Below are 72089 nucleotides of genomic sequence, written 5' to 3' on the forward strand. Positions count from 1 at the left end.
TAAAGGTTTCCTATATGTCTGTGGCTGATTGTTAATGTGAACTATGCTAGCTGTAAAGCGTATGGTATAGGGTCAATGCTGCACATAAAGCATGCTTTACACACCTGAGGGAGTTGTAGTTGTGATGGCAGTAATGATGGCTAATGTTCTCTTGAGCTATTTTGTACTTACTTTCAGGACTCTAATGCCATTGTAATTTATAGAGCAATAAGCAGGAAAATGAACCTTGGATGATGTCATCAGTGATGTTATCAATGATGTTATTTGAGAGGTCATCAGTGATGTTACAGAACATGCCATGAGTGATGTACTATGTGAGGTCATAAGCAGTGCTTGGCGGGGCGCATGTTATAGTAAGTGCTGCTAATTATAACTGGTGGATTTGTGTGTGTTTTAGTTCAAAACGTTAATGTTGTCATTGCCAAATTCACCTAACAATAGCATTACTTTAACATTTTTTTTCAGTGAATGTATATATGTGTAAATACATAAAGAAGATAATGTAATCAGTCTCCCCAAAGAAAATGTACATGAAAGAAGGGCTTTTCAAGGTTAATGATAATGTTGCTTTCTGATTGACAAGACCTCTGTGAATAAAATCAGTACAGAATCTAGTAAACCTCTGGTGGGTTGGGGAAAGAGGTGTTTGCAAGATTGGAAGTGTGATCATCCTAGGATACCCATTGTCTACCTCCTACCCAAAATCCACAAAATTGCTGTAAATTCCCTGGGGCAACTAATGGTATCAACCATTGGGAGCCTTCTTGAAAATATCACTAGGTATATTGATTTTTTCTTGATGCCATATGTTTTCCACTTTGCCTTTATATGTAGTGGAGGCAAGGGGGTTTCTCTCACATTGAAGATATACCTTTGTCTCTCCCACAAGCAACTATCATTTTGAGGTGCTCTTTCCACCTGATGGCATGTTAATTTTCCAGATGGGCCAGTTGTCCCCAGTTACCCCTATGGGAAGCAGTGACAGGCAGGAAAATGTCAAATAAATTAAATAATTGCTGGTGTCATAATGGATATCACCACAAGGAGGCATGGAAAACAAGGAGAACACAGCAGACCTATACTGGCTGAGGCCTCTTCCTCACCCGCCATCAACAAAAACTCGCAGGCTTGCAGGGAAAGAACTAGAAAAATATATACCCAAAATGTGACTTGGCCGACCCGTGATCCAAATTACAGTACCAATAACGCTGCTACAATAAATTCAAGAATGCAGCAAAAGGGAAACATTGAGAAATGTTTTAAATAAACTTTAAAGATTAATCAAACATAAACAGTACATGGCAACAATTACAACTGCTACATACTTTTTAAAAGTTGAAGAAAAAACAAAATTATCAACCATCTCATACAAACACAAACATGCACACACAAATGGTGGGCAAGCACATGGGGAAGAAGAAAGGAACATGTCTGGATACATGGGCCTCAGTTCCTGAAGCTACTCTGACACTACCCACCAACAGGCACATGCAGACAAAAAAAAAATTTGGCATGAAATAAAAGGCAAACCTCATGCCCCTAAAATAATAAAAAAAATATCTCTAGAACAGAAGCAGTCAGAATGTGCAAAAAAATACATCTAATGGCTACAACAGTCAGGCCCCAAAAAGTAAATCATACCACAGTATGAAGACAAATCTGGACAAAATTCACAAATAAACACAAGGACACAGAGAAAAGAACTATATAACACAAGGACTCCACATCCAAAAATATGCGAACATTATCCTTTAAAAATCCTTTATTCCACATGGGCCCCTATTCCAAACCGCCGTGCCATTCAGCACCAAACAAAAAACTAACAACAAAGGCACAAAAATAGTAGTACCTTTCCTCCCTCAAACAACAAACTTACTGCATTGAACTTTCTTGATTTTTTTCCAAAAAATAATAATTCCAATGATGGGAATGCAGCAGAGATTGCAGACAAAAAGAGAGTGATACTTCCAAATTCAAAATCCACAGCGACGAAGGTGAGAACAAAGCAGAGGGAGGAGTCTTTAGGACAGGAAGAGAAAGTTACCACTATATGTACAGTGGTCTCCCAAACTCTGGCACTTTCCTTCTGCAAACAGAAAAGAAAAAGAAAAGTGCATTTTGTGCTACAAAAACTACCCTAACGGTCCATTCACTTAAGAATTCGAAAATATATGTTTGAGTTGATTTTCATGCATCTGTTTCAAAAGAACTGCCACTCGAGTTCGGAACTGCAGTTTTGCGCTCCAAAAATTACCGAAACGGTGAGTTTGGGTAAAAGAAAATGACTTGAAATCCATGTTGACCACCAGCATTAAAGAACTGCTGACATTTGGAAGTACTGCTTGCATTCACGCTGAAAGAGTTGATTTGTGCTACTCGTGTTAGGATATTTTCCGGAACAGAATTCCTGCTAGAGGTCGTGGTGTATGGCACAGGCTCAGGAATTACGAGTAAATTTTGTTACGCGAAATACCCAAAACTACACAAATTACAACAGCGCAATAAAACTTTCACCCAGTCCGATTTCTTCCCTCTTCTGTGCAGATTCTTATGTTTTTTGTAAAGGACCCTAGTGAGCGCTTGGATAGCTCAGGTAAGACAATCTCTGACAGAGTTTTAAACTAAATGGTGTCTAAAGACGTTAAAAAGCTGGAGGCGCACTATTTTACCACCTTAGACAGTGGTAAATGGTTGCTTGTCACAGGAACTTTCAAGGCATGTACATACACGCCAACATTTTAGAAGAAGAAAGTGGGAGAATTAAAAAAAAATAATCAGGAGAATGTATTTGTCCCATTCACTTCTATTGAAACGGAGGCATTTCAGATGGGAAACAGCAAAAATAAAGTAATTTTTGGCTTCAAATATCGCGAGTCTCCCTCCTGAATCAGGTCTTTTGACATGTATGCATATGCTGCCTTGTCTGAAAATGTAGCAGCGTTTGTTGACATATCTAAAGTAAAAAACAGACATAACACATTAGGATACACAAACCCACAAAACGCAATTATGACATAACGTCACATTACAACAAAACGGACCGAAACACAACAAAATGGGTAGAGGATGCAGCCTTAGGGCTAGAGCGGTCGATCTCGAAGCTGGGGAACCGGGTTCGAGTCTAGGCAATGACGCTCAACATCATGTGATTCTGGGCAAATCACGTAATCTACCCATGCCTAACAAAAATAATGAATGTGTCCTTCTGTAACGAAACTGGTGCTCCTGTAAATAGTGTGCATACACTGAGCGAGTCGCCCTCACCCTTCCCAAAACATGTGGCCACATAAAGACATGAAGCAGGTTGTTGTCGTTCACTGCGTAGTCTTTTATTAAATCTTAAAGCAGTGTAATTAATCCTTTACTCATTTTGATTAAGGTACTTGACCATTTTCTGCAAGGCAAAGGTATACACAATATTATTTACCATCCAATCATGGCCATACCTCTTCGTCATGGCCCCCTGTGCTTGTTGTGCCAGCAGGCCCCAACTTGCACTGTTTCAGTTGTAACTTTCCGTGCTAGTCCTCCTCCCAGAGAGAGGCACTACCACCGGGGCACTGCTTCCGCCTTGGCCCCACCGTACCGGGGTATACCCCCTCCAATGTTCTTAGACCTACACACCGGCATCCTGGGTAGGGCAGGAGAGTCCAGGACCACCAGCAGGTCAGTCCCCCCTTCCGCCAGCCCAGAGCCCCACAATGAATGCTTGCCCTGTCCAGGGTCAGCCAGTCCATGCAAAAAAGGAAGTCCACACCCTTTTCTTGCCTGGGACCCCGCCATGCTCGTCCTTATTTGTAGGGATGGGTGGGTGGGTAATTTATCGCTGGTCTGCTACCGACGGAGCTGCTTGGAGAGGACAAAGAGGATTAATTCTGCCGCTCCCAAAGTTTTTATACCCCAGGAGGAGGGCAGGATGACCCTGCCTCCCTGATGACGTTGTGCTCGCGTGGGCACACATCACTTTCTACCTTGCCGTCTCCTCCCTGTCCCCTTTCTATCTCGAAGACATCTATGCTGGCTCCCGCTCGGGATGCCACTAAGGGCGCCACGCCCCTAGGTGCGGGTGGCGCCGCTCAGTACTCTGATACCCATTTCAGGTCTAGTTCGCGCTATATAAAACTCGATAAAAAACTGTAGTTCAATATAACAAAATTACACTGTTATAATGCTGCACAAATACACAGCATCACAAAAAAAAATCAGAGCACATAACCCCAAAACTAAATTATCACTCAACAAATATGCACAGTAGCTCATGTCACACATTACCACCGACAGACTTTTGTTTTTATAATGCGGTAGTAAAAGGTGTTTGAAGAAAGTACATTCTTAACTTACCACCAAGGACATGAAATAGCTCTGGAAGAAAATGTTTTGCAGTCCAGCCCACTATGTCTCAGCTGCCAGACCTTGAGAAGTTCAGCCATTTTGAAAGCCCTATATACTGGTCAGACTTCATTTTGCAGTCCAAACTTTCCACCAGGGCACTTTACCACTAATTAATATTGGTGGAAATATACACAAATAAAAATATCTGAGCCTGTCTTGAAAGTTCCTGCAGTTTTCCAAAACTTCGAGGAAAGGTAAAAAATGTCTCTGTGAAAAGAAGAAAACCTAGCTCTGTAAAAACGTCAGGAATGTGACCGTAGAGTCATACAAGCTGTGCATTACCGTGAATCTGATCCCGACAGGAGCCTTCCCGTCCTTTGTAATGTATCAAGTGCCACTCTTAAGAGTCTAGTCTGCATGACTGCATTTTTATTGGAACAGTACATTAATCAAAACCTGCAGCGATATCCTCCTCAAATTCAATAGCTGGTCAGAGATTGATTGGTTGTTGAAATATCATTCCACAATGTCCATGGTTATCTAGGAAACATTGACTGAGGGCTGCGGACAGGGGATACCTGTAGATGGGGCGGATATATGGCTAAAGGAGACACTGAGCATCCTGTCTGGTTTGCAGAGAATGCCAGACTTCAGATATCCTTTAAAAGCAAACCCAATTTTTACAGCTTTACAAATAAATTGTAGTTAACATTGACAGCCTTAATTAAAAAAACTGCAGCGTTGATATTACATGAGGAACAAAAATAGACAATTTTAAAGGCATGGACTAATATAGGTCACTTACGATTGCCTCAAACTACAGAATTTCTTTGATGTAGTGTCACACAATAATAATAATTTGGTTTTATATAGCGCTTCCTGTCTCATTTTTACACATTGTAAATAGCTAATACGACTATTAGTCCATGTAATGCATTCAAAATATCGCCCTCGGAAGGATGGGAGGTTTAGTCTGCCGTGCTGGGAGACATTGAAACTTGTGACTTTCAAGTCGCCGCAGATACGAGGGACAAACCTTCACCCACTGAGCCATGTTGCCTGCCCACGCATTCATGTAAATATTAACATATAGTTATCGACTCCGTTCCTGTAACAGGTGACAACCGTGGGTCTCTGTAATGTTTATTACTGTCATTTTTAGTTGTAAGGTTTGATACACCTGAGGGGGGCCCTCGAGCTCGCCCCCCCCCCCCCGCAACGCGGGGGCTGCGGGGGCCTTTGTTACGCCCCTGCTGTAGACATCAACTGTCGAACTGTATACTTAGCTTCTGAAGGCAGTGAGATGAACCAATCAGAGAAGGCGCGGTGCCCTGCATGAACTACTTTTCATATTTTCCAGGAGTGTCCTACCCTGGTCAGGGTTCAGCCTGTCCATGTTAATCACCTGTTCAGTATTTTTTATTTTATATATACTGAAGTAGCTTAGTGAGTGTGGATGCCTTTTGGTATATTTCAATAGATTACCATGACACTCAAGAGGCCCATTTATTTCATGGTCCCCAGAAAGCTGTAAGACTAATTAGGGCAGCCAGGAGTAAAACCTTTGACCTTCAGGCCCCACAGAGCTCTACCTAACAGAGGCATTCATCAACAGCGTCACCCTAATGGCACTGGAATGTAAAACCTTCCATTACGGTGACGCGCCAATTTGTCAAATACAATCCTGAGCTTAATTACTGAAGCATCTGCCGTCTGAGAAGAATCGGGGCCACGGTCACCCGCTCTGTACTCTGACGTCACCAATTCCGAACTGTAGGAATTCAGCCTCCTGGCCTCTGGCATATCACAACGAAGCACATCACAGATTCAACAAGCATTTGCAATGCAATAGGTCTCGCATTTACTAGAGTTTGAGCTATTGGCATTATAGATTACAATGCCTTTTATTAATGTGTTGGTTTTTTAAACAAATAAATGAAAGGCATTGTCATTTACAATGCCAATAGCATAAACTCTCGCAAATGCGAGACCTATTGCATTGTAAATGCTTGTTTATTTATTTAGGGTGTTTTATAAGGTGTGAACGCGATTTGCGGACATCGGAGCGCTTTACAAACAACTGAAGAAGAATACATATAAACAAAGAACAGAAAGCGAGTAAAAAATAGACACATTAATAAAACCTTGATTAAAAGCTAATGACTCTAGTAGTTTATGGTATGCTGTAATAGAGATATTTATAAATGTCCATCCTTCGTTTATGAGGCTCTGTGTTTGAGTCTCAAAGAAGGTTTCCCGAGTCATCATCATCAAAAAATCTTTATTCGACCTAAATTAGGTCATAAAAGAAAACACAGAATACATGCATAATAAAGTATAAATGATACATTATAAAAATTCTTTGAAAGTAAAAACACACCTCGTAGAACTGAGCCTGCTCTGACCTCGATCCGTTCCAGTTACCCGGGGGAACAATGTTTATGAGGCGTTCTTCTGGTAGGGATGCGCTTCTGTCCAATATTGGAATTAGTGACATTGTGGTGTCCACTGCGTTCCAGGGGACAAGAAAGGAGCCTGACACCATCCTTCAGGTTACAAGTATCCCCAGCCGCAGTGCATGGATGTTGTACACACAGAGCACACCAGTATGAAAAAATATGCTTAAAATATTGTGCAAAACAAACAGAAATGTGACCAGCCCCGGTCCCACGCGGTGGAGGATGAGTTATCTGAGATGAGTGAGCTTTGAAGGGAAGTGACATGTATGTAGATAAACCCTCCGCTGTAACTGGATTGTTAACAAAAGTGAAAGTTTGCTGAGGGTGGGGGCTTCATCCCCCCGAGTCGCCCTGCAAACGTTTAACCTGCTTAGATATTTTAGAGCTATAGGGGTGTCAAAAACTCAGGGAATGAGGGAGCGGGCGTGAGTCCTATCACATCCTTCTGGGTTTCATATGTGCACACATGCATCACTGTGCAAGCAAGGGCCTAGCAAATGACGCAGTTGCCTATTGTTTTTAATTTGCCAATCCAAGATGGATCGGTAAATAAAAATAAATAAAAAATTCCCAGTACTTCGAAACTGCTGTTTATAAGGTTGAGTGGCTGATGGCATTTGCTGCCAAACTCTCCTAAATACATGAATAGATATGCATTTGGAAGCCAATATATAGTTTTTGTAGAGTTGTACATTGCGCGAACTAGACCCGAGAAATCTGGTATCAGAGCGTTTACACGAGCACCAAATTCAATCCAGATGGACACGTTCATTGTAGGCACGGGGAGATTAAGTGATTTGCCCAGTAACAAAGGGTGTTGAGCGCCGTTGCCGAGACTCGAACCCGGTTCTCCAGCTTTGAGGGCGTCTGTTATAGCCATTAGGCTACATCCAGTAGATCGCGCCTACTCGACCCGAAGGTACCTAAGCACTTTACACGAACACCAGTTGCATTGCAGAGAACACATTCATTTATTTTTTTAGGCACGGGAAGATGAAGTGATTTGCCCAGAATCACAGGATGCTTGAGCCACCCACAAGACTCAAACCTGGTGCTTCAAAGTCGGCCGCTGTAGCTGTTAAGCCACACCCTTTCTTCCACCAGCTGCGTATTTACTGCATGTGAAAACTAGCACAACAAATCCTCTTACGCAATCGAATATCTGCCTTTAGCCTCTTTGCCCGTAGAGTGAAAAGAACAGCAAAATTAATTATTTCTCATAATCAGTAGTTATGATAAGATAAAGGAGCATCGGATAATGATGCGCTGAAATATTGGAGGACCAGCGCACTAAGAAATATAATAATAGCACATTAGTATAACCGTGTATGCAAAGTACATAGAGCCGCTGCCACAGTTAACCAGGCTTTGAAGGATTAGGTAGGAATTCCTAATCAGTGTGTAATTTATTGGCGCCCATGACACCTCTCTCATGGGCGTCGTTCATTAAATGTTGTCTGCTAAACAGGGACCTCTAGCGGCTCAGGCGTTCCTGCCCCACAGAAGTTATCAGAGGAAGCGGGTAATGCAGGTCACCCCGGTGGACTTCATTTCACGTGCTCTAGAAAAATCTAATTTAAACAAGGAATCATGCAAAACACGAGTTGACTGAATTTACAGGATTATGCCTGAAATTATTGCAAACCCGCTCTTTTCAGGTGTGAAACTCGCATGGCTGTAATTGTAACGTGTGTGGTAAATAGTCCATCATTTAATACATTTTTACATCTCTTAGAGAGTGATTCACTGAAATATTCAGGTTAAAAGAGTGAGGCTAAGTGTGTAAGACCAAGTTTATGGTCCAGTTCTTCATCCCCATTTAGGAGCCCTGAGAATCATGCATTCATGGTCCTTGGCGGCCAGTTTAGAATTAATTTGAAATTGACAATTTATTTTGATTGCTATGCTATATAGAAAGTTTGTTGAGTGAGAACGCATGGATAAGTAAGACAAACAGTGATCCTGGGCAAAGCACTTAATCTCCCTGTGCCTGCAAAAAATGAATGTGTCCTTGTGTACTGTAACTGGTGCTCGCGTAAAAGCGCTTTTTATCTTCGACCTTCGTTCGGGTCGAGTTCGCGCTATAAACAAGCCGAGGTGACAAGAAGGGCTGGGCGAGAAGGGAGGGGGGAATGTCAGCAACAGAGGAGCGCGCGAAAGTGAAAGTGATCGTGATTACGATCGCTACGGAGGAAAGACACATGGCGCTGCGCGCGTGCACGTTCACGTGCACTGTAGCTTTAGGCCACGGCAGCACTTTGAGAAGCCCACATATAAAATGTCTCTTCGAGCCTTTGGCTCGCGAGACCTAAAAAGAAGGAGCAAACATTGGGGGTAGTGGGGCGTCTGAGATGTGAAAAGGAGGATGAGGTTGGAAGGCACAAGAAGGAGGTGACAGCCAATCAGCTGAATGTATTTGTGATCAGGAGCATGGCGCGTGAGAGGATTGGTTTTAGGGCCTCTCCGAATGTTCCTGGCAAGAGGAGCTAGGAAGATGTGGAACAGAGAGGGTCGCAGGTGTGGAGTCAGTGTGCTGCAAACAGTCGGGGGAATAAGTATTCCGAGCTGCTGCCTGCTGTGTATGTATGTATGTACCTAAGTACATATATATAGTGCAAACAAAATTAAGATCCCAAAACAAGATGAGCCGTAGGGTATGTGGCTCTCTGCAGTTGTTGCTCGTGTTAAGGCTCTCTAGTTGTTCTACTGAAGACAGGCAAGATATTTATTCAAGAGATTTTTTATCTGATCCCTGGGAAATCCTTTCTTTCAACCATTAATTTTACAAGAGAGAATTATTTACCTGTCTGGCGGGTTTACATGGGTTTTGTATGAATTCGGGCACACAGGAGTATGCTACAGGATGGCCCTGTTTCTTTCCAGAGAAATCCGCATAAGAGCTTTCTTAGATGACTCAGGAAACTGGAAAACTTGACAAGGGCTAATGTGCTAGTTTAAGCACCATGCTTTGCATTATTGGTCACTCCATTAGGGCTGTATGGTTATATGTAAACAATGGACAACGGAATTCAATTTTAACCCTATTAGATTTGGGGTATTTATGCATGATGTTTGTATATAAATGTTATTTTATTTACGTTTTATTTTAACAGTTTCAGCACTTTGTGAATTCTGGTTTTATGAAATGTATGTTTTTAACAACACTGTAATAATTTGTTGAAATATCTTGTGCTTTTATGGCTCAGACAATTTGTGCCTAATAAAGCTTTTCTGACTGACTATTTGAGAGATTGAATTTATTGAAGAGATTGCTCTCAGGGACATTCTGAAAGGGAGAGAAAGGGGATGCGCAGGATATGTGTAGCTTTTCTTTGGACCATTGCCAGACCTACAGTTAGAAATGTTAACCCTGGGAAGCTGATTTTATCCTTTTGTGGTGTTTTTCCTACCTTAATAAAGATCTTTTTCACAGAGTAATCTTTCATGATCTGAATCATGATTTTCTATTTGTCTTTTGACGGTAAGTCTCTGAAAAAGCAGCTAGGATCTGCAGAACTCAGCATAAAGCAAGCAGGGACGTATTTTTATGGACATCCGCTTGGAGGTGTGTCATGCTACCATTACCTTAGCAGCCTTAGATCGGGAGTCATTGCATCCTGCTCATTATATCACATGGTACTCTTTCCTCTCTTTACATTGGGAGTCCTTTACGTCACAGGTAAGTAACTCATGAAATTAATATTTCCATGTCGCTAAATGCTGGATCCGGGGACAAATCAAGATCACCCATGGGGTCTATGTAGTCCGCCATGCAGGGCTGTGGTTTAAGCATGACTTTACCATGCATTTATCCGTGGCAGTGACCAGCGATTACCTTCTGGTGGAGTCATTTTGAAGCATGCAAGCCATCTGTTGGAAAAGAGAACTTGATGCACACAAGTTGGCATTCCGGCCATCAAACCTATGTGGCATAATGGCGCCATCAATCTGACAAGGGACAGATGTCTACAGGTGTTGGTAACTTGGACAACAGGACGTAAAATATAATTGTACCTCCACAGCAGGATTGTGGAGGAACTGGCTAAGAAGAAGAAGACATGGATATAGTACAAGGAGACGAAGACCGGGGCAGCATAGTGGCATTGGTAGTAGGCGTCTCCAGAAAAAGTAGATGTAAATGTATACAATCCATTTTCCTGCACAGGATCTACCTGATGTCCAGCAGAGTAGAGTAGGCAGGTCATGGATCATTCACCCACTATTACATGGTATGGGACCGTCCTACCTTTCGTCCCTGCTAGCCAGAGATAATTACACTGAATGAGGAGGAGGCAGACACCCTAGTGGCAGTCTCACACAAAATATGCTTGTTGGGGGCTTGTCCACAAATCAGATGGAAGACCCCAGTGAGAGAAGAGAATCACCTTCCGAAACAGCTTAACATTTGGAAGAAATAGAGGCGAGATGTGGGATCTGAAAATTGCCTCCTGGGGTCACTGACGACTGTTGGGCCAGGGAGAGAAGGAGGCAGACTTGTGTGGGGCATGGCTTGCAAGTCGCTATAAATGACGGTCAGCACTGCCGAAACCCATTGATAAGTAGCGCAGTAAGGGATGGCGTTTTCAGTGTGCTGGTGTAATCGAAAACCTAATCAAATATGTTTTTAAAAAATTGATATTGCAACATCGTGGCCATAAATATCATAGGTACAAGCATACAGAACCTGATGATGGCATGAATCGATCAAAATTGTTCAACTCTGATAAAGAAATCCTTTTGAAGTGTTGAATGCTCTTTAGGACTTGCAGTGCTTCTTTGAAATAACTTTACATCTTCAAGCAGGGGTGACGTAACCATAGGCGAAATAACTTTAAATCTTCGAGTAAGGGCGATGGGACTGTATGCGAATACCTTTACATCTTCAAGCATGGGAGCATGGGTGATATGGCTATATGTGAAATAACTTTACATCTTCAAGCATGCGTTAAATGACTACATGTGAACTAACTTTACATCTTCAAGCATGCGTTATGTCACCATATGTGAAATAACTTTACATCTTCAAGCATGCGTTATATGACTACATGTGAACTAACTTTACATATCCAAGCATGGGTAATGTGACTATATGGGAAATGACTTCACATCTTCAAGTATGGGCGACTTGACTATGTAGCAAACACATAACGTGCCTTTAATGTTCCTCTTTTAGTAAGACCACTGTATACTTAATATATTTACATTTCTCATCCTTAGCTTCCAATCAGGTCTCTAAGGATGCGCTCTCTCATTTATGTGTCTGAACTGCTGCAGTGCACTCTATTTTTTGTCTGGCACAAAAATCATTATTGAATTCGAATCCATCATTGTGGAGGAATCTATTCAGCACAGCAGAGGTGCCATTCCGATGCAGGTGTACTTAGTCAATATATCTCCAAGTCTTAATTTATTGCTTGTTAAACATGCCACTTCCTCTGTCAGGTCCAATAATGCTGATTTAGAATGTCTGATGCTTCCCAAGCGCCAAGTGCAAGAATTAAGCACAGAACACATGATATCCACCCGGGGATGAAGTTGGCTCCTACTGCAAATCACCTTACTTGTAAATGAATATTTAAATGGAAGCAGGCGCACATTAAAGTTCATGTTAATTGAACTGGTACACTCATCTTGCAGCTGTGTCCACCATAATTTTCTAACACATATGGTACGCTAGATCATATATGATATATTCACACCACAACAAGAGCATATCTGCCATAACCAATCTCACTTTTTTTAGGTTTTCTTTAGAGATGCAGATGCTTACATGTACATTGCAGGTGGGTCAGATTAACAAAGCCATTTTCATTTTTAGGCAAAGATATACGTTTACAGTCAAGAATGGCTGCGTTCATGCCTGACAGGTATCGACTAAAGGATCCCAGGCAGGCGTAAATGCTTTTACTACAATGCAATCGTGCACAACAACTGCATGCACTTACACAATAGTGATGAAGTTATTTTAGTAAAAAATGTGAGCCGCAATGCAAGCATTTATGCATTAGGCGCAGTTGCTGCTGTGATGTACCCCCAGGATCTCCACTTACCTCATTGCTTTTTGAAGAATATATCCTTCCTTTAGTGACAATGAGAATAAAAAGAAAACTGAAATGTGCCTTCAGTATTTCCAGAAAAAGGCAAACACATTGTAAAGTATCTCATAGACGAGAGGAACATACCCATTTAACACACATCCCTCTATTTTGACCAGTGTGACTTTCTTAAAACTGTAAGAAGCAGCCACATTTCCAGCTAGTATTTCAAGAATCTATATGGAAAATGGAACCCACCTACAACCCTAAGGATGCCCTTTCTGCCACACTGATTCAATCACCTTTCCACTCTATGATCCAACTCTTACTAAATATGTTTACTTACTCCCTTGAATACAGCATTCTCACAGATGTCTCTAAAGCCAGACAAGGAACGTCACCATAGTCTAACCTACACCCAGAGGAACTTAACCTCACTTGGCCAATTACATGATTACATAAAATTCCAGGTGCGGGTGGCTTTTTGGTGACCTTCTACTGGTGCTTTTGAGGTCTCCAGTGGCTTCACAGACTCATGGATTGTCACCCTCTCATTTTCAGAAGTTCCTCTGTCAATGATCCTGAAACCAGTAAAGACTCTGAAATGTGTTTCCAACAGACCCATCTTACCTAACAACACAGGCATTAAACCTTTCACCAAAATCTTAGCAAGTAGGTCAGATACCTCAAGACCAAGTTAATTCTCCCAGATGAAAAGGCTTTAATAGAGCAAGGAAGCCAGCCTGTTCATGGTACTAAAAAAGGTATTATACATGATACACATAGATAAAGCAAAGAGAATGTTATGCTCCAGTACCTTGATGCTGGCAAGGAGTTTGACGGAGATTGCTGGCACTTTATGGAAGAATTTTGTAAGGCAAGGTGGATTCGATACACATTGAGATTTAAGCCTCTCTTGGCGCGTGTTCACCATTTATCAATATTTGGAGAGTGACATGACTCGTTTTACCACTCCATTGAGCTATTAACACAATGGATCGCAGCAAATCAGGAAATACACGCAAACTGCAAAGCACTCTTTTGAAGTAATAATATTTGCCCTGGTTTTTGTGTTCAATTCAGAGGCCTCTTAAAAAAGAATTAGAATTATTTGGAAAAGTATTGAATTTCAAAATCACCAATGTTAAATTTAAGGATATAAACCTGACCATTCCACCAGACTATCACGCTGTAAATATGAGACTGAGATCCTGTTAAATCCCCCAGACTAAGGGGGTCATTAGTATGGCGGGCGGACATACCCCCGGGAAACGGGATCACCCGCAATGCATGCGGTGGTCCCGCAACTATAATTAGGATGCGCCCGCCACACTGGCGGGCGCATTCTGCATTCATGACATTGCAGCGGGCGGTGCTTTTAGCACCGCCCGCCGCAATGCCACAAAAGCAAGTTGTGCCTTTCAATGCACAACGTGACAGGCACCGCGCGGTGCCTGCCATGTTGTACATTGAAATGCAGGGGGGTACCCAGTGGCGGCTGGTGACATTTGAAAGTGATGGGGCGTAAAAGTTTGTGATGAGTGACCTGTGGTCAGTGGGAGTAGCGCGCAAGCTCGACTGTTGTCAGGGGGTTCTGTGGGGTTCTCGCCCCAAGAAAATTTTGAAAAAAAGAGTCACAAATGGTGCATTTTCAAGCAATTTTGAGAAAGCAAGAAGTTAATAAGGCAATTCAAGAAGTTCCTTTAATTAATCATAAAAATGGGGAATGTTGGAGCTGGGAATCTCATTTGTAAAAGCGCTACAAAGGAAAAAAGCAAGCACATATTTACTGCAATATTATTGACTCCTTCTTCTGCCACATTACAGTTGTTGGTAAAATGCTAGCATTTATAATGTCGTAAATAACAATGGCTATAGTATACCAACACAAGGAAAGTCGTTTAAAAGAACATGGAAGAAGTGTGCCAGAAAATAAGGTGACATTTTATCAGTTATGAGACCCTTCCAAAGGATTGCAACGAGGACAAAATGCACACTTTGCACCAGTTAACTGGCTATCAAAATATTCATTACAGATGGTCAAATCTGACAGTGTGATTTCGTCACATTACATGCCCTGGAGGGGCCATCACATGACATGAAATGCCATTCGCTGCCTGGAATTGTTTTAAGGTAGACCTAAACGTCTCATTATTATAATTATTATTATTTGAGTTTTATATAGCGCTAGCTAGACCTACAGGTATCAAAGCGCTTTACAGGTTATGCGAAGACGAAAGAAAAACATACAATACAGCATTTAGGTAGTCAACAGTCATAGTTTCACTACTTAAATTGTGTGATCTTGGGCAAATCAACTTTTCACCATGATTCACACTTTTCTTATCTACCCAAACAATTATAAGAATGCTTTGAAATAGGCTAAACCACATTGATATCAATCCCTACACACTAAACGAGTGTCTTGTCACCAGATACCCACAGTAGCTGCGCAATGCACACAAGTCACGTGCAGCAGCACCTGAAATTCGTTCTGCGCATTTTGAGAATTCTGAGATATGATCTTGAGAGGAATGGTTGCCTCAGACTGAACAGTTGATTAAACAAAACTACTAAGTGCAATGATAGTTTTTGGCGTCCACTTGAAGAAAAGCTTAAATGAACTAATTCAAACACGTGTTTTAAACCATAACAAAAGTCCACCCCTGCGAATGCACACTTCCCTACCTTTTTATGATGTAAAGAAGCATTCAAGTGCCCCCTGACCGTGGGCCACCCTTGGGAAGCTGTTATCTGAGGAGAGTGCTTGACCATTGCGTGCGGTCTTCAAAGTTATTGGAAATGTGTTTAAATGAAGGATTCCTTTCCATTGTTTACTTACCTGCGTGTTTCTGCGCGTCTTGAATGGCTCCAATTTGGTCTTTCAATTGCAGCGCCAGAACGTGCTGATTACAGCGTATTAGGAATCAGGTTAGAGCTGAGCTTTAACCCTCTTTTCACCCCTGCTCCATCCTGACACCTGATAGGGCCTGGGGCGATTTTGTCTCACCGCCCGTGCATGCATCCATTCTTAGACAAGCTGCGCTGCAAAGAGCATGCGCAGCAGCAAGTCTATGGGTTGCGAATATGTGAAGAGGGCTGAAATGAAAAGCGCTCTTCACACATGCGCAAAACATGGAGCTGAAGCACCCATGCCCTGTGTTGCTCCTCTGTGCACTTCCGTTGACACCTGCACAGAAGTGAAAACAAAACGAACTGACAAATCTGTCAGTTCGTCCTTTTGCATTTCTGGAGGCTGGAAATGCACAGAGAAGCTTTTCTCTCCTCCTGCGGGCTGGTGATGGGAGGTCGCCGCCCTTGCACCCCCTATGGACCAGCCACCACTGGGGGTACCATAGGTACCTCCCATGTGCACCCCCCAGAATCCCTGGGGGCCCCCTATGGGCCACCAATGTCGAAGTCCGCCATGTGGGCGGTGGCGATCCGCCCGACATTCTAATGGGCCTCTTAGTATCAATATGCTTTGAATTGGCAAATACAATCTCAGTGGTGTATCAGATGGTTAAAAAATACAGTTACCCTAAACCTCTCAGTGACATAGCAACCAATACAGAGCAGGGACATAACAAATCAATTTCCTGGGTCAGAGGGATTACCGTTATTAACATCACAGCTCTACCAATACATATTTATTTGTTTCAATCACTCTCAAGTGGCTAAGAAAATAAATCACTCAAGGAAATTCAGTATAATTGTAACAGGATCCCCATAGGAGGGCACATGAACAAAGTATATTTTACCCAAAGACAAACAACAGAGCCACTACTACTACTACTACTGTGAACTATCCTGAGAAGTATTAGAAACTGAATGGAGGTTGGCAGTAGGCTATCCCTCAGAGTCTCCATCAGGGCTAAGTTTAAATTACTGCAATATAACTTGTTGCATAGGACATGGTTACAGGTGCGGCAGGTGCAGGTAAGACCGGTGGGGTGGGCAGGGCAAGGGCGGAGCCTCACCACTCTCGCCTGTAAATGTTTTATAAATCGGAAAATCATTTCCGGATCACACAGAATCGGACAAATCAGGTAACAAGGGCATAGCTCTCGCAGGACATTTCTGTAATCTTGCCGGTCAGGACATAATTGAAATACATCATCTCTCTTTTGAAGCAAACTTCTAAACTTTATGACTGTAAAGAGCCAAAAATGTTGCTCTGCTGGCCCATTGGGCTCCTCAGGAAAGGAGATCATGTTACTTCATTCCGTTGGGAGTCTCCCCTGGTTACTAACAGAAGGCAACTCATTTTAAGAGCGTTTGTACTCCCCACCAATGTATGGTCCCTACTTGATCCCTAATTGGTAACTTTACCCTCTATGTCACATTAGAGGAGGCCATATTGGAAGGCACTAACTGTTAGCAGTACCAAATGTCACACTAAATAAAAAGGGCAATCAGTGGTTTGTAATTCTGGACAGGAACATGATCAAACCAAATTTTGTTGCAGATGTGCTGTGCTTTGTAATGGCCAAATATGCTCTGATTCAGTGCTTGCAACCTTTAAAGTGCTTTTTTCTATGTAGTAATCCAAATTTAGGTATCGGAAAAAGGTTTTCCCAACTCCTGAAATCCGTATCTAGAAGGGACATGTTGTAGGCCTTCCTTCCAAATACTTAATGCATATCTGTTCCCACTACTCCGAACAAGTCATCTTTAGTACCGTCTCAGTTACATGCCGACATTTGTTTAAAAATGCTTTTGATACTATTTCTGCTTTGTTTTACAAATGTTTTTACACCTACTCTGCTTTTTTTGTAGAGCGCTCTGATACCCTAATCTGGGTCTTGTTCGCGCTATAGAAAACTCTAAAAATAAATAAAATAAAATTAGGCTCAGGTCAATTGAAGTAGATTTTCAGCACATGCCCTAGGATTGCCTGAATATAAGAGCTTATTAGATCGAAACAGCATCAAAATTACAGAACTAACAGGATGCGAAGGTCTAGTTAAACAGTATATCATTTCTGCTGGGCCTTATGGCCCACAGCGAGAAAACTAAATCTAAATGTAAATCTGTTGACCTTGCTCTACTACTAGCAAAGCTATTGATAGCAATGAATTGGAAACCTCCAAGAGCCTCAAACTTCAAGGAAGGTTGAATTATCTACTAAAACGGGCAACTGCCACAAACACTATACTAGGTGATATAAGGAGAGGATGGGTAGGGAAAACATTCCGGCTGGAATAAAAACATATAGAAACTAGCAGAAAAAATTCTGATACCAAATCACTGTTTAGGATTTCTTAACCCGACACCAGTTGTACATTAAAGATAACAAAATGTTTAAACTCAAAAGGGATAACAATGATTACCAGAATGGAAGAGTATATACTTATGCACACAAATTTGATAATATAGGAGGAGGAGCCTAGCGCGCAACCAAGATGGCCGCGTAGGTGCGAGGCTCCCGAGGACCTCCGCGACCTCCTATGACTATCCTGAACATATCCTGTCCCAGATGAGGGGACTGTGTTGGTGAGCCCGAGCTGAGGTGGCGCCCGTTTTCCGCTTCCAAATCGGACCTCGGACACCGACTTTAGCACCGATTGAGGTTTGCGGCCTTCTCCTAGCCGAACCCCGGATTTGCGTTGTGGGGCGATCCAGTGACGAAGTGAATAACAGCGGCGGATAGGGCTTGGTGGCTCGCGTAACCCGCGCTTTCACTTTCGCTTTCGCACCCTCCTTGCTGTCTATGCGAGGTTGGGTCGCGGGGCTTTGTGTGTTGGTGTGGCCTCGCTGGGGGACCCTGCCTGCCCGCCGGCTGTGATCCGCCCCGCAGATCTGGGGTAGCACCCCCCCGGAGCCCGTGGACCGGCTTGCCCGCCCTTCACGATGTGGCTGGTGCGATCGGGAGATTGGGACCATGGCCACGAAACAAGATGGCGATCGGGCAAAGGTAAAATCGACCCGGCGTGGCGCAGCCCATCAGTCCAACAGCATGGATCGCTATACCCTCCAGAAGGGATCTCCTGAGGTGCCACGCAGGTCCCCTGAGGGCCCTACTGATGCCCCCGATCTGCCCACGGACCTGACTCTGCGGGATGTCATGGGCGCCATCGCCGAGATGAAGGCCTCTGTGGGCCAGCGTTTTGACACACTGGCGCAGAAGATCGACTCGGTCCTCGTAGATGTTGGCCTGATAAGGGCCGATCTCTCCAAGACCAACGACCGAGTCGATTCTTTGGCCCACACCGCATCGGGCCTTACGACAGATGTGGCGGCCCTGCAAACGGAGGTGCGCCGGCTTACTCGGGCGAGTGCGCTGATGGATCGTCGCCTGGAGGACTCCGAGAGTCGGGCCCGGAGGAACAACATCCGTATCATCGGGGTGCCTGAGGGACGTGAGGAAGCGGCGGCGGACCTTTTCGTGGAAGACCTGATTGTTACCCATCTCCAGCCACGGGGGCTGAGTAAATTCTTTGCTGTGGAGAGGGCCCACAGGGTTCCCGGGGGAAGGCCTAAGGTCGGAGCCGCTCCGAGACCTCTCATCGCCCGGATTTTTAATTTTCGGGACTGAGACGCTATCCTGCAATCCTCCAGACTACAGGGACCGATTAGACTTGACAATATGGACATTAATTTCTATCCTGATTTCACCCCTGCGGTCCAGAAGCAGAGACTGAGCTTCCTTGGTGTCAAGCGCCGTCTTCGGGACCTAAATCTCAAATACGCCATGCTTTTCCCAGCTAAGCTGCGAGTGGAGGTGGAAGGTCGCACACACTTTTTTGATCGTCCCGAAGCGGCCGGGGACTGGCTGGATACTCTGTCTGGAGATCGGGATCGGGGTGGCGGGGGGGGAGCGGCCGGGGGAGAGGGCTCGCCGGACCAAGACTGAGGGACTAATATTAGGCCTCGCTCGGGACAAAAATGATGCCACTTTTGACTATACGTCGGATTGCTTAAGTTCCCCTCCTATGGAGGTTGTGTGGGGTCTCTTGGGGGTTCTCCCTCCTCCTCTGGGGGTCTAGTTAGTTTAACTATCTATGGGGCGACAGGCACACTGCACGTTGGGGGGGCTGTTTGGGCTCATGCAGGGGTGCAGGGAGGGGGGAGTTTGGTTGGGGTGGGTGGGCAGGGATGGGGTGTTGTTCGTTATTATCACAAGGCAACCCTTTTTTTGTGTTGGTTCTACTGTGCTCTCGGGGGGACGAATGATGGTTTCTGTGTATGATGGGGGGTAGGGAGTTAACTTTGTTGTCTTGGAACGTCAATGGACTGGGGGACAGGATCAAACGAGGTGTGGTCCTACAGTATCTGAAGCGACTCTCGCCTGATGTGGTCTTCCTGCAGGAGACACACCTTATTGGCAATTCCTTCTGCGCCATGAATCGGCGTGGCTACCGCCTCGTGGCCCACTCGGGCTTCACGTCAGGCTCGAGGGGTGTGGGTATCATGGTAAAGAACTCGCTCCCGTTAGAAATTGATGAGGTGCTCCACGATGACAGGGGACGTTACACTGTCTTGGTGGGTAGAATGGAGGGCAAAGTGGTTGTCTTTGTGTCAGTGTACGTCCCACCGGGGTTGCAGTCGACCACCTTTGCAGATCTGGGGCGCCTCCTCCTTGGCCTTCCGGGGGGGCTTCTGGTGGTGGGGGGGGATTTCAACGCGGTGGTTTCTGGGACTGTGGATCGTCACCCCCCTAGGGACCTCCCCCGGGCACAGGCGTGGCTATCCGGCCTCTTGGATACACTGGGATTGGTGGACTGCTGGCGCTTAAAACATCCCACGCAGCTGCAATACACTTTCCACTCGGGGGCCCATGGTAGTCTCTCACGGCTTGATTATGTCCTTGTCCCGGCGGCCCATGTCGGGAGGGTGGGGGAGGTGCGCCATTTGGCACGGGGTATCTCGGACCACTCCCCGCTATTGTTGCATTTTGATGTCTTTCCGAGGGTTGAGAGCAGGGTAGTCCCAATCAATTCCTGGTACCTGCGCGACCCCACCATTCGCGCTGACTTGATTAAATCCCTCCAGCGCTATTTTGAGGAGAATGTGGGGTCAGTGCCTTCAGCTATCCCCTTGTGGGAGGCCTTCAAAACAGTACTTAGAGGGGAGGCCCTATCCCTTATTTCCCACGCCCGGAGGCGCGAGCGGGAGGAGTTGACCCGGGTGGAGGCTGAAATAGCTGAGCTGGAGGGTAATCTAGAAGATGGGGTGACGGATGCTGCATTACATGTCCTCCAGCTCAAACAGGCGGCTTATACGGCCCTCGTTACGGAGGCGGCCAGGGGCCTTAGTAGAGAGCAACAGGGGCGACTGTATGATGTGGGTGATAAGGCTGGTAAACTGATAGCGTGGTTGGATAAAAAGGAGAGAGCGAATCGTGTGGTCCCGCTGATTGAGAAATCGAATGGTGTGTGTGTAACTGAGCCAGAAGAAATTGTCTCCTGTTTCGCGGAGTATTTCCGCGAGGTGTATTCCCCGGTCTCTTCTTGCTCGGAAGAGGATTCCCGTACCCTGCTCTGGGATATCGCGCTGCCTTCCCTGTCCGGGGAGGACAGGGTGTTGCTGGACGCCGCTCCCACCTCCGACGAAATCGCCCTCGCCATACGCTCGGTCGCTTCTGGCAAGGCCATGGGCCCGAACGGTATCCCTATCGAGCTGTATAAGCTGCGACCGGATACATTGGCGCCTCACCTCCGCGCAATGTTCCTCGCGGCCCACTCGCTGGGCTCCCTCCCGCTTGACCAGCGTCTGGCTACAATCGTGGTGATCCACAAGGAGGGGAGACCTCGGGATCGGGTTACTTCTTATCGGCCTATCTCATTACTGAATGCGGAGCCCAAAATTCTCGCTAAGGTACTTGCCAATCGACTGGTCGGTGTGGTGGGAGATCTGGTTCATCAGGACCAGTCTGGCTTTATTCCCCATCGCAATACAGCCCTTAATCTGCGGCGTTTGCATGGGGTGCTTGCGCGCGTCCCATTTATACGAGAACCGGCCATTTTGGCGTCTTTAGACGCCACCATGGCGTTTGACACGCTTGAGTGGCCGTACATCTGGGCGATGCTTGAGAAGTTCGGATTTGGCCCAGGATTCATCAATTGGGTCAAACTGTTGTATGCGGGCCCATTGGCGCAGGTGGTCGTGAACGGAAGAGTATCGGCCCCGTTTGAGCTGGGCCGGGGCACGCGACAGGGCTGTCCCTTGTCGCCGCTTCTTTTTGCGCTTGCCTTGGAGCCCCTGGCGGAGTGGCTGCGGTGGGAGCCTTCCATCCGTGGTCTCCGTTGGACCCCCGAGTATGAGGACCGCGTATCCCTATACGCTGATGACATCCTTCTGTACCTAGCCTCCCCACGTAAATCACTTATAGTGCTAGTTGATGTTTTACACTCGTTTGGTCGTAACTCCGGTCTCGTCATCAACTGGGCTAAGTCGTGTGTGTATGTTCTCTCTGGGGAGGCTCCTATTCTCCCGCGGGGCTGTCCGATCCAGATCGCCCCGCAGGGATTTCGGTACCTGGGTGTCTTCATTACTCTGGACCCGGAGGCCCGGTATGAACGGAATCTGCTTCCCCCCCTCCAGCGTCTGCGGGTAGATGTCGCACGCTGGCGGCGCCTGCCGCTTTCGCCGCTCGGCCGGTCGGCATTGTTCAAGATGATGTCTCTGCCGCGTTTTCTGTACGCTTTGCAGAACACCATGGACTTGGTCCCGGCGCGCTACTTCCATGAGGTGGAGAGTCTGCAACGCCGCCTGTTCTGGGACGGGAGGCCGCGCATTGCTCTGGCTAAGCTGACGCTCCCATGGTTTGACGGGGGGATTGCCCTCCCGGATATTAAACGGTACTATTGGGCCTCCCAGCTCGCTGCCATTAACCATGGCCTCTACGGGCCCGCCTTAAACCCGGCATTTGAAATGGACAAGATGCTCCTGCCAGGTGGCGACTACAATCGAGCGCTCTACTCTAGCGCGCCCGACGCTCGTCTGACGGGCCCCACGCGTGTTATGGTGCAAGTCTGGCACGCGGCCAATGCAGCTATGGGGTGGAAGGACCGTTTGACCCGGGCATCACCTCTATACGCGTCTGAGCGGTTAGGTTCCCTGTGGACCTCTAAGGGCTTCGAGAAGTGGGACACAATAGGTATCAGTAAAGTGGGGGATCTTTGGACGAGGGGAGGATTTAAAACGTTCGATATGCTGCAGACGGAATTTCAGTTGCAGGGCAGTGAATACTTTCGGTATTTACAGGTCCGTCATGCGCTGGGCTCCGTCTTCTCGGACGCTGCCTCCATCCCGGAGTTTTCCCCCCTGGTGGATAGACTGCTGGATGGGCACGTCCCGGACAGCACGATCTCACTTATATACAAAAAGCTCATAAACGACCGCTCGGGCCTGTTGACCGCCCTTCGTGCGGCTTGGGTTGCCGACGGGCTGGAGTTGGACGACGAGGACTGGACCTCCGCGGTGGCCTCCCCGAAGGAGGTGGCCATACCGGCCCGCCTTCGCTTCGTCCAGCTCAAGATACTCCACCGGGTCTACATGACGGGGCCAAAGCTTCTGCGAATGGGCTATGCTGGAGATGGGTTGTGTAAGCGTGGGTGTGGTGCTTTGGGGACCTTTATGCATATTTTGTGGGAGTGCTCGGAGGTAGAGGGGTTCTGGCGTGGTGTACATGAGGTGCTGCGACTGGTTACGCATGTGGCGCTGTTGCCTGAAGCGAGGAGATGCCTGTTGAATGTGTGGGAACCTACTGATTACTCGGCGCCGCAAACGTGGTGGGTGACTCTGGGATATATGATAGCCAAGCGTGATATTGCTCAACTGTGGGGATCCCAGAGGCCCCCGACGGTCTCGGCCTGGAAAGAACACATGGACTGGTGCATGTTTCGCGAAAAGGTGGTGTATGTGGCGAGGGGTAAGCCTGGGACATGGGTGAAAGTATGGGGCCCCTGGAACGCCTACCGAGGGGGTATCTGCGCACCACCGCTGCTGCCTGATGCCTCGCCAGCCCCATCCCCTTAGCCGACTCATTCCCCCGCTGCCGGGCATTGGGTTCCCCCAGTCCTCGCTCTGTTCTCTTCCCCCTCCTCACACTTCTGTGTATAGTTGGGATCCCCCCTCTTGGGGAGCACGTGCTGCTATTTTTGATTGTGGGTTGCCTTGTGGGTGTGATTTTAATTTTTGTTGTTCTTCATTTAAAATGAAACCGCATAATGGGGCCTGGATGATGTGGCTTTTGACATTGTTGCCTACTGTGAAATGCTCCTCCTGTAATGCCACGTGTTCCATAAATGTATGTCGTATGTTCCTACCACTGCTAGCGGCCGGCCGGAAGGTTGTGGGCCCATACTTGTATACTTTTAAGACTTGTAATAAACGGTTTCAAAAAAAAAAAAAAAAAAAAAAAAAAATTTGATAATATAAAAATTAGGCAGTCTTCGGATAAACTAATGGTCAATGTCGCATCAACAGTTAGTTCTGTAAGCGACTCTTACCTATCCAGTATAGTCAGTGATATCAGCAAGGGTCCTTCCACAGGCAGGGATGATGCAGAACTTGGGAGAAATTCAGCCTCGTCTTTTTTAGTAAAAGCAGAGAAGTGCCACATAGTTACCAGAGTCAACTTAAAAAAAACAGGGAAGGTCCCAAATCCACAAGAAGGGACAAGAACAGAACAAGGCGGAAACGAAAAAGGGGGGTGATCATGCAAGCCACATCCAGGAACTAAAAATAAGTACATATGTGTTTTGAGGATAAGAGTGCTGATGAACAAAATGTATCTTCTAATGATATATCTTATTAATTTGTCAGAATACACTTTGGATCAGGACCAAATAAAAGTACTACGCAAGGGTCTTGGTGTTTGTTCTACTTCCACTGCCGACATTACTCAAACACATATTAATTTGTACAAATTTGTATGTAGGATCAAATTGAATAAATACTAGTGCGAAATCTCAGGACAATATGTCACGTCCAACATATGCTCATCCTAAAGGTAATAGGTCTATTAGGGACATTAATGATCTACCACTATTATCATCCCTAGATCACACGGAAGATACAACACTATCAATACCAGAACTGTTAGCGGAGCTGTACATTACACCTAATCTTAACTTTGACAGCTGTCTGAAACCCAAATCCACTTGTGTCTCATTAACACCACCTAGTACCATAGACACATTTCACAAAATAGTGACCCAAGAATTTTACAATTTGGAGCATAGTGTTTTAGCCCGCATGAAATATTCTAAGGACAAATGATGGCAGAAAGGAATGCATTGAAATCTCTTGCACAGCAGTCAGGTATTGTTAAGGAAGCAGACAAGGGGGGTAAAATAGTGGCGATTAACCATAGTGACTATGTATGAGAAATTAACCATCAATTATTGGATAGTCAGGCCTATACATTTTTTTATCACAATTCCATTAAGGAAGTTACTACATTGATGGAACCAAAGTTAACTGATTTGCGTGATTCATGACTTATAATTGATTTAGTGCCTTATTACAAGTTTTGGCAGGTCTGGAGCAGGAGACCCGCCACCGCTCTGCTCCAGGACCAGTGCCGCGCGCTCCAGGACTGCTGAAACTCACCTCCGCTCACCTGCATACAAGTAACTTTGTGGTCTGGCAGGCGGGCGGTGTGGCTGTCCCGCTTCAGTCTTGTTTAAAGGCCAGTACACGCTCCTGCACAGGAGGGAATGCACCATCTCATGCATTCCTCCCTGTGAATGAACTGGGGGTGCAAAACAACAGGGGGTACAACTTGTGCCCCCCTGTATTCACCCCTGTGCACAGAGGCATGACTGCCATGAAAAGGCAGTAAGACAACTCAAAATATGCTCGGCTGTGCCTCTGTGGCCCTACCAGCATATTTTGTCCTCAAGCCGCTGCCAGACTCCCGCAGGATCCTTGATCAGCGGTGGTAGCAGACGTTCAGTGGTAGTCAGACTGCGACACTTATAATAATGCGGGCAGTCCCGCAGTGTGGCGGTGGTTTGACCACCACCATGACTATGGGGGGCCCTCAGATTTTAAGTACAACTCTTTCCCTATAAGCGGTGCATTTACATTCTTCCAAAGGTGCATGAGGCTAGGCTCTTTCCACCAGGCAGAACCATTATATCAAGTCCCATAGTGAATTCATTTTAGAATATATAGGTTTATTTCTACAGTCATTGGTGCGGACCCCCCTGCTTGCCTGCAGGAAACTAAAGGCCTGTTGAATAGATTGAGTTATATATGTTGGACTGATGAATTTACTTTTAATAGCCTTGATATTTACTCTCTGTTCACATGCATCCTCAAACAGAAGGGGCTCTTGGCAATACAACATTTTTTGTCTTCAAGGGATGCTACACTATTAGAACATACCAAGATATTGTTAGAAATGACACCTTTGGTTCTTGACAAGAACATATTTCTGCATATTAGTCTTGGGTGTTGTCAACTACAGGGGATCGCTATGTGCCCCAAAGTCTCTGCTTCCTTTGTGAACCTTTACATTAGATGGTAGGAAATTCTACACATCTGTACACAGCACCCTCCAGAATTGGAGGAATACATTTTGTACTGGGGCAGTTTCCTTGAAGATGTTTATTCAGCATCTCAAAACAAATCTGTACAGCATCTCATTCACTTACATTTTTGGCAAGTAACATATGGACTTTCTTGAAGTTCTATTTTATGTGGGTGAATACACAGGGTGAATACACAGCTTCTAGGTTGTTTTACAAGCCAATGGCATGCAATTATGTCTTTCATGCCACCAGTGAGCATCCAAAATCACATTTAAGAGCCAAAGACATGAGAGAAATGACACGACTAAGACGCAATTGCAGCAATGATTAGACTTTTTTCCAAGAATTCACTAGATTGGAGCAGAATTTCAGAATTATATTCTTCAGGAATGCTATAGAGAGCTATACATAAGATTGTCCTCAGGAAACACAGAATAAGGGAAGGATAGGATATCCTTGATAACACCGTACAGTGGACAGAGTTACTCAGTACACAGGATCCTACAAAAACACTGGCACCTGTTGACAATAATCTCTCTAAGCTTCTATCCAAGATGTGAAAATGTACCTTTTTAGGGGTACAATGGTGAAGGGTCACCCTCTTGTCCACGGGTCCAAAGACCAACAAAATAGAGATCGGCACTGGAGTTGAAATAAAATAACAAGTTTATTAATCACTCATGAGTGGGACCACGTTCACACAACACTACTCAAGTGCTGCAGGAGGTAGTACACTGAATTCACAAACCATCGTCCCTTTTATACCATTTTGTTGCAATGTAAGCATGTGAACAGAAATGGAAAGAACAAGTTTAGAAATAATTATCAGCAAACAAGGGCAGATGAATGACTACGTGGTCATCAAAATGGAAGGGGTAGCAGGAATGCTTATGGCAGCAGTAAATGGTCGACAGTTAACATCTGAGACCAGGTGCACTGGCAGTTACAAACCCCCAGCACGTACATTGCTTAGCCATGTCAGGAGGTCAAATAAAATAGATGGCACAAGCAGAGTGAAAAGGCAAACAGCAGAGTACGAAAGAATTACGAAGGAAACAAAATGGACAGCACAGTCAAAATGACTGTAGCTAATGCTAAGTAAAATATTACACGTTTCCACAGACGACCCTTTTAGCATAAGCTAAGACATTTTCTTATGCTTTAAAAGGGGTACGATAAACATCCTGGATGTCAATTAACATTATATCACAGATTTCTCGTTCCATTGCTGAATGGGCATTTACATTTTGAACATTCGTTTTAGATGGTAGACAAGTAGTACAAGTGGAAATGCAGAGGGAACAAAGCATTGGCCCACATTGAATACATAAACAATAAGAGAGTTAGTCCAATAACGAACAGTATACATTTACTACAGGTTTTTACAGCATTCGATTACTTCTCCTCAGGCATGTTCATCTCGTCAGTAAACAACAAAACAGATGGTGCCCTAAGGTTCTGGGCAGGCGTTGGTTTCTTCACTAACATTTAGACGAGTAGTCACTAAAAGGCTACCCCCCTTTGTAGTCAGTCTTTAACCACCCAGGACAGTGACTCAAACAGTCTCTTTCTGCGATGAAGTGTCTATCTTCCTGGATCGAAGCAGATATCTAGATGCACCAGGGATCGTGTGGTCGGGGAAGACTTCCTCAGGTCCTTCGGGTGATGCAGCTCGTCCTTTCTCGGTGACCAGAATGTTGCGGTGATCTGTCAGCACAGCTGAGCTCACGAGGGCATGCGGAACCTTTCGACAATGGGTGGCATGCACCCAGTTCTTCCGGTTGGTCACTCGCACTGCAGTTCTGGTAGCCAGGAGGACCTGCTCTGGGCCACGCCACCGAGGTGCCAAGGAACTTGTCCGTTGAAACACCTTTATAAGGATGAAGTCACCAGGCCGCAGATCATGGCCTTCACCCTGCGACCTCTCTGGAAGAGCTTCCTGCACATGCTGATAAATAGAAGACAAGCTGTCAGTTAACTGGGACAAATAGTCACTCATCAACACATTGGGTACATCATGTATAGGGCGAGGCTTAGGGACCCCTCAAATATCCATGGGCCTGCCAAAAACTATTTCATGCAGTGTAAGTCCAGACCGTGTATGTGGTATCGATCTGATGGAAAGCCGAGCTAGGGGCAGTACTTCAGGCCATTTCAAAGACGTAGAAGCCTGTATTTTAGCCAATTTCAATTTCAGGGTGGAGTTGTAACGCTCCACCAAACCTGCTGATTGTGGATGAAATGTGGAATGAAATTTCTGCTTAATCCCCAACCCTTTCATGACATATTCGACAACTTGCCCAATTAAATGAGGTCCGTTGTCACTCAATGAGACTCAATAAATGCCGAATCGAGGAAAGAACTCCTTTAGGAGAACTTTCGCTGTCGTGAGATCTGCATTATCCTTCGTAGAATACGCCTCCACCCATTTACTGAAGGCACAAACCACTACTAAGACATATTTTAGGTTATTACAGCGCTCAAACTGAATGTAGTCCATTTGCAAGACCTCAAAAGGTGCAGTTGGTGTTGCAAACCCTCCTGTTGGAGTTCGCGTTCCCTTTCCAGGATTATACTGGAGACAGACCAGACCAGACAAGACTAGACTATCTTTTTAGCAATGCCGGCAATATCAGGATGATCCCAAACTTAGACCAGTGGTCTAGTTTGTCAGCGGAGGCAGATTGTTGCATGTCCAGCACCTCTTGCCTGGCATCATGCCAACGTTCAGCTTGTGATTTCACCACATACATGGATGTGGTACTTTGCTGCATTGCGGTCTCACGGGCTGTGTGATCCGCAAAGGAATTACCTGCTCCTATTTTATCAGTTACTTTCTTGTGTGCACTACACTTAACGATTGCCACTTTCTTAGGATAGGTTAGGGCAGTAAGAAGATTATGCACTAATTCTCCATGCACTATCTGTGTCCCATGTAAGGTGAGGAAGCCCCTTTCTTTCCACAAGCGACCAAAATTGTGTGCCACCCCGAAAGCATATATACTGTCAGTAAAAATGTTAACAAGTAAGTCTGTGCTAAGCTCTCATGCTCTCGTCAGTGCAATCAGTTTGGCCGCTTGGGTCGACTTCTGTGGGATGCGAGCTGCTTCAACTACTGTCTGAAGTGTTGTAATTGCATAGGCAGCAGATGCAGTGCCATCAGGCAACTTCAAACACGAGCCATCAACCCATAACTCCCCACCAACACTAGAGAGAGGTGTATCTTGTAGGTCAACACGACCCTTTGTTTGCTCTTCAGTGAGGAATATACAATCGTGTAACTCTTGCGAGTGAGACTGAGGAGCTGCAAATGGCAATAGTGTAGCAGGGTTTAAGGTCAAACATCTTTTCAATGTGATATGAGGGGCTAAAAGTGTCAATTCATATCCTGTCAAGCAAGCACTAGTCGAATGCTGTGTTTTCGTTCGATTTAGCAAAGCATCGACTGAATGGGGTACTAACACAAGCAGTTTGTGTGACAAAACTATTCCCTCACTCTGATGTATAGATACAGCCGTTGCTGCCAACGCTTGGAAACATCCAGGCAGCGCGCAAGGGACTGGGTCAGCTGAGAAATATGCACAAGGACGTTGTTTATCACCGTACATCTGTGTTAAAACCGAGAGGGCACAACCTTCCCTCTCGTGTACATAGAGTGTGAAAGTCTTAGTGTAGTCTGGAGTTCCTAATACTGGTGCAGAACAAAGAGCTTGACGTAATTCTTGGAAGGCATTCTGATATTCAGTAGTCCATGGGAGGGGCATCGGAGTGTCTTTGGTCAGAAGGGCCAACAAAGGTTTAATAATGTGAGCAAAACTGGGGATCTACTGCCTACAAAAAGAAGTGAGGCAAATCAGTGAACAGACATCCTTCTGAGTACAGGGCACAGGAGTATCTAAAATGGTCTGAATGCAATCTGGTGTGAGTGCACGTCCCTCTTTAGACAGGAGGTGACCTAAATAGGTAACCTGCTGTCTACAAAATTGCAATTTATTTCTAGAGACTTTGTGATTATGTGATGCAAGAAATGATAACAAGAACAGTGTTCCTTCTTTACACTGCTCAGGGGTATCTGCAGCTAACAAGATGTCATCGACGTATTGGACAAGGACCACCCCTTTTGGTACAGGAAAGGAATAAAGCTGGCTTTTTAATGCCTGACTGTATATACTAGGACTCTCTGTATCGCCCTGTGGAGCTCTACAGAACCGGAATGATCTATTTTTCAACGTAAATCCGGAATGATAACGGATGTCTGGGTGAATGGGTATTGAAAAAAGTGTGTTCTTTAAGTCGATCACCGAAAATGTAGTGGCAGTGGGAGGGACCATAGTGAGAAGGGTCGTGATATCAGAAACTAGCGGATATTGGGGCACTACAATTTTATTAACCTCTCGTAAATCAATAATGAATCTATACATTTTTCGTGTCAGTGTCTTTTTTCAAAATAGGAAGGATAGGGATATTGCAAATATTATAGGGGACTTCTTCCAATATCCCAACTTTAATCAAATCCTGAACAATGTATGCTAATGATTCTTCACCTTCTCGGGATATTTTGTATTGGAGCAGTCGAGGCAATGAAACACCCTCCTTTACTTGGATATGTACAGGTGAAATAGCCATTTAACCCACATCAGTATCTGATCCAGCCCTCAAAGTACTAAGTAAGGATGCCAGAGCGACATCCTCATTGATAAGACAAGATCTCTTAACCATTGGATGATTGTCATTCAAAATAACACGCACACCTTGCGGAGAACAATGTATTGTAGCACGAAAATATTTAAGCATATCGATACCCACAATGTTGTCTGGCGTGTTAGGGGAAAGCAAAAATGGAAATGCTGCAGTGAATTTGTCAAGCCCGAATTCAAGTGGCTGTGAAAGTAGGCTAGGTGTAGGTGTCCCATCGAATCCTATCGATGTTATCGTTGTGCCAGACAGGGGAGCCCTAGGAACTTAGACAGAGCACTATGGGTAGCCCATGTATCAACCAGAAACCGAACAATAGATCCCAAGACATTTGCATCAACTTAAGGACCCATTTGATCTACTGGCACCTCAACCGGTTCCTTACCCCATCCTAGGCATCCCTATGCATAATCAGAATCTGCAAGGGCATCAGCAGAATAATCAGACATTTGATATTGATTTTGTCTATCAAAAGTATTAGAGTAATTTGGTCCTTGTTCAACTGCCTCAAACCTGGGACAAGCTCCTGTACCTCCCCTGTTTCATGAATTCCCTGGGCGTCCCCTCATACTTCCCCTTCCCCGCTGGTACTGCTGACCTCACAAAAGGGGGCACTCAGAACGCCAATGCCCAGTCTCTTTACAATAAGCACAATGATCAGGGGACAAATTTGCTCGCGGGAGAGGGGGCACTCCAGGTGTATACTTTGCATTTCCGCCTCTTCCACGTCCCCTAAATGGTGGACCATATACTTGAGCTAACATAACTTTTGTCTTTAATTCTTTAACCTTCTTATACTCCCTGCTTTTCGCTTCCTGTCCCTGTCGCTCATAATATTGGGCCATAGTCAAAAGGGAAACTGGGGAAGACGTGGTACAAGAACTCTCGCTGGCCTTTATGCGACTAGCTATTTCCGGTAACATATTAGCGACAAATTTGTCAACAAACAAATGCTTACCCGTATCATCGCCCAATGACTGACCACTAAAATCATGGAATGTCTCCTCAAATCTTGAAAAGAAATCAGAAACTAACTCATCCTTTTTCTGTTTACAGAACGCTAATGTAGTCCAATCTATTTTCTTAGTGGGTATGAGAGTCTTTAGCTTAGTCACCATAACTTTTAGGAAGATCTAATATCTCCATCTGAGGTTTCTGCGCAGGCTCCCTTTCCGCATCTATTTCTTCTAAATGTGCCCAGGTATCACGATATGCTACATTGTCATCTATTTTATGTATTGTTCTCCACATATCAAGGGGCAAAATAAGCCCAAAGAACATATCAATATCTGGCAAGGTCATAGTGCAGGAGCTAATGGCTCCTTCCACCTCCTCATAGAAGGCGACGGGATTTTTCCGGGGATCGGGCAAGGGAGCCTTAAGAGCCATAACGTCTGCTCTACTCCAAGGAGTGTAAACCCAATTATATATAAAATATCCCTTTGCATCATCCAAAGTTTTATCATCATCTGTTCCCGCACCCTTTGGAGGAACATACAAGGGTGCAGCTTCACGCATTGGTTTCATAGTAATTGTACCACTACCGGGTGCAAGCCCATCCACCGGAGCATCTACTTTCTGTGCTTGGGATTAAACTGCTTCTATAACTTTCTGTTTTCTAGCTAATTCTTGCTCCTTTCGTAAACGCAATGTTTCGTCTCGTATTTTAACCACTCATCTAATCATATCATATAAGTACGAAAAAGGGAAAGTCCCATCTATTAATCGTTTATAATCAGTATTTATATCACCTGGCTCTAGTTCTTTAGAAGTTTGTCTAAAATCAAATATTATCTCCCAAGCGAATTTTTCTACAAAATAAAATTGCTCTATATCTTGCCACTGTTGAACCATAGCTACGATGATCGATGCAGCGTGAGGCCGACGAGCCTCCTTCTCTAGCAGCGGTTTTTAATTAATTTTTTTCTGTTTTAGTCAAAGTAGAGCGAGTCTGCCGCCCACCTTGCTTATCTTTATCTTTTTATTCCGAAGACAAATGCTCCTCGTCAGAAACCTCATCCTCAGGGGCACTTGGAGTAGGAAATTTATACGGGGTGGGGGTCGTTCTAATAGGATGCAATCACCCTGAGGTGTATTAAGTCGCGGATAGATAGGGCGCCTAATAGGGTACTGGCCATTTACCTCTAATCGACGCTCTCTATCTTCTTTTTCTATTTTTTCCTTCATTTCTTTATTTTTTAATTCTAACGATTTTTATACATCGGTTTCCGCTGTTCTTTTTCTGCTATAGGTCTCTTTGCTCTCTCTTGCACTTCTTTATCCCACATACGCACACAATCAAACATATCCTGTATACTTTTTCTTTTAAATAAACACTGCTCTACATATTGAACCTTTTTAGAATCAAATGACCCATTCACTGGCCATTGCAAATCAGACTCTTTCTTTGTGTATTTGTTCCACAATGTACCATACATTATGGGAGAAATACCATATTTGACATGCATGTCTCTATTTTCGTCCCTTCTGGAGGAGCCGGCTGACTTTGTTCCAAGCTAACTTTGGTACCACAACTTACAGAGTGTGCTGAGAACAGGCATGTTTCACAAGTATATGTAAAATATTACTACTCCAAACAAATATTCCAGAAGGAGAAAAATATCCACATTACCTGCCTTCAATCTTTGCAAAGAATGAATACTAAATCTAAACCAAAAAACCAAACCAAGCAAATTAAGAGCGCCGCTTCAGTGACCTTACCAAACAGAAGTCTCCAACTCCCACCTGCCGATCTCTGGTCGACCTAATGGTCACTGCAGAATACGTCAAAGAAAGCCTCAGTCGAGACCGGCCACCACCCGGAGGGTCAAACCAGGAAAAACGGAAAAATTACGTCGGCCTGCAAAGACAAAGGTCTCCTCATGCAGTATGCGTCCTCAGTAATATTTCGATCCTCCGTCGAGACCACTCCTTCGGACGGCCGCGTCTCCAATGGGGCCCCACGTTTCGGGTGGCAAGTGTGGAAATGTACCTTTTTAGGGGAGCACTGGTGCAGGGTCACCCTCTTGTCCACGGGTCCAAAGACCAACAAAATAGAGATCGGCACTGGAGTTGAAATAAAATAACAAGTTTATTAATCACTCATGAGTGGGACCACGTCCACACAACACTACTCAAGTCCTGCAGGAGGTAGTACACTGAATTCACAAACCATTGTCCCTTTTATACCATTTTGTTGTAATGTAAGCATGTGAACAGAAATGGAAAGAACAAGGTTAGAAATAGCTATCAGCAAACAAGGGCAGATGAATGACTATGTGGTCAGCAAAGTGGCAGGGGGAGCAGGAATGCTTATTGCAGCAGTAAATGGTCGACAGTTAACATCTGAGACCAGGTGCACTGTCAGCTACAAACCCCCAGCACGTACATTGCTTAGCCATGTCAGGAGGTCAACTAAAATAGATGACACAAGCAGAGTGAAAAGGCAATCAGCAGAGTACGAAAGAATTACGAAGGAAACAAAATGGACACCACAGTCAAAATGACTGTAGCTTATGCTAAGTAAAATATTACACGTTTCCACAAAGAAACCAGTTCTGACACACAGTAGAGGCAAAAAATTACTTGATTTACTGTGTTACAACATGATACATACACCCACTACCAGTGAGGAGAATACATGGTTACCAACACTACTCAAAGATGTTTACAAATGTAGGCGTTGTAACATAAACATGAGCCAGTATGCGCTCGACAAAACTGTCAGTTTTTCATACAACAGAAACAGAAAATACTTTCTGCATGACTTCCTAAATTGCAATTCCAATTTTGTGGTAAACTATACCATTTGTCAGTGCAATCTCAGATACATTGGGATTATCATTCTACTGTAAAATGATGAGATCCAGGAGCGCATAAGGGCTATCTGAAACAGGAATTTGAACTACCCCTTGGTGGAACATTACAACAAGGAACATCCCAGGAATGAAAAGCTCATGCTGTGTTTTCACACTATTGCATGGATGAAACCTCATCCCAGGGGGCCAATAAGACGCTTGCCTTATGCGAATTGGAATCAACTTGGCATCATCATCAGATTAAGAGCTGTGGATAAGGGCCTCAATAAAGATAGGGAATGAAATGTATTCTTAGTTGACTAGGTCACTATTCCAAGGCAATATGAGGTTAATTTCCAAATAAGCGAGGAACAATTATAAGTTTTGTACTGCATACACGTACAGACCATCTACTGTATCATTATCATGCATTATATATGAACATGACTGTAACAAGATTATGTAACACTATGAAATAATTCTGAGTTTATTCAAATTCCATAAATAGGATGCTAATTATTCAAAAGAAATTCAAAATGTTGGTGCAACCGGGCATTTGATTATCCATTATTGAAATACTGTATGTCAGTTATTAGTGGTGTACAATGCTTCATAGGGGTTTTACATCTCAGGGTCTCTTTCCTTCCTCAAACAATTCATTGTGACTGTTTTGTATTATCCTCACCCATACTTTTGAGGTCACTGGATCCACCTTCCATGTACCTATTAGGGTGGCACCTATCAGTGATGTATCTAAAGTTTCTCAAACAAGTTATGGAAACAGTTTTTATAAATGTATTGATAAACCTTTTAGGAGATGAGTTCTTTTAATTAAATGTAAACAACTGAGACTGAAGTAGATAAATGGTATATAGACCATCTATTAACACCTGAATGATAGTAATTTATACAAGGGAGATATACACCACTCCATTATGGCAGTTTCACTGCACTTTCCTTAAGTGATGTCCATGGCATAGGTCCTTTTTCACTTGCAGTCAATTTAATGAGGCAGACACATTTGTTTTCCTCTCACATACTATATGATTAACATTTTTGGTGAATTAGCTTAATGACTCAACGAGTAGTGCCATACCTATCAGGTCTCATGATTTATTACCGCCATGCCAATATGGCGGATACCTCAACTTACATGGGCACTTTATGGTTAGTCCTTCCTTTATTTTATCAGACCACACACTTTAACGTCCTCCCGTCGTGCCAACTGCATGACACAACACCACCAGGAGCTGTTTCACAAACTTAAGGTCAGTCTCTGTGTGAATAATTGTTAGTAGAGGGGATGCAATATTGTTGTAGAAAAACAGAGAGCAACTATAACAGAACATTGAAATCTATGGAGCTTTAACATTGTGTCATATGCTGATGACTCACAGCTTATTATCACCTTGTCTCAGGATGAGGGAGCCTCCACAGCTTGGCTCAGATCTTGCTTGGCTGACTAAGCGGAATGGATGGACCATAGCTGGCTAAATGCTGGAAAATCGGAGGTTCTCTTAGTGGGGAAGCAGCCTTCAATTTGGTCCTCTGCTTGGTGGCCACATGTACTTGGCTCAGTACCGATTGCCGAGCCAAAAGTGATAGCCTATCATAAGTCAATCAAATTTCTTGCTTGGTGGGTAAGTTCTTCAGAATCCTGAAATGTCTTAGCAAAATTTTGGGCCTTTTCCCAGAGAAAGCTAGGAAATCTGTAGTCCCGTCTTAAGTTGTGTCTAGGCTGGACTATTGCAATGTGCTATACCTGGGAGCTTCTCAAAGTAGTTTGGTCAAATTGCAGAGAGTGCAGAATGCAGCAGCATGTATGTTGCTTAACATTCTGAGGCGATCCTCTATGGGGACAGTTCTTGCCAAACTGCACTGGCTTCCTCTGAGGAAGAGAGTCTCTTTTAAAGCATTATGTCTCTGACATAAAATCATAAACAGGAGAGGGCCCCATTACTTGCATTCACTGGTGAAGATGTACCAACCTTGAAGAAGTCTTAGGTCCACAGGGACATTGCTTGCTGCTATAACCAGAGTAAAAAAGTCATGATGGCAGTGCGCTCTTTCAAGTTTTTGGCTCCCAAATTATGGAATTCCTTGCCTTTAGAACTGAGATAGGAAAGGTCAGAACCAGCTTTTTGCAAGAAACTCAAGACTATGGGCCACATGTATGAAGCCTATTTGATGTCGTAAATGAACTGATTTGCAGAATAGGCCTGTTTGTGAACGCAAAAAAGGCTTTTTACATGTATCTAGCCCTGTTTTACCATTCGTTAACCTGATACCGAATTGCAAGATGGGTTTGCCATTTGGTATATGGAAGGGAGCGTGTTTAGGGAGTCCCTTCCAAATAGCAAATCGCATCGGTATGTAGGAATGCTTTGTGACCGAAATGCAGTTCAAACCATTCTTATTTTACCACCTACTTCAAGTAGGTGCTAACTCATTCGCAAATGGGAAGGGGTCCCCAAGGGACCTCCTTCCCTTTGGGAATGGTGGCAAAAATGTTTCTTAAGAGCAGGCAGTGGTCCCATAGGTTTTAAAAAGCAACCTGTTTTCCTTTACGGAAAACAGGCTGCATTTAAAAAAAAATGCTTGTTTTATGTACAAACAATCACGGACACGGTGGTTTGCTGACCCCAGCAGGCCACCATCCCTGTGATTTTAGCGATTCTTATGGGGTCGCAAACTGAGATCTACCTCATTAATATTTAATGAGTTAGGCCGATTTGTGTGCCCCTATGAATTGCTAAATGAAACTCTTGGCAGCAAAAACGTTTTTTTAAGAGCAGGCAGTGGTCCTATTGTTTTTAAATGCAACCCATTTTCCTTTAAGGAACTTTTTGGGCATTTTGCCGAAGAAGTGCCATACAATACACTGGGCACAAGTGGAAAGTCATGTCAGGTTTGTTGGTTCTTGTCTTGAGTTTAAAATGGTCTGTATCACGTGTAACATGTGTCATTAGATTTCACTGGGAGAAAATATGTGAAGATGGCTTAAAAAGATGAACAATAACAGAAATGTAAAAACAAGATGCAAAAAATTGTGATGTACATACCATATTATGTTTCAAAACAAAATTAACACATTTAGAAAAAATACTATTATGATATATCCTGGTATTTTATTGAGTATACCTTATTGAGTATACCTATTCGGGAGGTAATCAGGATTAAACATCAACATAGGGTAGTGACAAAAAAAACTCTAGGGGCCCGATTCACAGAACTAACTTAAGACAAAATCCTAAACTTACTACCATTTTCGTATTCACAGAAGGCACTTACTCATTTCGGTATTCACAGAAGTTAGGAGTCCTAACTTTAGGACTCCTAAATGCCTTCTGTGAATACCGAAAGTCTTAAAATTAGGATTTTTCCCAGTTTAGGAGTCCTAAAGTTAGGACTCCTAACTTTACTACTACTAAACTGAGAAAAATCCTAATTTTAAGGCTTTCGGTATTCACAGAAGGCATTTAGGAGTTCTAAAGTTAGGAGTCCTAAGTTTACTACTACTAAATTTAGAAAAATACTAATTTTAAGACTTTCGGTATTCAGAGAAGGCATTTAGGAGTCCTAAAGTTAGGAGTCCTAACTATACTACTACTAAACTGAGAAAAATCCTAATATTAAGGCTTTCGGTATTCACAGAAGGCATTTAGGAGTCCTAAAGTTAGGAGTCCTAACTTTACTACTACTAAATTGGGAAAAATCCTATTTTTAAGACTTTCGGTATTCACAGAAGGCATTTAGGAGTCCTAAAGTTAGGAGTCCTAACTATACTACTTCTAAACTGCGAAAAATCCTAATTTTAAGACTTTCGGTATTCACAGAAGGCATTTAGGAGTCCTAAAGTTAGGACTCCTAACTTCTGTGAATACCGAAATGAGTAAGTGCCTTCTGTGAATACCAAAATGAGTAAGTGCCTTCTGTGAATACCAAAATGGTAGTAAGTTTAGGATTTTGTCTTAAGTTAGTTCTGTGAATCGGGCCCTAAAGATTTAAGACAATCATGGAGAAAAACATGCATTACCAGCTTCTTTTCCCATTCATTCACCCCACTTCGAAGTAAATCAGATTTTAATATGGGCATCCATAGAACTGCATTCAAGAGACGGAAAGAGTTTGACTGCACAAAGATAGTTGACCTCTCCTTTAGGGCGTAGATTTAAACCTCTGAGCAGGAGAATGCTAGCTATGACCTGACTAAAAGTGAGAGATTTAGGTATGCCCATGTCAGAAATGGTTCTTCGCCCCTCTGTAAAAAAGGGTACAGTGAGATACTTACCCTTGTTTGAAAAACTCCTACAGGAGAAAAGTGTCTCCTCCTACTTGATCTCAATGATATACAAAAGTAGTGGCCCAAAATGAGCTTCCATTATGGTTGCAAATTAGAGATAGAGACCACCTATAACTCTAAAACGGCAAATACCTTTGCTAAAGATGTGCAAGGAAGGAAGGCAATACATAAGATCTTCAACAAATGGCGTATGCTGGCTAAACCATGGGAAACAATGATGCTGGAGGCAGTGCCAGGAGATACTGCAACATTGTCTGCAACTAAGGGCCTCATTACGATGTCAGTCGGAAAGGCTGCGAACAGCAGTCGGATTCTCCGAAACTGTGTCAGAACCTATGTTTCTGACCGACTGGTAAACATGTCCGACTGACCGAGTCCAAATCGGTTTGGACCGCCATTCGGAGACTCCGAGTCAGTCGGAGCCGAATCGTACAGCTCTATGGACCGCGTTTTCAACCAACGTATTACGATGTCGGATTCGGACAGCCTATATGAATCAGTCTGTCTGACACGGACAGGTTGTCGGACACTGACTTTAGGGGCCCGTGGCAGGTCCCCCCTTCATCCTGAGGCCTCTGGTTGGGACCCGGGGGGGTACCCATAGGACCCCTCTGTCAGACCATGCACAGTGTGGCAAGCAGCATGGGGTGTCCATCACAGGGTGCAAGGTTTTCCGCAACCACCCCTATTTTCAATGGGAGACTGTGTTTTCAGTCCGAACACAGGCTCCCATTGAAGTCAATGGGAGGCTTTCCGAGCGGTGTTCGGAACTATCATTATCAGTCTGTCGGACTCATCGAACCTGAGTTGGTCGGAACTGATTCCGACAAGGAGTCGGTCAGGTTGCTTTCCCATCGACATCATAATGAGTCTCTAAATATTTTCTTGAGGCAATGTAAGAAAATAGGTTCTTGGATGGGGAGGATGTGAGTCCTTCCCAAGTAATAAGTCCAAAATCTTGTCTAGCCCAACACACATGTTCACTGAATTAAAGGGGGCTCAACCCCTGCTGGCTGTGGCACAGCGCATACAGGCGTAAGTTAAGGAAAGTGTGTAAAATATTTAGCAGTACCAAGACAGTTAAAAGGTGAAAACAGAAAATCATATAAATCCCACAACAAATTTCCAAAAATAAAGAAATAATCAGTAAAAAATGATACCGAAATGATTCAAATTCCAACAAGGGCACCCGGAGATATGAATTTTGGAGTTTTAGGGCAAAAAGCATAAAGAAAAATGAAACTGCCCATCACAAGTCACTGTTTTTGGCTGATAGGGAGCTAGGTGTGATTTCAAGCTGGACGGTATGGAGCATGGGTTGGATACCTCAGGCGTCTTATCCCGGTCAAAGATTTTACCTTCTGACTTAGGCCCTCATTACGATGTCAGGCAGACAGCCACCCACAGGCCATCGGTGGCAATCCGCCCGAAAATCCAGGGCATCGGCCCGTCAACCGCATTACGATGCAGGTAGTTGGAGCGATAATGTCGGGGGGGGAGACCACCTCATCCAACAGGATCAGCGATCCCATTGGGACGGCGGTTAGATTCCTAACCCTACTATGGAGGACGTGCCTGTGCAGGCACCGCCGTACGTATTAGGATATCCTTTTCTGACTGCTTGTTCTTGGCAGTGGAACTGCCATGAATAGGCAGACGGAAAGAGACTTTGGGGCCCCAAGCAAGGCCCCCTTCCCCCGTGGGCCACTGCTTAGTGGCCTGGGGGCACATGTTGTGTCCCCAACACATCCATGCACCGTGCACCAAGGTGGAAGCCAGCCAACTCCTCTTGAAATAGCATAGCCGCTCGACAAGGTCCTGTGAAAGCTGTTGGTTTTTGTGGGAAAAGCTCAGAACTGGCAAAGACACATTTCACAGCAGCCAAAGTCCTCTCATCAACTGAATACGTTTTGCAATTATGCCCAAATTGGAGCTCAGAATCCATCAGTGAGGCAAACCTGGAAGCTGTATCCAACATATGCTGTGAGGTTCAGCTGACGCCTCAGAGATTTTTGAAGTCCAAACATTTCAGACCTTCTAGAGGAGCTTCTCATGGTCTCTTCTAAGGATCTCAGAACCTTGGAGACACTACTTAGGGTCACCAGAAGGATCCAGTTGCTATTGGTCAGCTGGTCACTCTAGGAAAAAGGCCTTTTGGATCGTGCTCTATCCCTGTAGCCACACAAGAGGTCCTGGGTACAAGTGGGAGTAGGTCTGAACCTTAAGGTCTCCATACAGGTCACAGACAGCAGGGTCAATCATTTTCTGTACTTCCACAGGACCAGATGTGTTCTGACGATCTTGCCATTCACTGGCCAATGTCAGGGGTGATTCCTAGCCAGTCCCTACCCAATTAGAAAAAAGTTACCAAGGTCAAACCTTCCTATATTTACAGTGCCACTTGTTTGCCTTCCCACTAGCTATTCTGCTGTGTACTATTCTGAGTAATATCCAGTGTGGCAAAAGCCAATCAGGGGTGTGTTTAGGGAAATAAGCAATCCCCTACTCCTTAACCACACAAAACTGGTTATGGGTCCGGCTCCCCAAAGCCTCCCCTAAGCCAAGCTGGTTACAATTAGTTCATGGAACAAAAGCATCTTTTCTCTATGTCTTCCTTTACACTTAACTATGAAGGGACATGTCTAATCCTGGTCCCTTCCAAGTTAATTAAATCCCTGAACCCTCCACGACAACTGAAAGAAGCTGTTCCTCCAATTGATATTAAAAGATTTATTGTATATAAATGCAGCTCAGCAACAGGAACAACAGATGCTTAGACAGCCCCAGTGCAACTGGCTCAGTCACAGCTCAAGTTCTACAGGATGGTTCCAAATGGAACTAGAATGTATAACAAATGATAACACATGTGGCACTCAGTAAATGTGAGAATGTTACATACCTCCCTTATATACAGAAAATAAAATAAGAAAATGAAATAAATGAATAAAGACAGGTAAAGTGGAACTATCTAGCAAAGTCTAACAACTTCATGGGTAAACATCTTGAACGAGTGGAGTCTTTAACTCTAAGAGCAACAGAATCGTTGTGTGAACCTGTGGTATCCAGACAAGTGGAAGGTACCTGCTGGGACCCAGTGGGAATATATACATTAGAAGAGAAAGGATGAGTATTACTATAAAAAAGATTCAGACCTGGACCTAAAATTTGTTGGACACCTAGAAACCCATCTGATATTCCAAAGCTTACCATCCTGAGTTATAAGAGAATTCTTGAATACTTTGGTGATCTTAATGGGTTTAGAAAACTTACTCATGCATTTCCCTAGAAAACCAGGTTTTTTAATTCTAACCCATTCCCCTACCTTAAAATTGTGTTCCTTAGTATTCCATTTCCGGTCATACCATTCTTTGTACTTTTTTTGTTTTTCCTTAACCCTAATGCTGGTATCTCTTATATCATGAACATTCTTTATGTTATTGTTACATTTCTCTTTAAGCCACCATGGACACATATAAGAAGCTGGATCTCTGCCCTTCAAACGGCAAAATGGACTGACTTCAGTAACAGAATGTGGAGTAATTCTATACATCCATAATCTCTCCCTTAATGCATTTTTCCAATCCTGAGTTTGTTTAACAACTTCCGAAATGTAAACCTTTAAAACACGATTGAAGCGTTCAACCTGACCATTTTCATGTGGTGCATACAACAATGTGGTGACATGTATGATATGGTGACAGTTAACATATTCCTCCATATCTCTTGAAGTCAATTTGTGGTAAATAAAATAAATATTACCGGACTGAATTTCATACGGAATCTTAAAATAAAGTAAAATAGCTCAAAATAACAAGAGGCAGAATCCGTGGTATAAGAGGTTTTCTAATGGGCTTTATTCCATTCAAAATGGCCGACTCGAGTCGCGGCCTTCAGGTTCCGTCACCACGAGGGTTCAGGAAGTGAAGTACAATAATTTATTGATAGACATGTATTTTTATAATAAGTACATTACAATGAAACGAATATAGAAGGCGTAACATTTGATAAGAATAGTGACAAAACAGGTACGTAATCGAAACTAGGCGTAATAAGGAATAAAAGAAACATGATTGGTTTGTATTATCAGACATAGGTGGATCTATAAGATAATACTTAGCATAGATGCGCGCGCAGCAGTATGACGTGTAATTGACGTGTAACTAGGGGGTGAAGGGGACTTGACATTAACTCTACATATGGAGACGAAAAGTCTGAGGGGTCAAGTCAACCTAATCCCAAATCATATCTAACATCCTATGTTTAGAGAACTATGTTATCCACAAGGAAGGACTCTCGGACAGAATCTATTCTATACTAACTGTGTGTGCGTGTACAAGCGTCTAAGTGTCTATATGAGATGTGAGGGGCAGAAAACTTTCCATAGCAGCAGGGCTATGAATCACTCGCAGGAGGACGGAAAGGCTGAGTCCTTTGCTTGTGAGCTAAAGGAAATGTTTACCTAAATCACTAGACAGGAATGCATCGGCTGAAGAGCAAAATAGATAATTCGAAGGTGAAATACAACTTCTTGGCAGACAGGCGAAAACTGGCCGAGGCAGGCACCGTTAGCTGCACAGGGAGTAGGACAAAGTTCATGGATACAGATGCGAGCTCAAGCTGAAGCTGTCAGAGACAGAGAGCAGGGAAAGGCTTTGAGGACAGAATCGGGCCTACTTGCCTGAATTGTAAAAATGGAGTAACTTAGCCATATAAAGTCGGTGGCCTGTCATGCTTAGGAATCGAATATCCAGCCCATAGATGGCGGATCTGACAGAGAACATGTTGACGGTAGACACACATATGTTTGCGTCTTAGAAACTGGAACTGGAGGGAACATACATGTACTTGTAACATGCATATAGAACCGTTGGGGTCCAAGATAGGGGACATAACTGATCAGGAAAATCCACATTTCCACATTCCCTCCTTGTCCCCTACTTGCCCTTCAAGAGATATCAATCTTCATCATTCCATCGATTTGCTCATGGAGCATCATTTCTTCTTCCTTCTTCTTCCGGCATTTCGAACGAGAACTGTGATATGGAATGCATGATGTGGCACACAGACCACAAATCGCTGGTCCACATTGCAGGCATAAACAACAACTGAAGAGCATAAGAAGGCCAATACCTAGGAAGGATAGAACTCTCCATCCCCAGGCTGATATCACACTCCAAAACCACCCGGACCACGTCCAAGTGCCTGGATTCTCGTGTATCTGGCTTACAATCTTATGAAGGCGTGTTATGGCTTTATATACAGATGGCGAATTTTCTGGTATGAATATGCAGCAGCTGGATCCGATGACCCTGCAAGCTCCGCCCCTATCGGCCAGGATGACGTCAAGGACAAGACGATTCTGGAGAACAACAATTCTCATCACTGATTGTTCCTCTGTCAGATTGCCTAGGGCGGCTATAGTCTCGTTTACTACAGCTTCAAGAGTCTTGGTGAGTCTACGTATCAGCTTACTATTTGATATTGTACCTATGTAGGGAAAGATACCTTTATTGAAATCTACATACTTGTCCCATGCCGTTTCAGTATAATCGACAACCGGGAGATCTCTACGCTCTCTTTTGTGTACTAAATGAACATTTCGATAATAATCAGGGGGAGCTAGGAAAACAGGTGGCAAAAGGAATGCTATGTAACAGGTACCATCCCAATCTAGAGGCAGAAGCATATATGCCGTCTGACCACATATAAAGTAAGAATGGCGAGAAGCTCTAAATGACGATTTACCTTGATCACTATATTCTACTGTAGTAACACATTGGCTATGGCCCATATGTATGGAACCAACTTTTCTTACACATAATTCACCCTTTACTGGAAATACTGACATAGTGGGCAGAATTAGTTCAACTTCGGTTTTGACATTCAAAATCATAAGATTAGGCGTAAAATTACCTAATTTGTACACTTCATTTTCTAAATCAGTTCCTGTTCTACTGGGGTGACCCTCCTTATTAGGGTGACAGACTTTGAATAAAACTAGATTCAGATTTCCCCATATCCAATGTTGTTGATAAACTGCTGTGTCTGGGTCTATGGAATTTAATAAACTAAACCATGCTCCACAGGAGCCATTGTGTGTGAACGGATGTGGAAAGAAAGGCAGAACTCCTTTGTTATTCTGATAGGGAGGGAGTCGGCCACACACCCAACAATTGGTGGCATTACTAGTCTGATGGGAATGATGTAACATACTAATGAATGTGTTATTACGCAGCGCAAGTCTATAGGACAACTCATGTGGGGGTAGGTCACTAAAAGAATGTTCATCAGTTATATTGAAAACACGTTTAGAAACAGGATAATACATATGCAACAATATACTTGCAGTAACTATTAAAAAACTCAAGGAAAACAAAATTAATAAAGTCACAATACAGTGGTTACGCAGTAATTTACAATAAGCATGTCGTTTCATTATGATTCTGGACTCTACATGATTCAGACCTAAGGGGTACATGTCGGGACAGATTCAACCGCTTCACCTTGGAGAGGACTTAAACAATCAAATCGTCCGACAGTTTAGATCTGGACCTGAGTTTCTGTTTATAGAGTTCGGTGCTACTGGCCTCAGCCAAAGGTAGCTTTGAGTCAATGGGGGAAGACACACGGGGAGTACTGTCTGTGTCAGGAGGAAGTCCATGAAATCTTTTGATATGACTGGAATGGACCCAGCCCTTCTTCCCTTCGATCTTCACAGCTGTTCTGGTCGTCAGCAGGACCAACTTAGGAAGTTTCCACCTGGGCTCCAATTGGGTTTTCCGATCAAAATTTCTGACGAGGACATAATCACCGGGAATCACATCATGAGGTTTCACCTCGGTGTTGTCGGGAAAAGCTGCGATTACCTGTGAACGACAAGATTGTAGTGCAGACATCAAGGAAGCCAGGTAATCTGTCAGCATATTACAGTCAACATCAGTTATTTTACGGGGTATAGGCGTCCCCCACATATTCGGTGGTCTACCAAAGATCACTTCATAAGGGGATAGCCCTGTTCGAGAGTGTGCTACCATCCTCATGTAAAATAGCGCAACTGGTAAGGCTACTATCCAGTCCACACCCTTTTCCTGACATATTTTAGACAGTCTGATTTTTAAAAGTTGATTATGTCGTTCCACGAGACCTGCTGCCTCGGGGTGTCGGACACAGTGGAATTTCCACTGATATCCCAACAAAAGTGAGACATGTTTCATTAATTCGGATGAGAAAGGCTGGCCGTTATCTGAATATACAACACGTGGTAAACCGTACCGTGGGAAGAATTCTCGAACTAGCTGCTTGGCAGTAGTCGGGGCAGTGTAATCTGATACGGGATACGCCTCTGTCCAACGGGAGAGAGCGCAGACAACTACGAGAACATATTTGAATCCTCGACAACGTTCCATCTGAATATAATCCATCTGGAGGACTTCAAAAGGATGGTCAGGAGGCTGAAATCCACCCTGCTCTACGGGAACACTCTTTCCTGGATTAAACTGACAACATATCATACAGGTACGAACCTTTTGTTTAGCTGCTGCTCGTAAATGTTTGTTGAACCAAATGTGCTGAATGCTGTCTAGCATAGCCTTCTCTCCCAAATGTGCTGGGCTGTGAACTGTAGCTATAATGGCTTGAACCATGGAATCAGGGAGAAACCATACAGATTTCTCCTTCGTCATCCATCCTTGATCTGTCTGGATCCCTCCTAGTTCAGTCCACTTCTTTATTTCTTCTGCTGTGGCATGTGTCTGTATGTCAATTACGTCAAGTGCGGGATCCTTAATTGTCATACACTGTGTTGGGGTCTGAACTATTGGCTTTGTCATGTCTAATGTGCGATTCTGAGCAGTCTGTTTAGCTGTTCGGTCAGCTAAATCATTTCCTTGAGAAATGGTATCAGTAACCTTCGTGTGTGCTTTACATTTCATAATCGATATAGCAATGGGTAGATGTATTGCGTCTAACAAGGCATGAATGAGGGGTCCGTGCTGAATGTGGGCACCATGGGAGGTTAAATAACCTCTCTCTCGCCACAGCACGCCGAAGTCGTGTACAACTCCGAATGCATAACGTGAGTCAGTGTATACATTAACTTTCTTATTTGTGGCTTGAATACAGGCTTTTGTTAGAGCAATAAGTTCTGCTGCTTGGGCTGACAAAGTATCTATACAATTTGTCTCAATAACTTCAGTGTCTGTTGTGACTGCATACGCGGCCACTAAATCTCCTGTACTTGTTCTCATGCACGATCCGTCTACATACAACGTCAGGTCTGGATCTAACAATGGAACGTCTGTCAAGTCTTGTCTAGGTTTCGTCTTTATTTCAATGATTTCAACACAATCATGAGCTAGTGGGTCTGTTCCAATTACAGGTAATAGTGTAGCAGGATTCAATGTATTACACCGTCGGATCTCTATGTGTGGTTGAAACAATGTCAGTTCATAACCGGTAAGTCTTGCTATGGTCAAGTGTTGTGTTTGTGTTCGGTTCACAAGAACCTCTACTGCATGTGGTACTTGTACTGTCAATGGGTGTCCTAACACTATGGCATCGCTTTGTCTGATTGCTAAAGCTGTCGCTGCCACTGATTTCAGGCATGCAGGCAAAGCCTGAGCTACGGGATCTAATGTACTGGAAAAATAAGCACATGGCTTGCGTGATCCTGCTTGATCCTGAGTGAGTACTGACAAGGCAGTACCTTCGCGTTCTGTAACAAAGAGTGTAAAATGTTTGCTATAACATGGTGTTGCTAAAACAGGTGCTTGACATAAAGCTTTCTTTAGGCTTTCAAAAGCTTGTGTATGTTCCTGAGTCCAAGGGAGAACAGTCGATGTGGCTGCCTCCTGTGTGGTTAACTGAATGAGTGGTTTTGCTAGAAATGCGTACTGAGGGATCCACTGCCTACAATATGAAGTGAGGCCTATGAAAGCCCGCACCTCCTTCTGTGTCTGGGGTATTGACATATTAGCAATTAACTGGATGCGATCTGGTGTAAGCTGCCTTCCCTCCTTGGACAGCGAGTGACCAAGATAAATAACTCGCTGAACACAGAATTGCAGCTTAGAAGGGGACACCTTGTGCCCCTTGTCGGCTAGGAAATGTAAAACTGTCAGAGAAGCTTTTTCACATTCTGGCTCGCTTCTCGCGGTGATCAGCAGATCATCGACATATTGAAGCAGTGCTGTATTGACTGGCATGTGGATACTGTCAAGTTCTCGTTTCAGTGCTTGGCTGTAGATGCTGGGGCTTTCTGTGAATCCTTGGGGAGCGCGTGAGAATTTAAAGCTGCGCCCATTTAAACTGAATCCGAACAAGTATTGGCTTTCCGGATCTATTGGGACGCTGAAAAAGGCATTCTTGAGATCAATTACAGTAAAAAAATGTTGCTTCGGAATCAATTGCTGTCAACAATGATGATATATCAGGGACCACAGGGAATTGTGGTACAATACACTTGTTTAGTTCACGCAAATCAATAACCAATCGGTACACTGGTGGGGCAGTAGGATCAGTTCGTTTAAGAATCGGAATTATCGGTGAATTACATACATTGGAGTCTGTTTCTACAACTACTCCTTGGGCAATTAGCTCATCAATGATTTTCAGCAAAGCCACTACAGCATCATGCGGTAACTTGTATTGTCGCATTCGTGGTAGTACCACTCCTGCTTTCAATGTAACTCGATAGGGTGTAATGTTCATGCAGCCAACATCCGTAGGGCCTTGTGCCCATAGATGTACTGGTAAAGTCTGTAGTCGGGGATCCATGTCTCTAGACACATAGTGACCTTTAAAATCACGCAAAAACAACCTTACTCCTTCCGGAGAACAACATATTATGGCTCCTAGTGCTTTCAGAGTTTTAATTCCTAACAGATTTTCTGGGCATGATTTAGTAAGCAATAAATCTGTAGTTCGTGTCAAAGGTCCTATCGTAAGTGGTAGAGGCTGTGATACTTCATTAACAATAGGTTTTCCCGAAAAACCAAGGGAAACATTTTGAGAGCCTGAGAGGGGTGCCCCTGGAACTTCACTACTTTTTATGGTTGTTCGACTTGCCCCTGTATCGAGTAAGAATTTTCTATCTTGACCTAATAATTCACTATGTACATAAGGTCCTTCTTGATCTACCGGAATCTCGATAAGCGGTAAGTCAACTTCCCTCTCTAGGCTGGTTCATGCGTAACGCTGATACTCAGGGTATTCATACTGTGCAGTCTGATACATTTGTCGTGTTGTAGTTTGTGTGGCAGTAGCGGGCAACGGTGGTGCAGCTGGCACAAACTGTATGGGTTGCTGTGTGGCTGGCATGGACTGTTGCTGAACTGGCATGGACTGTCCATGCTGCATAGCTCCTTGTTCATTCTGATCTTGTCTAACTAATCGTGGTCTCTCTTTTGCAATACCTGTAGCTATATTACGTTTCAGGACTGGACAATCGTGTACATAATGGCCTAGTTGTTTACAGTAATTGCAGGTTCCTTTTACAGGAACTGCAGAATCACCAGAATGTGTCACACCCTTTTTGTGACCATCTGCTGGTACTGTCTGAGAAACTAGCATTTTCATTTTTGTATCCTTCATGCGTCTATGCTCGTGTTCTTGTTCATCCCTAATTCTATTGTGATGATACTGTAACATTTGTAGCATTTGCGACGGAGTGTTACTTTGCCAGGTACTCTCGAATTTCAATATTCTATTCTTCACTGGGGGCAATGCATTTTCCACTAATTTTGTCACAAATAGATGTGGATATGAGTCACTACTTGCTTTTATACCACTATTTATACCAAAACATTTTTCAAATCGAGCATAATAATCGCTTGTGTCTTCATCTTGCTTTTGTTTACAGGCTGTGATTGCACCCCAATCTTCCTTTTTTGTAGTTAATAAACGTGGCAGTACCTGTACTAGTAAACCTGGTAACAGTTTAACTTTATCCCCGAGCCCTGAACCTGCAGTTCGGCCCCTTTCTTCCTCTGCTAATGCTGTCCAGTCTATCTTTTGGTCTCCCACTTCCCACTCTTTTTCTTTCAGTTTTTCATAAATGCCAGCAGGCAAAAGCACCTTTAATATCGTCATAATATCAGGAAAGGTGTACTCTCCCATCAGTAACATGTCTTTAATTTCTCGGTGGAAACCCGCTGGGTCTTTGTCATGACTAGGTACTACTTTCTTCATTTCTAATAATTCCATTTTTGATATGGGTGTGTAAACAAATACACGGTGAAACTCATTGTCTTCGCCTTTTATTGGGTGCACTTCCCGTAAAGGATTTTGTCTATCCATATAGTACGGCGTTCTTTCTCTGTGGGGCAGCGAGAGAGAATCCGGACTTACAAAAAGGACATACTGTTTACGTGACACTAATATCTCTTTAATTAACTTGTTACTAGAACCTCTCCATCTGTTCGTGAGTAGTTCCGTTAATATATCAGGTAAAGGACCAGGGTCAGCATGTTGGCTCTTATATAATATGAGGAGTTGCTGAATCATATAGATTCCAGCTAAACGTTGTTCATCTGTACTGAGGTTGAGAAACGTGTGTGCTACGGTCTCATCACCGTATTTTTCAGGACTGTCAATCCAGTGAACGGCTGATCTGGCTAATTCTTGCTCATCCATGGAATCGAGGAGGTGGTAACCCCTTCGTTCTCGTAGTATATTATCTGCGGCTTGAAACAAATGTTCAGGAGATTTCAGTTTTATTACAGGCGTCGGATACGTTCTGCTATTATTTGAGCATACTGAGTGTATGGGATCAGAAAAACATCTAGCATTATCACAGGATCTTCCTCTGCCTACATAGGCTATGGTCTCTGACTGTCTTGCAGAGTTCCCTGATTCGGACACTTCATCTTGCTCAAACTCGTCTGTTCCCAATCTTTCTTCATGAATACGCTCTATTTCTTTACGGATTTTTCGGCACATGGCTATTATACAATTTTGCTTATCGTGTCTCCCTTCCGATATATTCTGACTCCATTTTGTAAGAATAAGCATTGCATTCGGGTCTACCCCCGAACGATCTTGATTTCTGATCACACAGTTTATGAGGAAACGTAACAGTTCCCCCTGTATTTCTACTTTCTGGAATTCCATAGCTCTGTTAATACATCCTGGATCTCGTCCTGTTTGAACAAAATGATATATGTTATCCAGATGCGTGATCATTCCTGGTAACCTTGCTAAATACTCTGCGGCTCGCCTGATACGTAATGATGCCAGGACCATTTCGTCCTCTTTACCGACCACGGGGTCATATCTACAATTTACAAGGAGTTCCTTAAGCGTACGTTCATTTACGAATTTTGGTGTACGTGAATGTGTTGACTCTTGAAAGACAAGTTTATTTATTCTAGGTGGTGTAAAAGTACTGCTAGCACCTCCCGTGGCCCCATCTGGGGCGTCGGGTGTGAAAGGGTTCGTCGAACGTGACACAGCAACTATGGGTGTCGATACCCCTGTAGAGTCGACTGCGTAAACAGATGCGGAAACAGATGTGCTTGCCGAAGCTTGCGTCGGAACTTGCTGTTGCACGGGGACAGATACCTGATCCTGACGTTGAACCCCCCTGCCAGATGGTCTATGTGGTGCGGCGTTAGCATACTCGGGAGCTGCGTCATCTAGATACGAGGAAAGAAAAACATCTTCTGCGGTTCTGGGAAGCCCCTTTGGATGTACCTTAATTGGAAATAATGGGGGTGGCAAGTCTTTTGGTATCTCTGGAGCAGCCTTAGGTAATCCTTCGGCTAGTAGGGGATACATACCATTCATAAGAGCATTTCTTTGTCTATTTACTTGTTCTGATTTCACTCGGATACCTTCCTCAATTAATAGATTTTCTTGAACTTTATTTGAACTTTCTTTACTCCTCTCTTCTTGTCTACGTGCTTTTTCTGTTCGTCTATGAGATTCTTTACGCCATAACTCGACAGCGTCTTTCTGTGACTGTCTGACCTTTCTTTTCCATAACTCTTCCTCCACTTTCATGATGCACTCTGCATCCCAGGTTCCCGCTGCGGGCCACCTTTGACTTTCCGGTAATCCCTTGGTATAATCTACCCATAGATCAAGAAACAATATGGCATCTAAGCCATGTTTATGGTACATGAAATGTCCTGGAGTGTCTCTAGGAGGAATAGGAACTGCTTCTTCAAGCACCCCTTTTCTGGTAGTAATCTGTCTTAACTTCGAGAAGAGCGGCATATTGACAACTGACCTGATACTTACTCTTGAACTTACTTAATACGAGAAACACAATAATGAACAGTGAACAATGAACAGTCATTCATACCACAATATGCAAGACATTTTCTAAATACTTTAAACATTAAACATTAAACATTTAATAATAGTCGACAATGATGACAGTCTGCCTAACTAATCACCACGCTGAATTCTTGACAATAACTGAATACTTCGGAATACTTGATATACTGCTAAACAGTACATATACACTGCTAAACAGTGCAGACCGGATTTGTGTACCCAAATCCGTTTTGACCGGCACAACCTATGTGCGCGTCAACACGCCTCCCCGGCGATGGTACTCACCGAGTAGCTCCTTGAAACGGAAGGCCTCAGAGAATGGACAGGACTCGATAACTGCGGACAGCGGACCCTCTGGACATCGGGATTTCGGAAAACCTGGTGGGCCTCTGTATACCTCGGATCTTGCTCTCTCAGCTAGGCTCTGGTCGGGATACTTCGCACTTCTCACCGCCTCGTCTGGGTTGATCGCAGCCTCAGTCGCCCCCGCTTGACCGGAGGGAGCTTACAGGAAATCCTGCTGGTACGCGTTTATGGTCCGTCCAGCTGTGGCAGGAGACCGGGCCTGCAACGCACCGCCGGCGCGTGAGATGAGAAAGTGTCCCTATTCGGGCGCCATTATGTGGTAAATAAAATAAATATTACCGGACTGAATTTCATACGGAATCTTAAAATAAAGTAAAATAGCTCAAAATAACAAGAGGCAGAATCCGTGGTATAAGAGGTTTTCTAATGGGCTTTATTCCATTCAAAATGGCCGACTCGAGTCGCGGCCTTCAGGTTCCGTCACCACGAGGGTTCAGGAAGTGAAGTACAATAATTTATTGATAGACATGTATTTTTATAATAAGTACATTACAATGAAACGAATATAGAAGGCGTAACATTTGATAAGAATAGTGACAAAACAGGTACGTAATCGAAACTAGGCGTAATAAGGAATAAAAGAAACATGATTGGTTTGTATTATCAGACATAGGTGGATCTATAAGATAATACTTAGCATAGATGCGCGCGCAGCAGTATGACGTGTAATTGACGTGTAACTAGGGGGTGAAGGGGACTTGACATTAACTCTACATATGGAGACGAAAAGTCTGAGGGGTCAAGTCAACCTAATCCCAAATCATATCTAACATCCTATGTTTAGAGAACTATGTTATCCACAAGGAAGGACTCTCGGACAGAATCTATTCTATACTAACTGTGTGTGCGTGTACAAGCGTCTAAGTGTCTATATGAGATGTGAGGGGCAGAAAACTTTCCATAGCAGCAGGGCTATGAATCACTCGCAGGAGGACGGAAAGGCTGAGTCCTTTGCTTGTGAGCTAAAGGAAATGTTTACCTAAATCACTAGACAGGAATGCATCGGCTGAAGAGCAAAATAGATAATTCGAAGGTGAAATACAACTTCTTGGCAGACAGGCGAAAACTGGCCGAGGCAGGCACCGTTAGCTGCACAGGGAGTAGGACAAAGTTCATGGATACAGATGCGAGCTCAAGCTGAAGCTGTCAGAGACAGAGAGCAGGGAAAGGCTTTGAGGACAGAATCGGGCCTACTTGCCTGAATTGTAAAAATGGAGTAACTTAGCCATATAAAGTCGGTGGCCTGTCATGCTTAGGAATCGAATATCCAGCCCATAGATGGCGGATCTGACAGAGAACATGTTGACGGTAGACACACATATGTTTGCGTCTTAGAAACTGGAACTGGAGGGAACATACATGTACTTGTAACATGCATATAGAACCGTTGGGGTCCAAGATAGGGGACATAACTGATCAGGAAAATCCACATTTCCACAAATTGAACACCATTATCAGTCACAATGATTGAAGGACAACCTTCCCTTGCAAAAATTTCTTTAAAGAAATCCAATACTCTAGTAGTAGTGGCCATTGAGACAAACTTGACCTCTGGCCATTTCGAGTGGTAATCTACTAAAACCAAAGCATACCGTGAATCCAATGGAAGATTTAAGAAAGGGCCAGAAATATCAAAGGCCAGTTTCTTTCAGGGTTCCTCTGGCAAATCTGTATTTTTAAGAGGGGGTACATTGATCTTAAGCATTTTCTCATTTGAAATGCAAACATCACATTTTCTAACCACCCGATCTGCCATGCGATCCATCCCTGGCCACCAAAAATATGATCTGATTAAGCGCTTCATAGCAGACATTCCTGGATGTGATTTATGAGCTAACTTAAGGATCACCTCTCGTACTCCAAAGGGTGGAACACATTTTCCTGTTTTATAAACAAAATCCCCTTCTGATTCTAAATCTTTATTGTATATAAATGCAGCACAGCAACAGGAACAACAGATGCTTAGACAGCCCCAGTGCAACTGGCTCAGTCTCAGCTCAAGTTCTACAGGATGGTTCCAAATGGAACTAGAATGTATAACAAATGATAACACATGTGGCACTCAGTAAATGTGAGAATTTAACAACAACCCTTCCAGAGCTTACTTGAACCACATACTTTCCACCCAAATCTTCCTTCTGAAAAGCATAAGCCATTGTTTCTGATCTGGGTTCAATTTTCACACCTCATTCAGTGGAACCACTGAGAGAGTGCATCTGCTGGCAAGCTAATGTTAATTAGCCACCCGAGCTTTAGGCAGACAAAGTCTAACTTTTTAAAAGTTACTTTTCCTATGTATTTTTCAAAGAAATATCTTCACCATTAAATCTAATTTATAATAAATATTTCAAACAGTGGTTGGATTATTTCTGGAGCCCAACACAAACCTGGGTTAGCAAACATAGTATTTCAATTACACTTTAGTTTTTCTCACAGGATCAGCTACCTCCTTGTAAAGTGAAAATAGCTTTTAGGGGTTGTCATAGTAGGAACATGCCAACACTAATTTCATAAATGTACCACGTTTAAATACTAGACACCCTACTGGATACCTGACACAACATTAGAATCAACAATATTGTGTAACAACAATATTGACTCAAAAACATTATTTACAAAAATATTGTTTCTCTATCCTTATAATGTAAGCACAAAAATATTGATAAAACAATAGTTTCACACTAATATCGTTAAAAAGATTTAAAAAAGGTATCTTCACATATATATATATATATATATTGATATATAGTTTAAAGTAATACATCTTAAATATTTCAATTATATACATTTAATATAATGATAATTAAATACATCTGATTAATATTTAGTTCTATATAAATATATACATATATAAAAACACATACATGGATATGTGTAACTATATACATATATATATATATATGTAACATAACATAATTATTAAATATATATATTTTACATTATATTAATTCTTTCTTTAATTCTTTTAAATTTACTACTATAAACAGCCCTATAGATATAGGCTGCTGTGACGGCCGAAACGCGTCCTGACATCCGTTATGGGGATTGCAAATAAATAAAACTGTTGGCACGATAAGAGGTCTGCGCTCGTGATTTCCCTCCAGGAAGTGTGCTTACGAGTGGTTAAGAAATATATATATATATATATATATATATATATGCAAAAAATCCACGCCGAGATAGAAAAGGACAAAGTCTTTTGCCATTTGTACAGCAAAGTTTTTAAGCATAGGACTAGCACAGTGCTGTCCTTGCCGAGCTGTAAAATGTCAGGGGTTGCTTTTACTCATTTCAGGTTGGCTTGATTGGTATTTTATCAATTCAAAGCTGTAATACTGTGCCTGGAGTGGTAATTGGCTTTTGACATTTTAAAGATTTTGATAGAAAAACAGACATTTGAGGTGAGCAGATCTAGAGTGTCGCTGGTGTTGAGAGTGCTCCAGACAGGAACTGCTTTCCACCTAAAGGTCCTGTGAAAGCTGTTGGTTTTTGTGGGGAAAGTTCAGAGCTGGCACAGACACGTTTCACAGTAGCCAAAGTCCTCATAATTTATGAATGAATGAATTCATGAAACAGAAAAATTGAATTTTAGGGCTTCAAATCTTGATATGATTTATTAGAGGTAAACAACAATGCCTTTATCCTAATGTAATTAATTATATTGAAGTTTTAATACATGATTTAAAAATATTTTTTTTATAAATCTTTTTAAAAGTGCTTTGATATATATTCTTCTCAGACGCACTATATACTAAATGAATTGGTTTTTTATTGAATAGTGTATTAATGTGTGATTATGCGTACAATCCTATGAATTAGCAAAGGTTGAATAGGCTGTTTACTATATTTACTATGTCTATGATGTGATGTTACAGCCGGGAGGTGGTATTTATGTTAGGCGGAAATGCATTTGAGTCATGTGATCAAGGTAACGGTTGTTACCGCAACGCAGAATGACAGCATGATCGTGTAAAAATAAAGAAACTTTGCGACCTGAAAACTGGAGTTCGTGCCCTTCTGTTCCGACTGGGGTGAGGAGAAGGTGAAGGAGGGCAAACCTTGGTGTTGTGGATATATATATATTCACTGAAAAAACCATTGGTTTAACACAAGTTATAGTTATCTGTACATTTCACTCGTAAAAAAACAATGAAATTCCACGTTATAGTTAGTGCAGGCAACTATAACTCACGCGACCGCAATCCTCTGCTAATGACATATGTGTCTTTATGAAAAAAAAATATTTGTAATATATGTATAGCTAAAATTTAATGGAAGAAGACATGGGCAAATAAGTGTCTAAATACAGTATTAGCATCAGCAGAGGATTGCAGTCGCGTGAGTTATAGTTGCCTGCACTAACTATAACGTGGAATTTCATTGGTTTTTTACGAGTGAAATGTACAGCTAACTATAACTTGTGTGAAACCTATGGTTTTTTCAGTGAATTTGCAAGGTTTTTTAAATGCTAATTCCTAACTATAACGTGTGTGAAACCTATGGTTTTTTCAGTGAATTTGTACGTTTTTTTAAATGCTAAGTTACTTTACGCCGTTCGTGCCGTGCGCGCCCACTTCACGCAGTTCGTTCCGTGCGCGCACGGTGCGCTTCGCGCACCATGCGCGCACAGTGAGCACGCAGTGCGCTTTGCGCACCGCGCGCCCACTTAACGCAGTTAGTGCCGTGCACGCACGGTGGGCACGCGGTGCGCTGTGCGCACCGCGTGCCCACGTTACGCTGGATGGGCCATGTACGCACGATGCCCTTCGCGCACCGTCCGCACACGGAGGACATATTATGCGCTTCGTTGTGAAAGGTTTTCTATTAAATGTTCTGTGTCTGTATATGCCATGCACAAAAGTTGCACTGCGGGCACCTTTTGCACACGGGGGGGGGGAAAATATGGATTTTGTTTTTTTTTAATTTATTTTTTACCGTACGCGTACGGTAAGCGTAATCGGCGTTTTTTCAAAAAATTTTATTTTTATTTTTTGGCCTTGTATGGCCTTCTGGCACACCATAACCAAGGCTAGGTGGTTAGGAGCTGTCTAGCCTGCCCCCTTTTTATGATATCCAACTTTGTTTTTCCTCCCCCCTCAGAGTGCGAGAGGGAAAATGGCGGCCAACACTTCCTGGTTTCGACCGATTCGAATGTTTACTAAGATCTAACAGCCAATCAGAATCGCGCTCGCACACGGCACCGTACGCGTACGGTAAGCTTACGGTGCGCGCTCGGAGCGCGCTTACAGATATATATATTGATTTAAATGCTATTTTCTCAGGAACTACTGAACAGATTTAAACCAGACCTACAAAAGGCACTTCCTTGACCTGAGGACTACCTCTCTGCCAAATTACAAGTAATTCTGTTCAGCCGTTCGGGCTGTAGCTGTGTCTAAAGGTCCTATGGAAAAATGCATGGGGAAAACGCGTTTTGGGACCCCCCTTTTTTCTCAGCCCCCGCTTGACGAATCCCCCCGAGACTTTCAGGGTAGGAGCGGAGCGCAGCGCCCCATTCGTTTTGAAAAGTTCGCGAGGATTCGTCGACCGGCGCCAAAGTTATTCCAAATAGAATGTTGCAGATTTCCTATGGAAACAGGGTCCTAACTATAACTACCTACTGGCGACCGCCAGTAGGTAATATATATATATATATATATATATATATATATATATATATATATTTATATATATATATATTTCATGGGGACGTGGGATTATTTAATCTGCACGCCACGGCCCGCTTTTGGATCTTGCACCTGTGGTAGAGGCGTTGGGGACTCGAGGCTGCTCGTAACACCAGGATTGTGGGATTCACTCGGCTGACATTTGCCCTCTCCCCCCCTTGCTGGGCACACAAGCACTCACAGTAGTATATCATGGCTCCGTCATCCACACTTACCGGGACAATGCCTGCTGGGAATTGAAGTTCAGTGAACAACTGACGGCAGCTGGAGGCAATAAATAACGGAGCCAGTCACACTCCAACTAATGGGAGCGCCGCAGAACACCAAGGGAGGAAGCGAGTGAAACCCGAAGCAACTGGGCGTCTGACGAAGGCATTAGCCGAAATGCATTATGCCTGTGTTGTTTGGTGAATTAAAGGCTGCCAAGAGATTCCCCGCTGTGTCTTCTGGTCCTTCTACACGGAGGGAGTTGGTTGTATATATATATATATATATGAAATTCCCAAATATCTGCCAAGAAAGCGCTGTACGCCAGTCTGTATGTGTTGGTGGCAGCAGTGGCGGCAGGCTGCCAAATACATTTCTAACAAGATTCCACACTGGAGGAATAAATGCGGCACACCAATTCTGTGTCAAGAGATTTATTAGCAAAAAAATAACGCGTTTCAGCCGGAACGGCCTTTGTCAAGTTAACCAAGCACTTCCTGGCCCACCATTTTATGCTGATGTCACCAGAAACATAGAAGAATTACTAGAAAATGCAAAATGTAGCTCGTGTAATTGCAATTTTGTGCAAAGATTTCTATACCATATATGAATGAAATTCAAAGGAAAATTAATAACAACAACAGTACAGTGTTATTCAAATCACAATAAAATAGAATAAGAGTGAATGAAATGAAATGTGACCAATTGCGTTAGATACATATAATCCGATGTATCCCGAAAATTCCAACATGTAATTACTTGTTTCTTGTATTTGGCAGGACACTAATAATATCCTTAACCACCGCTAAACATGTATGGCATATTGCTATGTGCTATATGTTGGAATTTTCGGGATACATCGGATCTTCCCGTCCACCGCGGACCCCCCAGCCATCCTATTGTGGCAAGGGGTCATTCATGGAAGGATGGCGGGCGGATCCGCCCGCCATCCTAATGGGCCCCTAAGTGTTTAATAAGAACGTTGGGAGTCTATATTTTTGGTTTAATGTAATTTTTATATTTTCTTCATTTGTTTTAATTGTTTTTTGTTTTCGAGTGGGGTGTGAAGGTCTTTTATTCGCAGTAGTGAAATAGACTTCTATGAAGGTCCTTGTTTTATTCTTTCTATTCATACATTTGTTTCTGGGAAGTTTTTTTTTTTAAGGAATTGTACTAGATATTTATTATAACTAACATTTTTAAGCCAATCCCTTTAATATTATAACTTACAGTCATTTTTAGACAAATATTTTCCAGGTTTTTAAGTTGGAATCTTGCTTAGGAAATCTAACCTGCAGATGGATTAGGAATATTTTCTTGAATCTTTTTATTTTTGGAATATTTGTGTTACTCTTTCAGGGCATTTGAGACGCACACTACTGCAACAAAATTATAAGAATATATTAATTTCAAAATATATTTTTAGACTTCTATTGGTTTGTTGATACGAACATGTATTCTTTGCTATGTTTTAATATTAGATTATGATTGTTGTATGATTTATATGTAATGCTAGCATCTAGGTTTATGATTTGGATATGTGTGTATGCTCTAAATTAGGACGCTTATATTTTTAATTACGTATTTCAATGAAAAAGTGTATGATAGATAGATAGATAGATAGATAGATAGATAGATAGATAGATAGATAGATAGATAGATAGATAGATAGATAGATAGATAGATAGATAGATAGATAGATAGATAGATAGATAGATAGATATATTAGTTTTTAATTTAGGTATTTTGTTTTGGATTTTGGTGGTTTTGGTTAAGATTATTTTTTCATTACATAATGAAGTTTCAATGTATTATAATGTTTCTGTTTTGTCTTGATAGGTTTCACTTTATTTGAACACAGTAGCGGCTCCTGGATGGAGTGCTGCAGGGCGGTGGGGCAGGGTGGGGGTAGTAAACTCCGGCATACGGCCGATCGGAGTTAGGTAAAGAAATAAAGAAATAAAACAAATTAAATTGCACACGCTGCAACGCATTTGGCATTGCAGCGCGCGCAATTTAATTTGTTTTATTGATTTATTTCTTTACCTAACTCTGATCGGTCGTGTGCCGGAGTTTACTATCCACCCACCCTGACCCTTCCCCGCCCCAGCGCCCCGCAGCACCCTCTCCAGGAGCCGCTACTGTTTGAAGAGTTTTCGTTTTTCGTAAAGGAATACAAAATGAGTTATTATCTGCTGTGCAGATAGGAAGTCAGTATTTCAGTTATCTTTATTTTCTCCTTTGATAATATGTTATTTCAATATTTCAAATGGCAACATTTCAAACTCAATATTTTGGTAGTTCGATATTTTTGAGACAATAGTTTAGAATGAGGATTTTTTTTGGTTATTATTCTGTATTACAACCTTTTTGGGAAGGATTGATTAAGGGCCTTAATACGAGTAAGGCGGTCCTCAGGAACGCTGTACTCACGGTGCCGGTGTGACCACCACTACAGGTCCGCCTGGTGTATTCTGAGTGTGACAGTCAGACTGCCACAAGACCGCCGGCTCTGCCGGGACCAAGAATCCTGCTGCGCCAGCGGTCTGACACTGGCCTCAATATGCTGGCAGTGCCAATGCCTGCATCGCCAAGCATATTACGAGTTGGTTTTCCACTACCCATTTCCTGGCAGTGAGCCCAACATGAAAAGGCTGATAAAGAGGCAACTAAGGGGGGCGTAACAGGGCCTTCTGCTGCTTCTGGGCCTGGGAGTACACTCTAGGGGGGCACAATATGGAATTGCACCCCTGTTCCTGCATGGTGTGGCATCCGTGCCACACCATGCAGGAACGTGCTGCGGGTGCTGTCATGGCGGTAGTCTGCTGTTAAGGCTCTTCTATGAGCCTTACACAGTTGCTGCTATGAGACTGCCACAGCACCGCCCACCCTAAATTACACTTGTAATCCAGCAGGGAGGGCGCACAAAGGGCTTGGCGGTCCTCCTGTCGGCGCAGTGGTGGCAGGCTGACAGGAGGACAGCCAAACTCGTAATAAGGCCCTAAGGGTTTTTAGTTTCTTGAAGGATGGATTTCAAGGAGAAGAGTATTAATTCTCTGAACATGGTTTTGCCCACCTGAGTTGATGAGTTTCTTGGCAAGATAGTCAGAGGTTCAGAAAAACCAAATGTGTGAAGGATGCTTCTCACCTGAATGAGAAGCTTACAGGAATCTGAATTGAAGAGATGGGTATCCACATTTCTCATTATAGTTTCCAGCCTGATAGCTGAATATAGGGCTGTTTTGAGGTGAGCTAGATGAAATGAAATAATTCCTATGAGAAGGTAGTCTCCACAAGCCTATCTTGAACGTATACGGGATTGGACTGCTTGTTTAAAATCAGGATTCAACCTTGAGGGCCTGATTCCGATATCGGACGTCGGAGGTTGAGCATTGTACGCTTATTTTTGGAGAAGCAGTCCATGTTTATCAATATGTCAAGATTTTATTGACTGTGGAATAACACATTTTGATGAAACTGATGTCTTAGCTCAGACTGCAATGAATAAAAATATCTAACACTCTTTTAATCTTTATAGTTTATTATTTTTAAAGTTTCAAATTCTGTTAGGCTTTTTATTAAATGCAATGCATATATTATGATTTTCAAACATCTGTACAATAGTTTTTACTAGTGGGACCTTGAGATAGTGGACCTTAACACACATACCATTTATGGGTGGTAGTCTCCTAAGAAAATCTTTGGCCATTACAATTTTTTTGTTATCAGTTATCATAAAACACTTCTGGTGCATTATCAGTAAATCAGATTGCCAATGGAATAGCCAAGTGTTGAGATTCCAAAGTGCAGAAATTCCTTCTAGTATTCCACATGGAGACAAGGAACTTGGAAACACTAAAGACTATAGATTTACTTGTATCCATTCATAATATTCGTAAAGCCCCCTCATGTCGCAACGTCCCTCTCAACAGGCAAATTGGGACGATCCATTTAATTAGAGAACCAGCGTATGCTTTGCAAAAGAATAGCAGGTGCGCATCAGTTTTTGTTTGCAATTTACACCATGGGCACAAATCATTGGCATTAAGGTTACTAGACCGCCTGCTACAATAATTATTGGAGCAGAGGATTCTGTGTCTAAAATTTACATAAAGTTGCTTTGCAGCGGGGTAAGATATAGAATCACTCAGAGGTTCAAGGGCAAACCTGCTTTAAAAAAAAATGGCTGACCAAGCCTCCGGGATTGTATTTGTGTAATAACCCCACCAGAGATTGCGCCTAGACTCACTCTTTTATCAAATCTTCAGTATTCCTCTGGCATCCTTCCAGACTTGACTACAACCCCTCCATCACCAGTATACACAACACAGATTAACATATTTTAGCCACGGAATTTTCAAACCATAAAGTGGATTTATTAATCACCCTAAGGCTGCCTTATAGGGAGGCCCAGTTCTTCCATGGACCATAGTCTATCCACTGAAGAACTGGGGAGAACTCGGATGAATGAATTTTCACTTTGAGGACCGCTGCAGGTTTTTGCCCAAAATTCATGTAAGTGGGGATCAAAGGAGAATTCTTTATCGAATTAAAGATTTTAAATACTTGTTTTCAGCTATAGTTAAGCTTTTGAATTTTAGAATGTCCCCATAATTATATTTCATACAGGTTTTCACCCAGTTCTTTAACTTATCTCCGGTGCCGGTGTGATAGCACTTGATGGTGTTGCCTTATAATTTTTTAATACTGATGATGCATAATGCTGTACTTTTAGTTCACTTGTGTGCAAGTAGGGCAACCAGGACATGGATATGTTATGAGTTAGCTTGACCCCCAAATAGTCAAAATCAGTGACAGTTCCTTCTCTACTGCCCCTACATTTAGTGGAATCTTGGAAGTCCTGTGAGTATTTGAAATAATATATTTTCTTTTATTGGAATTCAGTTCAATTCTCAATTCTTCTTTCACTGCAAAAGCTTGCAAAGCGATCAAGTAAATGTAGCATACCAAAGAGAGTTTTTGATTTTAGAGGTGTATCATCAGCAAATAGGAGGACCCAGACCCTCAGCCGTCCTATTTTAGGGGAATATATTTATCTGTGTTACGTGAATTGATTCTTTTTTTTGTGCCGTAGTTTTTTATTAAATTCTACAGGAGGAGAAAACATGGCAACAAGCCAATGATACAGCAGTACAACATGATACACCATGGTACATAATTCCAGCCACAACATAACGGATACCTCTGATTGTGGATGGGAGGAGAGGTGTTGAAGGGGTATGCAGAGAAGCGGATAGAAGGGAGAGGACGGAGGTTGAGGAGCACATGTACCGATGGGAACATCTCCAGTAACTGTAGTAGGACAGCTCAGAACAATCAGTAGATGTGGGCTTCTGGCTGAAGACAACAGGTTACATGGGTGCTGTCTTACAGGTGTCGTCTAGTAGGATCTGTACTGTGAGCGCAGCAGTGTATTTAAGGTGCGGAAAAGGGGAGAGATCTTGTGGTGGAGAGAGTTGACAAGCGGGGTGAGGCAGGGTGTGGGGGTGGAAGGCAGGAGAGGAGGGAAGGGTAGGGAGTAGGAGTAGGGAGGTCCAGTCCCTGATCTAGTCCAGGCATGGGGTGTATTGCAGATATCAGGTGGTGTTGATAGTCAGGAAGGTGAGGGAGCGGGTGTATCATGTAGCAGGTAGAGGAGCAGTACGACCACACGTTGAGGTGGGCATGGCGGTGATGCATTGCTAAAAGGTCAGGATGATTTATATCCCCACATGAAGAGTTAAGATACGGGCTGTTGGAGAGGGGGTGGTGGCCAACTTATGTGAATGGGGGGAATAGGGGGTATCTGCCTACATGACAGAGAGCTGGTTAGGGTGGGGGTGATCGGATACGGAAATGAGAGAAGGAAGCGGGTAATAGGAAAAGGGGGAGGGTAAGAGGGGAAGGTGGAGAAAAGGAAAGAGACAGTGACAGAAGAGAGGGTAACAACAAGTGGGGGGATGGAGAGGGGTAATGGGAGACGGGGAAACAATCTAGAGAAGGGGGGCAGCGGGTTGTGAATTGATTCTTGTAAAGCGCATGTTCACCAATGGCTTTTTGGCATCTTTAGGGCATGTATCAGGAGAATAGCATATGGCACGATTATTGGGTAGGTGAGCTTTTTTAAAAAGCCAAGTATTTAAATTTGTTGTAAAAGAAAGTAAATCAGTTTGTGAGTTAAGAGATCATGGCAAAGATTTTTAGATAGATGTGGCTTGAACTGAAAAGCTGCGGCCACCCATTCTTTCTTTTCTGAATCTCGGCATAATTGATGATACAAATCAGAACTCCAGAGTCAGAATATACTTATTGATCTTTTTTGTTGGGAACCGGCGGCCATCACCAGAGAGAGCTTTAAACGTCAAGCAACATATTAACAAACTAAGGGGAATATTCACAAGGAGCTATCGCCGAGTTAACGGCACTTTAGCGCAGCCAAAGTCGCGATAAATTTATCACCCCATTCACAAGCTGGTGCTAACAGCCCATAGCACCAGTTTACCTACGATGGCAGCCGCAAAAAACATCGCCAGAGATGACTCCGACAACTATCGCTAATGAGATGCAGAATAGGCGTTCCTGTGCAAAACCCTGCAACAACACCACTCTACAACATTCTCAACGACCAGCCAGATCGACGGTAAGATCACAAAACATGCGATAAGGCGTGTTAGCAGCAGGAAATTAAAACCTGCTCTGACCTGGTGCAAAGTTGGACCACAACCGGCAACAGACAAGGGAGAACAGCCCAGAGCCAAACATGAAGAATAACAGATGCACCCGGGCAACTGAACATGCAGCCCGGAGACCCAATAGGGCAACAACACCCACCACCACTACCCCCAGGACTCCCCCACCCCTCACCCGACCAACACTGAGGCAGCGCAGACAAAGACAGCGACCTGCTGAAAACACACCAACCTCACAGACCCAACACCTGGGAACGTCATTGCCCACCACAGGCTCAAAAGGACAACCATCCTACACATCCTGACCACCATTGCCCACAGGCCGACGGTACCAATACAGTGGACAATCAACATCCCTCCGCAGACAAAGCCGCTGGCTGTGCCGCACCTGTTGGCCTCTGGGACCTGCCACCCAACAACCGCCAGAGTCCGAGGAGTCTCACAGCCAGCCACATCCAAGCCCCCCCAACTGTCTTGGATGCCATCATCAGCTTGGTACCACACTACCTATCCTTCCCCCACACTGCGCAGGAACAGCTGTAGACCAAGCAAGGCGTCAAAGCCATAGCTGGATTCCCTCACATGTTAGGGGGTAATTGAATGCACACATGTCCTGCTTGTGTTCCCTGGTGACACTGCACACAATATCCACAACAGAAAGCACACGCATACCATCACTGTGCAGGCAATAGTGGACCACCTGGGAATCTCCACCAACCTCGACGCCAACGACCCATTCTGAGTGCATGAGTCCTACATCTTTCGACAGCCCATCATCACCCGGCGCTTCCTGGCTGGCACCTACATAAATGCGCTGCTCGTTGGTAAGTACCAATTGAACACACCACACACCTCAACTCCACAACCATGCAACTCACAACACTGGAAATGCAGATGTCATAAACTCACATACAACATGCCAAACAACATGTCCACCCACCAGACACAACAGCACAACTTACTCTGGCAACCTGGGCCAGCCATGCACATAAGCCATCAACTGCATGGCACCTCAGCCACACAATAGCAGATTGTGGGAAGAGGTGGGGACCAGGCATTTGCGAAGGTGGCAACTGACCGATGAATGACAATGTACACAATGCCAAGTGTGGCGTCGAAGCGATGGCAGACTGCAGTATGCAGGCCAGACACATATCCATGTCGACATACACCGCTGGTGTATGGAGTGCAGTGGACAGTGAATGCAACCATGTCACCCCAGCCAGTGGGGAAGATCCCGGAAATGTAGCTTGTTACGCCCCTCCCCCTGTAAACATGCGCGGAGTGGGCTGGCCCGGCGTATGCCGGGCATGCATAGGGGTGTGAATAAAAAGCACGTAGCTCTGCGCGTGCTCCTCTTACGGAATGCCCAATGACTCTGCCAGGGCGGCACCCCTCACCCCAACCACGAGGCCGACACCGTCACCGTGAATGGTGTTGCCTGCATTCCTGTGTGCCTGCTGCACCCTGGGACGCAGTGCTCTGTACCAGTCCTGCCAGGCCCGGCGCACCCAGGCCTCAATGCACACCTGCCGACACCAGCGTGTGTCGATGATGGTCCACCACATGCCGGTGCAAGCTCCAAGCCGGAGTGCCTCGAACCAGGCAACCTCCTCAGACCATCACGGCCTACGCGACACCGGCCCACTGTACTCCCTTCTCGTTGAGGTACTCCACCTGCATGCACAGCGGAAAAGTAGGTCACACATTTGGAACTGAGTCTTGACTACACTATGGCAGAGAACATCAATTATGGCAGATTTTATCTCACTATACTCCCATCAATGTGGTGCCACCAAGTCTGTGCATAGCAGTCCATCCACAGGTGTCCATGGGCCCACGCAGATTACTGCCCTCGGGCCATGCTGCGTTCGAGTCGTTCGCACATGTGGGACTGAGTCTTGATTTGTCAATGGCAGAGTACATATCATTGCACGCAAGGAGAGGTGTAAGAGGATGACGCGTTTCAGTCCGGAGGGTAAAAGGATCATGTTTACGGAGGTGATCGAACACTACCGACAACTGCCCTGGTGTCACTAACTCAGTGCATCACAAGACATTGACACGTGGCTGTGGCCCCTTGCTGACCGAAGCCTCAGTCCTACCCTGCGGGCGAGTAGGTCACACATTTGGGACTGAGTCTTGATCATACATTGTCCGAGTACACACATTAATGCAGAGTTTACATCACTGTACTCCCTTCGATGTGGTGACACTAAGTATGTTCCTGGCATCCCAACCACACATGTCTGTGGGCCCTTGATGACTACGCCATCGGCCTACACTGCGGTCCAGCAGGCCTCACGCCAATCCAATCCAGTCCGTACCAGGCAGGACATGTCATAGTCGCTGACTGAGCACCCGCTCGGCTCTGGTGCTTTTGCCTCCGTCAACCACAAGTCACCCCCAAATGGCATGTCAACGTTCCTGGAGGAGCTCGCTGAACCGCGTCTGGCCGGCGCTGACCGCTGCCTCAGGCCTCCACTGCAGTTGAGTAGGTCACACTATGCAAATTCAGTCTTGATTTATTTATGGCTGACTTGATGTCATTGTAAAGGCCTCAACGCAGACTGCATCCCCTTTGAGCTCCGGTGCCACTAAGTCTGTTCCCAGAGACCCATGGACAGTTTCTGGTTGAACTTTGGTGGTGACTGAGTCCATGGACTTGCGGTTGTCGTCGCCATCATGCCGGTGAGACTGACTTTGTAGCTAAAACGATGCTGTGGCATTACACTCCTCCATTTGCTGCTTCCTGATAACATCAGACCACTGCATCATGCCCTGGAGGACACCTTCCACTGTCCCCCGCAACCCTCCGCCACATACACCTCGGACATTGATGAAGACCCGCTAAGCTCGCGTGGCCCGTCTGACTGCACCGCAAGTCACCGTCCCGTGGCGGGGTGCCTGTGCCGGCCGCAGTGCATTCGGGGCCTCTAACTCTGTGCAGGTCAGGTCCGGGACCCCTTCTTCTGAGATGTTGGATGGCCTGTGAGGCAATGGCATTGGGGTCATCAACGCAATGTGTCTGTGGCCCTGTCCTGCCTGCTGCCTCTGGCCTCAAATGCGGCCCACCAGGGCTCACACATCAAATCGAGATCTGACCGGCCCGGATGTCGCATCACCACAGGAGGCACACGCCACAACCGCAAGGACCAACTCCAACCACCAACTGCCAGTGTTGAAACGGTTGTACTGGCAGACTGACGGAGTTGCCCACATTTTTCTCGGATGCCATCTTCTGCCTGTTACCCTGCTCAGCACTCCAGGTGCCACTAGCTCTGTGCACCATGAATCATCGTCCATTACTGTTTTGGTCATTTACTGTGGAGAGCTCACGCAGCAATGTCACCTCAGGCAGTGAGGGAGACCTGGGACGGCGATGAGGAAGATGATGCAGGTGTGACACCCCTCCACTGCAGCTGCATTAGGAATGTCCAAAAGGGACACAATCCTAGACATTTTCTTCACATGAGCACGCTCAGCTCTGGGGACCCAACCGCAGCGCACTGCAACTCACGGACACTTCTGTTTGTATGTTGAGTGACCTCTGTACTTGCTCCGGCTCCCTCCATGTTGCTCAGCAGTTGACTCTGTTATGCAAGTGTTTTCTCTTTCCATTGCACTAGTGTCCACTGTTCAAGTTGTTGCCAGCACCAAGCGCTCCGTGCGGGCTGCCTTATACTCACCCCACACACATCCAGCACAGACGTCACTGTACATGTGGCCCTGCCAATAAAGGGGCCGGACGCACGTGCCCGTAGCCAGTTCAACATGAGATCTGCGTGTGTCCCTGTCGTCTTGTTGTATGCATGAGGGCCCTGGGCCCAAGGAAATTACATTGTGCTGTGTACAGCAGATGCAGACATGTCACTACAGGCAGCGGATTAGAGCTTGGACATTGTTGTCACCCACACAATTCGTAAGGGCAGTGGACTGTGCCGTCCTACGCAGAGCCAATGTGGGTGTGTGACTGATATGTGCGTGCCCCTGGGTATGGTTCTGTACTGGGAATGTGCATCTGCATGTGTTTCTATGGTAGTGTGGGTCTCCTTTGTGGGGTGTAAGTGGTCCCTGAAGGGAAATAGACACCCACATATGTGATCTAGTTCGCCTTCCATGGGTGCGGAACACACCCACACTTGTTGGGCCACCTCCTTTTGGCGTTCTGACACCTGGCATTTGGGTGCCATGTGTGGGTCGGTGAAGTGTTGTGAGCCTGCCGTGCTAGTGGGTGCTTCACGCTGTGTGGTCTGTTGCAGGGGCTGGGTTCTCCTCTAAGTAGCTTGGCTGCCTGGTTCTGGTGGTGGGGTTGGTGGGATGTCCATGGGCTGTTGTAGGGCATCGGTGTCGAAGGTGTGGTGGTCGTCTCTGGCATCACTGATGTGTGGTCTTCTGTGCTCTGCCAGAGGTTTTGTTTGTCCCTCAGCAATGTGGATGGGAGATGCATGTTGACATTGTGTTGACATGTGTGTTGGCGCATTATTCTTGTTTACATGCAGACTGTATGACAATGTACATTGTGACTGTTTTGAAGGTGCAGTATTTAGATGCGGGACAGTGTACATTTGAACTGCATGACGGGTATAAGGTTTTACGCGTACATTTCCATTTCACAGTTTCCAGCTCTGTCAGATGTAGTGGGCCTGTTTCTGCACATGTGCGGAGCCAGTTGTGTCCTCTGTTCCATAGTGTCGGGGTTGCACATTGTAACACATTGTCGTCAATGTGGATGTGCTGTTATTGCTATGTGTGTGTGCTGCAGTGTTCCATGGGGATGAGGGACATGATCCAGGGTCAATGTGGGTGTGCAGTGTGCTCTGCTTATTTGTGCATGTGTGCCATTGTGCCCATCTCTCCCCCTCCCCCCAGTCCCAGGTCTTTACTCACCCTGTTGATGTTGTGTCAGGTCCTCCCGAGCTGTGTCCGCACTCCCGACTCCTTGCACCGTCTCCGCACTGTTGACTTTGGTTCCATTTCCTCCAGCTCCTCTTGTGGCACAGGACTCCCACCTTCTATCGCCGTTCCTGTGGCAGCGGCTTTGTGCCTGGTTTAGATTTTCACGTCATGCCAGCGCCTCTTGGCCTCCTCCATTGGCCTCCTCGACACTCCGGCTGCATTCAAGGTAGTCTGATTGTGGGTCAGTTGCTAGTTGTGTTCTGTCACTTCCGTGACGCTGGTCTTGTTTTCCTGCGGACTGCACCCCGTCTTCCTCTCCCTCTTCTCCTTAGCCTTCCCCGACCCCGTTGTTACTTGCTGGTGGTCTGTGGGGCTTGTGGGGTTCGCGTTGGCCTCTGCGCTCAGTCAGGGTGCATCCATGTTGCTACGCACTTTGGCTTCTTTCTGGTGTGTTGTTTTTGTTGCTTTTATAGTGCATTTTCACGCCAGATGCGTGGGGTTCGCAGGCCTGCCATTGGTTTTCGCTGCTTTTTATATCGCAATTAGCCTCATCGCAGCTTTTTTGGCATTCGTGTTTCGCATTTTGGCAGCGTGGCGTTGATTTCAACGCGGTCAATTGATGCGTTATCTGGTGACTATCGCATGGTACCGCCATGTTGTGAATACCTGATTAACACGGCGTACATTTCTCACGATGGACTGCGATGTTGAGGGTTGCGTTAAGTAACTTTTGCGATGGTTATCACACGTTCTTGAGAATATACCCCCGAGTTTCAGTTCCAGGGGCAGCCAGCAAAGGTACCTTAATAGAGAGCTATCATGGGCTTTCCTCTGTAGTCTATAGATTAATCTAGCTGCTTGGGTATGGATACACTGCAGTCTACGGAGGAAGGTTTGTGGAAGGCAATGTATATAGAATTTGCATAGTCCAATCTGAATACAACTAAGGCCATTATTACTATTTTCAGGGGGTCTTGAGTGAGAAAAATAGAGCTCTTTTTCTAATCATCAAGAAACACAGTGAAATTATTGCTCCAATTTAGGGTAGTGCCTAATGCAGAAGGCCAATAAAGCTCACTCCAAATTCAAGTTTTGTTGTTTGGAACCATTATTTTGGTTTTATCTGCATTGAGTTTCAGTTGATTGTTGCCCATCCAGGAGAAGAGCCTGCTGATTTGGGTGTTTTCCTGGGAGGCTGCAGTGCCATCCGCCGAAATAGGATCAGGGAGTCATCAGCTTAGTTGTATAACCTACAGCCTTTCTCCCTCAGTTCCTTGATTAGTCCCTCATATGTAGGTTTCAAAAGGGAGGGGTAGGGAAGTTCCCTAAAGCATCCCACATTTCACCTGTACTGCAGGAACCTTGAAAGGCCCAAGGTGAACCTTTTGAATCTGATAGCCCAGGAAGGAGTTCATCCAATGAAGGGTCAAAACTTGTTAGCCAGTCGTTACCACATGCATGGACAATAATTAATGATCAATAGTGTTGAATGCTGCTGACAGATCTAACAGGATCAAAGCTGAAGGCTTTCCTACAACCCCCGCACAATGCACATCGCTGAGTACAGATAACATGACAGATTCAGTACGGTGTGCTGACCGAAAGCCAGCCTGAAGAGGATCAAGGAAATTGGTCTATTAAAGATGATGACATAGTCCCTGTCCCACATGAGCTTTCGTAATTTTGGAGGTGAGCGGCAGAAGGAAAAACGGATGATAGTTTCTCATGAGTTGAGGATCTTCACTGTGATTGTTTGAACAACAGGCTTACAACAGCTTCTTTGAAGGAGACTATCCATTAGGAGATCGACTTGTTTAGAAGAAGTTGCGCAGGACTTAAAATTTAAGGTAAGAAA

Source organism: Triturus cristatus, chromosome 8 (genome assembly GCF_964204655.1).
Source record: "Triturus cristatus chromosome 8, aTriCri1.1, whole genome shotgun sequence".
Classification (NCBI taxonomy): domain Eukaryota; kingdom Metazoa; phylum Chordata; class Amphibia; order Caudata; family Salamandridae; genus Triturus; species Triturus cristatus.